Raw genomic sequence first — 72,089 nt, forward strand, 5'->3', positions numbered from 1 at the left:
CTTTCCAAAGAAATCTAACTAATCAAAGTTCAATTTTAAAATCTCTTAAAGCTGGCAAAAATTTTTCCTTTTTTTCTCATTTTCCTGAAAGGATAGAGTTTCTGTTTTTAACATCTTAAGTCAGTGTTTAAAGTAAGGGTTATACGATACTTACATTCAACACATAACTCACAAAAATTTCAGTGATTAAATCCCCTTTTTAATTATTCCTGAGTATGTGCGCCAATTATTAAAAAGTATCTTCAAATTGAAAAGATGATTAGTCGTAAACAAAATAATTTAATCGGTTGGTATAGGAACGAGTAATCAATTAGAGAAGCCCATTTTTCCCGGGTAACAGCTTTGAAAGGGTTTACCCTGTTGGGTGGGTTATTTTGTTCTTCCTTACCCATAAGACAAGGTCCATTTGTTTCACTTAATGAATTTTGCTGTGGTAGTAATCTCGTCTCTAATGGAAGCACAAGAAAAAAGATATAAGAAAGATTGGAAAAAATTTAGAAAAAATGTCGCTTTTGTTTTGGTTTAGTTTAAATTGAAAAATTTCCTATAATTATACGCTGTATAAGTTGTTGGCCCATATAGTTCAAGTTAAAGGCCCTTGGGAGATATTTAAACCCTTTTTATACACTTCTCATAGAATAAGTTTTTACCCATTTTTTGGGGAAGGATTGTATTGTAAATCAATTTTGTAGAAATGAAGTGTTTCCCCACCTGTAAGGTTGTTTTTAAATTTTAATAAATGTTTGAATTAGAAAAACAGTTTGGTTTAAAGCATTTCCAAAAAAAATTTTAAAAATTTTCAAAAAAAAATTAAAAAAACTAATGCCTAATATTAATTCCAACAAGTAAATGATTCTTGATAATTTTAGGACCCCAAGTATAAAATACCTCTCTGGTTTAACTCTTCCATTGCTAATGAGTTTGTACTTTTACCAAAATTTATCTAGGTCTTAATTTTTTGTATGAGTCCCACCTTCTCCGGTTTTAACATTTAGTCAGTGTTTATTCTAAACCCAATATCATTCAAATTTATTAGTTCCAATGGCCAAACCAAACTAAAGTATTGGGTGTTCGCAGTAGCTAAATTTTATACCACATCTCACACCTTGCTTGGTCTGATGAAACAATGAATTTTTGGCAATCTGGCTTCGTGCTAAAGATTTACGTTTCTCCACAAAACAGATATTACCTATCCAACAGCAATTCCACTACCAACTAGTAATCCTTAGCTAAACAAGGGTTTATATTTTCTCCTTCTTCTTTCTTATACTTCTTCAACTGTAGCATAGCTCGGGAAATGTGGTTTACTAGTCTATAACTTCGACTTTCCCAATTATTTAGTTCTCGACACCTGACTCAATTTTATACCTTTTACATGATATACTATGCCATGCAGCCTTTAGTTTTGAAAATTAAAACTGGTCTAGTAAGCGCAGAAAGCCTTACAAACTTCATCATCTAGTAAGGGCCCAGTAGCGAGAGTTCAATACATCGGTACATTCCCTAGATTTAGTGTCATTCAGACACAGGAAGACTTTACTCTATAACTCCTATTAAGACACTGACGTGACCATAAAGCTATTGCACAAATGTCATTGATTTTAGAAACAGATCATTTCCAATACTCCTCTGTAATTGCGATTATGCAACAAAGGTCAAACTCTTTTAAACAGCTTTTCAGCATGTTCCTTTGCATAACAAATAGGGGGGGGGGTGATATCATGCTAAAATATTTCATTTTTATCATATTAGAATAGGCCAATTTGTATAGCAATTTCGTCCCCTTTATACAACCATTGACATTTTTGATAGCATGGAAGAAAATATTCCACTTATTTGAGCAAATTCAAAATGCGGATATCAACTTTTGCCATTTATAACCAGTCGCCTCTTCTCCAACAGTATTACAAAGCTCCATATCAAACTTTTTGATCCTCAGATGCTAGTGTTAAAAGATTATATGAACCAATTAGTATTTCCTGTACCTGAGTTTCTTCTTATCCTATGTTTTACCGACAGGGGGTTTACAAGTCCTATACCTTATCCCAGGAGATATACTACAGATATAACTGTTTCAGTTATTCAGAAACCGTTTAGCTTACATCTACTGATGTAACATTTCTAGAGTAGTAGCATTTTTTCACTATCATGAACAAGTACCCACAATTCCTTAATAAATTATTACCTTAAAAGGCATGATAATTTTACAAATCTTATAGACTTCAACTCAAAGTTTATTGTTGTTCCAATCGTTAGGTGAATCTCCTCAAAATTACCCTACTTGCTTTACAGTGGAAGTGTTTCATGCTTGTCCATCAGTCTTAACCTCCGCTAAATATAGTCCTTTTAGCAGTCCTTTTCACAAAACTTAACTCATCCCATTTACCAATGAGATCAGGCTCACAATCTATCTTTGTAGAAATGTACCATCACAAATTGACCCAAGCCTTTTGTAGTTCGCACAAATTATGTAGCTGGCAGGTTGTAGCTCATTTTTTAAGGAGATAATTAAAAATAAGGATAAAATAGAGTCTGATGTATTGATCAGTTATCATATCGTACCTACAATTACCTCAAAAAAAAAAAATAAATTAATAGCGATATTGTGACAAGAATACCTTTGATTATATGAGAATTTGGGGTATGATGGCAGAGTGAATCCACATTTATCGCTCTAGTATGGTAGCTATTAGAAGTAATCCTACCTTCAGACAAATCTAGAACCTTTTGTGTTTTACCTTATCAAATAGATTACAAAAATTTTAACAGCTCTTTTCTAAATGTGGAATTCCTTCATCCACAGGTTACTACAATCATATACTTTCTGTACTCCAATCTCTGTAAGATAGACAGATCAAATTAGTACTAAGAAGCATGGTCATTAGTAAAGCAATATTAGATACTGGTAGTAGATGAGCGCCATCAAGAATGGAATGATGGAAATTGTTTTAGTACCAGTACCGAATGACTCACCTTATCACAGCTTCAACCTATTGAGGTGGTTTGCCTACACAGATCATGAAATGCTTCTTAACATTGCTAGGACTTCAGATGAAGGTATATGGTTAGTTCATGATAAGAAGGTAGCTCATCTTCTCCCACCCAACTTGGTCTAAGTCCTTCTCAGTGATCATCTTGATATCACAGAGGCGTGTTTGGAAGTCTGTCACACGAACCCTTATCACTCGTCTTTGTAATATCTTGAAGGAATACAAAGATGCGTCTGCACTATTATTAAAGAAATGATCCAAATGCATGATGCTGCTGAAGCGCCACAGAATGAACGTTCTCCTATGATGTTTGTCAACATACAACAGAAAAGCTCTTGTTTACAGGAATGGCTGATAGTCACGGTCCAGCTTTAGTTTGTTCATAATAATAGTACTTTAGAAATGAAGATGTTGTCAACATCACCAAATTAGCTGTCTACAAAAGCTAACAAACCATTAAAGATTGGTCAAATTTGGTGTTGGTTTTTGTTCAATATATCACATCACTGATGGTACCTTCATTTGTGAGTGGGAGTGGCTTTATATATTTGACCCTACTCTCCAGTATCTTAAAGGCTCAATAGTTCAATATGAAAAACGGACCAGGTAAGAAGGTGAACGTACCTATCAAAGTTTTTATCTCAGTCTCAACAACTAGTACCATATGAAGGTTGTTTGGTTTTAAAGGTTCTACTGTATACAATGGTACTATGTTTCGGTTTCCTTTTAGAAGAGTCAGCCCAGTCAAATTAGTTCTACACTCTACAATGATCACAGATTATCACACTTAGAAAGACTTAACTGAAAATGGTTTCAAGTTACTATTGTTTTAACAACATGTAAAAAGAATTACATTTAGTTCAATTGATAATGATAGTACTGAACCAAAAGTTTGAATGTCAAAGTGAAAGATTCATTAAATGCAGGGGAGTAAAGAAAAAAAATGTATCACAACCAATTACTTAGAACAAGATTGATGTAAACAGAATATTTGTTATTTCAAACCCCAAGGAAAGAGCTTCAGATACAAGATTCTCAAATTACAATCAAGTACAGCGTCTATAGCCTGTTAAACTTATTTAAAGCTGATGAACCTGATAGTTTCCACTGATAGTGATGTATGACCCAAGTTGAAGGTCGTATTGAAAGAGCTCTTTTAATCGCATATGAGTTAATTAAAACCGTATCACTACAAATTACTTAGAACAGAGTGATATAACTGAATAGTGGTTAGTTTCAAACCACAAGGAAGAGCTTAGACAACAGATTATCAATACACTGCTATTACAAGCATCTGTAGCCTTCACCTTATAAAGCTGATAACTCTGATACTTTTAGCTCTAAACAGATAGAGGGTCTGTTTTTGTTTTTCTACATTAGCAGTACCTAGTACAGGACTATACCTTTACAGTTAAGTGCTAACTTTGCCTGTTAGGCTCAGACCTGGTATCTGACTAGTTCATCTTAAATGGCTACTGATTCAAAGAAAGTGGGAACCATAAAGTTAATGATAACTACTATACCAAAGGCTTAATTGTAGTTTATTGAATACTCTACAAGTATGTGTATATCAGGTCACACTTTTGAACTATGAGTTTTTTTTATTCTCTTTGGCCTTTTGAACAGTAGCTTACAATCAAAAACATCAGATGGAGAGGTTGAAACTCAGTCTTTACAGATGATTCAGAGAATACTCGCTATCATTTCTATTTTTCAGTAAACAAGTGGTTTAAATTAACTATTGCGAAGTTTATCTGCTTCTGGTATATTCCAATAAATCAGGCCTTAGCAACTGAAACTTACATACTTAGTTGCATCAATAAAGCTGTTACTATACTGCAAAAATACCCTGTTGTTTTCTTGCCACACTTTTTATATGCAACAATTACAACCCCAGTAGGAAATGAAGCTGATAGATGAGGATGGAGTTTTGCAAGTACATTTTTTTTCCCAATATTGATTCCTTTATAACTCAGCGCAGTTGATATTCGCAATTTCAAATTTTATTACTTATGTTATCAACTATTGCAGTTGAACAACACAATCCAAAACAAATCTCAGTATTAAAACCACACCTTCACATATTCCATGTATTCCTGTTCTTCCAACATGGTAAGAAGGTTAAAACTTAGCCATGACTCGTCGATCCATCATCATATACAAGAGATCTATTGATCCAGAGGATAGATGTTTCCATTGCATAGTTTTTTCTAGTACAACAGCTTAGTTTCGTCACCGAAGCTATGAGGAAATCTTGGCTGGGATATCATCAAATTTGGCCTACTGTATTATCAATGAGAGTGCTAAAACTGTTGGTGCTTCTTGCTCAGGACTAGGAATGAGTCATATAACTATTTAAGCCGAGTCAAACATATTAACACAGTGAAAAATTATTGATAGAAAACTCAGGGTAAACTAACCAACCACAGAAATTGAAACCTACAGATAACATATCATTTTTAACGTTGTTGTTTTATTGTACCAAAACCACGCCTTTACATTTTTCCTTGGAAAGGAGAACCATATCATTGTATCAAGTCCATCTCAAGTCATATATATGGATATATCAAAAGCTAAGACACATTGTAGGTCTCACAGAACAGCATAGTAAATACCAATGATGTCAGTAATGGGAGGATGCTGGACCTATTCCTGACAGTGTACTACTGTACTTGGTCATTCCACCCTACCAACATTAGATGATGTACTGCTACATGTCCCAGTGTCTTCTTGATACACTTTCAAACCACTGATGTGTCCAAAACTCTAAAGTAGTTGATGAAATATCTCGACTTTGTTGCTATACTATATGAATTTATTGATGATGAAATCAACAATAGATTTTCAGCACTTCTAGTGAAATTTCTTTTGTTTACTGAGGACAGACTCAATGTCAACAAAAATTAAGGAAAAATATGATGGCATCCTCAAACCAAGCCATTCATTTGGACTAGTACTGATGTTTACTGTTCCTGATAATTTGCCTAAATACTGGACGAATAATGGACGCATATCTTTACCACTTCTGGTCATATAATGTCTAACCGTAAATCTTACTTCAAAAGCCTTTAGATATTAAGAAACAGCTTTACTCAGACAAAAACCTTTAAATACATTTAAGCTTATGTTCATGACTTCACAAGCAGGCATTAAACCCTTCTGAATACAATGAACTTGGTAGACTGCATCATATTAGAACTAATTCAGCACACTGAGAGATAACATGAACTTGATGAAGTCAATTCTTTGTTGATGAACATTATATCTCAGACCAGCTAAAAGAACTATCATTCAATGATGCCACCTTGGCTTCCACTCCTGAAGACTGTAACTATGTCCATTCTAAGTTATAAGATGGAAAAAGCTCTTGTTTTTGGTGTATATACCTACAAGAAGCAATATCTTGAAAACTTTGGTTTCTCCACTGTCACAACAGTTTTGCAGGCTCCAATTTGGTCAAAGAGAGGAGCTTACTGAACGAATCAAAATAATTCTACATATTATCCACTAGATGTCACCTTTGTTTAAAAAGAATTATTACAAAAAATGCTGATGATGCCAAGGCTACAAAAATGTGTGTCATACTTGACAAGAGAACACATGGAAAAGACCGAATACTTTCTCCAGAATTGGGCAGAGCTCCAAGTGTCCTGAGTTATTGTGTCGGAATGACAGTAAACTTCACTGATAAGATCTAGAGGTATACAAAACATATGTGTGGTGGGTCAAAACGAGGTGACAAAGAATCCATGGTCAGGGTTTTGGTATTGGTTTTAATGTGGTATATCATGTAACAGATTGTCCTAGCTTTATCACACGACACGGTAACATTCTCTGTGTGTTTGATCCTCATTGTCGTTATGGTTCCTGGAGCTGATAAAAATATGTCCTGGACAGAAGATACAATGTGATGATAACTTTTGGAAGAATATGTCTGATCTACAAAGGTCTACTTACAAGATTCCCTTTCTGAACAATTATCATCTCTAAGAAAAGGATCATTCTTTCGGTTTCCATTGAGATCCACAGCCTCTGAAATTGTGAGGAGGATTCATTAGTGAACTTTTAACTTCTGAAATCATGGAGAAGAAACTTGTGAATTGGGCCCATCAAAATTAAAGATTGCCCTACTTTTTTGAATTATATTACTTCAGCTGAGTTCTATATCATTGATGCTGACACTACGAATTCCAATGTAAAGATAGGTTCAAAAGTACATCTAGATGACTCATCACATGAAGCACGTAGCAGTTTTTACCAAATCATTAGTAACTTTAAAGGACTCAATGCAACCTCAAGTTGTTACATATCCTCTGACTATGATAACAACGTATTGATGAGGAGAAATGGCTAATTCAGCAAGGAGTTGGAGACCTCCTACAAATCCTTCTAAAAAATGGACATACATCAATAAGACTTTTCCCAAACATGGCATAGCAGCTCCAATCCAGTCATATGGAATGAGATTTCATTGGTAAAGTGTTTTTGCTTTCTTCCTCTTCCAGTTCAAATTGGCACCAATCTTCCTGTCCACATTAATGGTCATTTGTTCTCAGTAGCCATCGCTCTCTCTGGAATAGTGACAGTGGAGATGATGATCAAACAAAGTGGAATTTATCTCTCTTTCAAGCTATTGTTTTCTTCTTATGTCCATTTCTTGTCACAAGCTAGAGACTACTATGTTCATCCAGAAGGTTATCAATCACTTGATGATCTATATTCTGCAGTTAATTGTTACTACAATCTATATACCATTTTATCCTGGAAACCAGCAGGAGAAACAAAATTAGCCGCATCAAACAGGTCTCAAGTACAATATCCAGACCAGAGAGTATTTTCCCAAAAACCTAATTGCAAGCAAATACTGCTCAAACTATTTAGACAAAAGCAACGAGTTTTACTGCTTAATTTTCCAAAGTTTATGGTCCACCAATGTTCCTGTACTAGCATCTGAAGTTTTCCCAGTTCACAAGAAGCTCTGTTACTTTGTTTTAAATGGCATTTACTCACAATGATGATAATCCCATTAACCAAGCATATTTCAAAACTAAGATGGACAAAAAATTAGAGCAAATCCTAAGAAATATTGGTATGATACTGACTTATGCTCCACATGAGCTCTATAATCATCTGAAAGAATTCAACCCAGCCATAGCAGATAATGAGGTCTGTTTTCAATTACTACACTACATTTTATTCTCATATCATAGTAGTTACCCTATCTCAATAGAAGAGACTCCTTTAACTCAATAGAGAATTTCTGTATATTTCTAAAGCATCTGCTGAAGGTTTTTATTAAAGACTCAGTAGCACAATGTTTATTTCCTTGTTGTCCTTTTGGTTATCCACTACTGCTGACAGCTGATGGTAAATTGAGATTGTTTAATGAACACAGACAAGGTTTTGTGTAGCAAGTTCTCATCTTCTTTACAAAGTCAGCTTCATTGTTTCTACATCCAAAGATATTGGATAAATTTCCAGCCTATGTATTAATTATTTTTCTATCTGCCAAGATGTGTCATTCAGTTATCATTGATAATATATGAGAAAAATTATAGTCCTCTTCTTCAGAATTCTGGAGGTAGTCAATTACAAATCTGTTCTTGATAACGATGCATTAAAAGAATTATGGTTATGTATGACAAAAGAATCAAATCTTTGAACACCATCAAGATGAGCTTCTTAAGTCATGGGCATTAATACCAAGTACAAGTGAAACTCTTTACAGCACAGCGTTCTCCAATTCTTCCTCTTGTGACTCCATCAGATTGTTACTGAGTTACAATTCACAGAGACTTTTTCAAAAGCTTTGCTTACCTTGGTATTCCTATCTTGAACTCAGAAATCAGCAAAGCAACCTAAAAAATATTTGTCCTCAGATGACCAATTATAATAGAGTTCTTGCTGTGTTGTTTCATATGCATGCCAGAAAAGACATACTGAATAATTTAAAAGATCCAAAGGAGACAGTTTGCACATTTTATTTAAGTACTTCAGTAGGATTAACTTCAGCATGATTATGATAGTGTTATTCATATTACATCATTACCTTTATTTGAGACCATATGTGGACATTTAACAAGTATTTGTGGTAAGAAAGTTTGTCTTTGGCCAGCAGATGGATTTTGTAAAGCTGGCTATGAAAAGTGGGCTCCAATAGATGGGACAGTCTTTCTTGATCCCAGAGGTACATGGGAGAAGCCTTTGCAATGATATTTCAAATCTTGGGGGTGAGGAACTAGAAAAAAAAATATTTATGCTGACATAATTTTTCCAATATTTCACCAATTGTTGTCAAAGGAAAGGGAGGAGCACTTGAGGTACATCAAAGATGAAATGTATCAAGATATTGTATATGAAAGTGAAAAAGGAGAAAATGCTGCAAGTATATTTTTAATAAATTAAAAGCATTAAAATGCCTAGAATCAAAGAATGAAACTCTTTATTCAATTACAAAATTTTCAGACCACACAGCTTCCATTTTCACATTATTCCCAGTCATTTTGATTTTGTTCCTGAGGAATATAAGAAAGATGAGTGGTTAGAATTTTTACGTGGACTTGGACTCAGAGTTACCACTACTTGTGAAGAATTCAAAACATTTTGTGAACTTGTTTCACAAGGCCAACACTCTGATCTTGTGAAAGTATCCGAAGTCCTTGTCAACTATTTATTTTCAAAGTCAACACACAAGAATGGCATGATAATGACAGTTACCTTGCTGAAATTGGAAACATCAGTTTTGTTCAAGTAGATCTTTTAAATAGCTTAAGATGGATCAAAGCTCCTTGCCAACCATCTTGTTATTTTTCACAACAAAATGTTGGTCTGACTAAGCTGAATGAAGCTGTTATATATGATAGTGCACCTTTAGTATGGACAGTTAAACCAGTAGTGTCTTTACCAAATATGGATTATCTCAAGCAACAAGAGTATGATAACTTCCTCAACAAACTTGGAATTACAACAAAATCCAGAAGTTAATGATGTCTACACAAACATTCTCAATGTTTCTAAACAGGTTTAGCAAATTTCAAACTTTTCAACAAGTATGACCCAAAGTACATTTGTGATATCAAAGATCAAGACAAACTCACCATTACTGATGTCATAGTTAAGAGCCTACAGTATCTCTTTGAGAGGAAAACTAACGATCTACTACAGAATCTTCATATGATTCCTTGTATTCCTGTCCAAGCTATATTTCTACTACTGAATACTATATAACACAGCCAGTTCTTGTAACACCTATACAAGTGGTGAGGTACCTATCACCAGATGATAAAGACTTGTTTCCATATCTTCATAGTCTACCAACCTACTTGAATATTATCATGAAGAACTTGACATTATGGGAGTGTGTCAAAATATCAGTATTGCAACATACAACATTTACTGGAAACAATGTATTTACAATTTAATGATAGTGAACTTGATCCAAATAGTGAAGCTTGTGTGCAAAAAGCTATCACGAAACTTTATATACTTCTTAAAGAGATATCTAAACCTCAAGTGATTAAGCCTCTTTACTTACCAGCATTGCTTGCCTCAAGAAATAACCGATATTCTTTGAAAGATTCCACTAGTCTTGTCTTCATTGACTCAAATCGTTACCAAGATCAAGATTTGACTTTTATTAATACACCTTACTCACTGTTTCAACTTCCATCTGATACTAAAATGTCTGTTGCCTCCAAACAGTCAATGGCCATATTACCTACTATTGCTAATAACAAGAATATTTGTCTGCTACTACCAAATGAGGTCAGGCTAAAGGTCTTTCCTTTGCTGTACTGAAAAATCCTTATTCGTTGTGAATGTCAAGATAACAGTCCACTCAAATTTCATTTGCAGAAATTAAAAATCTTGTACCTTCATTAAATGAGGTACTGCCAAAAATATTGTCAGCTCATTATGAAAGTGCTATGATGACAGTTGATGACACAATTATTAAATTCACTTTCACTCTTACAGAATTGATCAAATCTGTACCTGTGGTTGTTATTCAAGACCTTAGGTCAAAGATTTTGTTAATGTCTGAATATCACATTGGCAGTATGAAAGTTCAATTTTTGCTTCAGAAGATGATGATAATTATACTCTTTTTGTTGATGTTGAATCATCTAGTGGTTATTCTTTACAAAGAGAACTAGCAAGAACTCTCTGCATTGAAGTGGCTCGTATTCATAATGTAGATTTAACAACCTACTTAAAGTTTGTAACACCAGTTTGTGAATGTTTTACAAACTCAATGTCTTAATGACTTAAATCCAATTCTTGAAAAGTACATCATAAAAGATCAAGGTAATACTATCTTTGTTGGCAGGATGGAAAGAGAGGAATATGTACCTCATGGCATTTTACTTTGTATTAGGAATGCATTAAATTAAACACGATGAATGTCTATGTATGATTTAAACAGAAATATAATTTAAATATTAGGTTTACATGATCTACAAGACAAGGTAAAAGTCTCTACTAAATTCATTGATAAGTGTATACAATGTGACTATTGGAATTACACTAACATATCAGGTAATCTATACCTATCATATGTACTACTTTACTAATGAACTGTTAATATTGTATAGACTCATTTGAAGGAATGGTGACAATAGGAAAGAAGCTTTGTCTCTACAATGCTCATACTGAACATGAGTTAATATTGGAACAATGTGGGTTTAAGACTTGTCATCCCTGGAGAGGTCATTATACCAGTAGAGTCTATATATGAAGTAGCTGCTCAAGGTTTGTGGGGTGCAGGCAAATTTGTGTTCCCTGAAGGTACCACACTTATCAGTGGAGTATGTTTATATATCAGTATCCAGCTCCTCTGAACTCAATAAACCAGTTACTATTGAGTTAATGCATTGTGCTCATATAACTGATGAGAGACAGACACAATATTTGTCCTTTGTTGCTGCTAAATCTGGTCCACCTTTTAAGTTTGACTACCTACCAGGAGGATCATTCTCCTCTGAGTCTCAATGTGGTACTATATCTCTCAAGCAGTTTTCATTATTAGCTATAGTTAACTAGTTGTCAGTGGTGCTGCTTTACTAGCATTAGGACATCATCTAATAAGAGGACAATGGTATGGAAGTTAGAGTTATAACTATTTAATTTTATTGTATTTGTATTTTAGGTGATAATGTTAAACTTCCCAACTGTTACTATCAAGCTTATGTCTTCTATAAAAGTATTAATACTAAAACATGGAATATGAATTTTGCTATTACTCAAGATTCCAAATACTCTAAAGTATAAACATCTCTTTAAATTTCAATATCTAATCATTTTCCAAAATATAGCATATTCATGAAGTGACATCTTTTAAGAAGTTTGGAATAGAAGATTGCAACTTCAGATTTCGTTTTTCTGCAAAGACATATCCACCTGGAGAGTCTGAGGTATTAGATGATAGAGAGGAAAAGATAATTAAGTTAACAGGATTCCCTGCTGATGAAGTTTTGATCAAAGGTTGGAGAGTGGAGCCTCAACGCATCCCTCCTCTTGTAAGTGATATACCGTAATGTTGAGTAGATACTTTGTCAACAAATTAGAGCAGCTATGAACTGAAAAGCACAATGCATATAATATCAATGATTTATACTGTTCTATAGATTAACAAGAATGATGTTGATGACTTTCATGCTTCAAAGAGTGCAAATTCTCCTTATATTCCTGTATTAATAGTTGCTGATCCAGATTGTAGTAATTTTAAGGAACAGCTGCAATATCCTCTTAGCATTGAAGGGATTGAAGTCACTACTGCTGATAGTAGTCAACCTAAAATAGTCCTTTATAGAACATATACTCACTGTAAGTCTAATGATCTGGAATAGTAATATGTTGAATTCTCAGTTGTTAGCATATGTTATGTAAGTAGGGTTATATCATAGTACTTCTTTTCATGCAGGTCCATCAATTGCTTACAAAGAACAATCAGATAGTATTTCACAGTCAACATCAGGTCTGTTAAAATGGCATAGATGTATAATTTAAAAAAAGAAACATTTTATTTAATATGCTTTGTCATTGTCTTTTATTCTATGCACAGCACTTGACAAAGAACTCAATTCATCAGAGATATTCCAATCTTACAGTGCTGATCTTATTACATCCATTGCCTCTGATCTTGAACGGATAACTGACAGACTGTTTTGCTGATAATATAATAGGACAATCTATAGTACAGTTTAACAACTGTGGGAAGTGAGAGTAATTACTCTAAAGCTAGAAAAGTAGTCCATGAACTATATAGTCAATTACAAGCTCACAGTGAACCAAAGCAATATCTTGGTAAGATTTGTCATGTACTGTTAAAACAAGATGATCAAAGGCTAAAAGAAATTGCTAAAAATATTAAAGAGAAGTTAATGTGTGTTTTTTCTATTAGAGTTGTTATAATATACACTCAAACCACATTATTATCTTATTAATATCTTGTTAACAATATAATTATGTTTTAATATGCATTTTCCTTTACGACATGCCTACAGAATTTATTAACTTGTACAGAATATTAGTGAGTTTGACTAGTTTAAATATCAAATACAGTTTTTTAAGTACATGCATTCTTTGTTTATTAACCACATTGTTTGAACTTCACTTTTACAATGTCTATTGTGTAACTATAATACATTTTACAAAAATGTTTTTAATATAAACCAAAAATATTCTAATATCAATAGTTAATGTCTAATTATAAGTTCTTGTAAATTGAGGCAATGTTCTCGTAGATTGGAGACACTGATACCTCTTTAAATAGCTTTGTTGTATAGCCCAATGAAACAGTCATAAAAATTTAGCAAGTTAATTTATCTGAAATTGTGAATGAACCAAGTGACTTACAGCTGAAGTCATGGAGAAAATACTTGTGAATGAGCGCATCAATTAAATATGCACTGCTTTATTAAATTACATAATTCATTTAAGTTCTACAAAATTGATACTGCTTCTTGTGAATTAATATTCCAATATAAGGCTAGCGATAAAGTATGTCCAGATGACTCACCTTTATATACTCGTAGCAGTCTTCATGACATCTTTGGCATTGCTGCTATGTTTATTCATTACAACCAAGGTCTCAAAAGCTACAATAATATATAGAATATTAATTGTGGTTACAAAGGAGAATATATGGTCGTACTTGAAGATGTTGGTGATTACAACTAAAACTTGTACTACAATGCTATTTTTATAAACAAATTTTATTAGAATAAAAGGATTGTACATAATTGTTTTAGTTATAAAATGATTGTAATAGGTATGATAAATAGTGCTGTTTTAGTTATAGTTTCATTTTGATATACATATGCAAAAATTTTAGCTATTGTTTCAGTTTCAATAATGTCTGAAGAATTCTTTTAGTTTAGTTAATTTAAGTGAATTTTTTTCAAAAGAGTACTACATGTCTGGATAAATTATTGCCAACCTGTCTTTGTCTATTGCAAGTAATTTTGTAAATGTTTATGTGTTTTGTAAGCATAATATTTAGTATACTAAAATACTTTACTCCTTACTAAAACTATATTTTATTTTTGGTATACCAAAACAACACTACTATGATGAGATAATTAAGACAATCTCTAAGTTAGTCTCCACTAACTCGTCTTTATCTCATAATGCAGGTAATGAAGTCAGATCTATAAGTTTCAAATTATGACACATGCAAAAAAACAAATCTCATAAAGTAATTGTAATCAATGCTGTCCACTTCTGGGATTTTCATTAACACTGGATCTTTAGAATGTTTTTGATAGCCTTGTACAATGTGAAGTTAACTTTTGGACACACCCTGCTGATAGTTCTTTCAGCAAACAATGGCACTAAGTATGGTGGATGACTATATATACATGTACACAAGTAATAAAAACATTTGATAGTAAATGTTGAGATGACAATGACGAAAACTACAGAAACAAGGTAGGAAGAAAAATAAACATAACAAATCCATATAACAAACATCTCTACATAAGTGTCAATCAACTTACCATGTATATGATGATAGTAAATTAGTATACAAATTACAGTGTCATGAGATATCACTATGCTCTCCTGTTTTCTACAAAGTAGGACAGAATAGCCCCAGTCGGATTTAGAGTTATGGAATGACAAATAAAGCATATTTTTACTTTTTTTATAATCAGTTTGTGTCATGAGATCACTATATATATAACACTCTCGTGATCAAGTCGGTGTTTATAAAATAAATAAATTATTTTACAGGTAGGGAAGTTTACTCCGTAGAGTGGTACCCCATAATCAAAACTATGCCTATAGAGTAAACGGCCAATTATCGGACACGCCCATCAATCGGACGCGCTAGCACTAACATAGTACATCCTCCAGACATTCTTTTACTATTTCCAGGTAGAACTGAAAGAAGCAATATAGTATCCACGATATTGAAATGAAATAGCTCTGGGTGCCAGAGATAAACGCTTTCAAACCCTAATTTTCGGACTGCCCCTTGTTCGGACAAAAACTCCAAATGACGGACATGGACTTTCCTCTCGCAAGGAAAGAAACAACTGCATGGTTGCTACCATCAGCAGGTAGGAATGTCATTGCACTATAACAACAGCAAACAATAATAACTCCCTTTCACTCTGTTTTTTCTGCAAAATTAGCACTAATTTGGAGGCATCTACCGTGACCAATATTCAGACACCCGATGTACGGACGGAAAACGCTTTTCTTTTTTTGCTGTCAATACCACTAGGAATTTCAACACACAAAGACGTTACAACTATAGTGGTAGGTATTATATAAAGTGTAAACAAACACTCAAATACCAAGTATAGTCTGATTTTTAACTTTTCTTCACTCCACCTTCCTACTGAGCATGCTCAGTACATCTTTTACCTTATGCTGGGAGAGTCAAGTGTTAAGTGTTAAATGTTTGCTGTCAATACCACTAGGAATTTCAACAAAAAGACGTTACAACTATAGTGGTAGGTATTATATAAAGTGTAAACAAACACTCAAATACCAAGCATAGCTGATTTTAATTATAGCTCCACTTTATTCTAATATAGTTGTTTATTTTCCTCAAAAGAAATATTAATATGTAACATTAGATAGTCATACTCATAAACATCATAGTAATTGAGCTAATACATCATTCACATTTCTTACAAATAAAAAAAAAACTCTTAGACTTGGCTTTCTGTTGTGGTATAGACACACAAATGCAATGCATCCATTCTTGGCAAAGTGAACACATAATCCAAGTACTAGCACGAGGATGAGCACAATTACCACTAAGACAAGAATCTAACACATTAAAAATAGTATGAAGTTACTAAAAGTTATTACCAGTATCACTAGTATCTCTACGAGTTCCAGTTTCATTACTTCTTACAATAGTATCAGTAGCACCTAATGTTAATTATATATACAATATTAGCATCTAGTTATTAAAAGTTATAACCTGTCTCAGTATTACACCTTTGTCCTCTACGAGTTCCAGTTCCATTACTTCTTACAATAGTATCAGTAGCACCTAATGTTACAGTTATATATACAATATTAGTATCTAGTTATTAAAAGTTATAACCTGTCTCAGTAATACTCCTTTGTCCTCTACGAGTTCCAGTTCCATTACTTCTTACAGTAGTATTAGTAGCTCTTAATGTTACAGTTATATATACAATATTAGTATCTAGTTATTAAAAGTTATAACCTGTCACAGTATTACTCCTTTGTCCTCTACGAGTTTGCAGTTCCATTACTTCTTACAGTAGTATTAGTAGCTCCTAATGTTACAGTTATATATACAATATTAGTATCTAGTTATTAAAAGTTATAACCTGTCACAGTATTACTCCTTTGTCCTCTACGAGTTGCAGTTCCATTACTTCTTACAGTAGTATTAGTAGCTCCTAATGTTACAGTTATATATACAATATTAGTATCTAGTTATTAAAAGTTATAACCTATCTCAGTATTACACCTTTGTCCTCTACGTGTTCCAGTTCCATTACTTCTTACAATAGTATCAGTAGCACCTAATGTTACAGTTATATATACAATATTAGTATCTAGTTATTAAAAGTTATAACCTGTCTCAGTAATACTCCTTTGTCCTCTACGAGTTCCAGTTCCATTACTTCTTACAGTAGTATTAGTAGCTCCTAATGTTACAGTTATATATACAATATTAGTATCTAGTTATTAAAAGTTATAACCTGTCACAGTATTACTCCTTTGTCCTCTACGAGTTGCAGTTCCATTACTTCTTACAGTAGTATTAGTAGCTCCTAATGTTACAGTTATTTATACAATATTAGTATCTAGTTATTAAAAGTTATAACCTATCTCAGTATTACTCCTTTGTCCTCTACGAGTTCCAGTTCCATTACTTCTTACAGTAGTATCAGTAGCTCCTAATGTTACAGTTATATATACAATATTAGCATCTAGTTATTAAAAGTTATAACCTGTCTCAGTATTACTCTTTGTCCTCTACGAGTTGCAGTTCCATTACTTCTTACAGTAGTATCAGTAGCACCTAATGTTACAGTTATATATACAATATTAGTATCTAGTTATTAAAAGTTATAACCTGTCTCAGTATTACACTTTGTCCTCTATGAGTGGCAGTTCCATTACTTCTTACAGTAGTATCAGTAGCACCTAATGTTACAGTTATATATACAATATTAGTATCTAGTTATTAAAAGTTATAACCTGTCTCAGTATTACTTCTTTGTCCTCTACGAGTTGCAGTTCCATTACTTCTTACAGTAGTATCAGTAGCACCTAATGTTACAGTTATATATACAATATTAGTATCTAGTTATTAAAAGTTATAACCTGTCTCAGTAATACTCCTTTGTCCTCTACGAGTTCCAAGTCCATTACTTCTTACAGTAGTATCAGTAGCATCTAATGTTACCAGTTATATATACAATATTAGTATCTAGTTATTAAAGTTATAACCTGTCTCAGTATTACACCTTTGTCCTCTATGAGTTCCAGTTCCATTACTTCTTACAGTAGTATCAGTAGCACCTAATGTTACAGTTATATATACAATATTAGTATCTAGTTATTAAAAGTTATAACTTCTTTGTCCTCTACGAGTTCCAGTTCCATTACTTCTTACAGTAGTATCAGTAGCTCCTAATGTTACAGTTATATATGCAATATTAGTATCTAGTTATTGAAAGTTATTACCTGTCTCAGTATTACTCTTTTGTCCTCTCTGACTCATAGTAGTACAAACTAAAGTATTGAAATGTAAAAATAAAGGATTATTTTTTCTTACTTTTATGTTTTTTCTTCAGCTTTTCTTCTAAAATCTTTCGTTTCTCCTCTTGTTTACGCTGATGCTCAATTTTTTCTCTCTTCTTTCTGCTTCAAGGCTTCTGCTTTTTTCCTTTCTTTCTCATTTATTTCCTTTTCTACATTCTTCACTGGTCAACACACGTGCATTTGACTTTGCTGTAATTTTGGAATTACTCTTTCAGGAGGCATTGCAGCAATTAGCTTAGACACTACTGAATGAGATGAAGGTTGTAGAACTGGTGTAGGAGATGAAGGTGCAGGTGCTGTTGCTCCATTCTGAAGTGACAACCAATAATTGTATCTGGAATCAGTTTTGATGTTATATCCTTCTGCCTTACGTCGAGAGAATCTCACTATCTCATCATGAGTAAAGGGTTGGTGTACAGTGTCAGAAGACTGTGATGACAACTAGAGTTGTGTATAGTAATGACTCTTCAAGCACTGTATAATCATTTTCTGACTCAACAGACATTGACTCATCACTTTGAACATTATCATAAGGAGTTGAGACAGGAGTAATACCCAGTAGCTGCTGATTGCAGTGAATGGCGAAGAGGAGTGAACAGTGGAATAAACTTCAGACCAGTTCATTCACACATGGTGGGGTGCTTGGGTGGACTCTTGGTTAATACTTTGAACCTAATGAAAAGAAAATAATAATAAAAGTTTAATTTGCACACCTGTCAATTGGGTAAATACCAGTAACCCTAAAACCAGATATGATATTGTGTGGAGTCATTGCTTTCATCCAAGCACAGTTAAACAACAGAGAGAATTGATATCGAGTCACAACTTTGCCAGGATATTAACCATGTATGAATGACACTCCTCTCTCCATGCTTTCTTCAGCGGACCGAATACACCTTTATCTAAAGGTTGAGTCTTGTGTGTACTATGTGGAGGAAGACAAAAGACAATAACTTGCTCTTCTGCTGCTTTGTTGACAAATACTGGTGAAAAGTGACTAGAGTGTCCATCCATGAGAAGAAGCAGTGGTCGAGCAGGAGGAGCATAAACCAAAAAGTGGCTAGTAAACCACCACTCAAAAATTTCTGCATCCATCCACCCACTGTCACTAAGACCATACATGGTGCGGGGACCTCTCCATGTGTCAAGTCAAGTTTCAACGTCTTTCTATAAAAAATGACAAGTGGTGGTAAAGCGTATCCACCTGCATTACAGCAGGATAATACAGTTATTTGACTTCTCTCAGAACTAGTGACAGATGATGGGTGCTTGTACCTTTTTTTTGCTATAACTTTTGGTGGTTTTGGATTTAAGGGAAACCCTGATTCGTCTAGATTAAAAATTTGGCATGGTCTTTCATTTATTTCGGCTTCATATATAGTTTTTTCTAGAAGATCAAAATAGTTTTCAATATTTGCATCTGATCCTCCTGTTATACGACAATGAGTAAGCATTTCTGGATTACGAAGGACAACGTCTTGTGCCTTGACTTAAAAGATTTCCACCAGCTTGAGGTTACAGTTACATCCAATACCCTTCTTATTAACTACTGCTTGAACATCTCAAGTGTTTGCTTCACACTACGCGAGTATCCAACTGAACTCATGCTAGATAAAAAGGTTACGAGCTCTTCTTCTTCACTTGGAGTTAAATAAGCCTTTGGGCCACTCTTTGCACCAAATACCACTCTACCAGTGACATAATCATGTAAGGTTGAATGTGGGATACCATACTCTTCAGCTGCTCGCCTAACAGACATACCATCATGTATAGCATCACATGCTCTTCTTAAGTTGTTACTAGTCCAGTTTCTATAGGTCTGAGGTTCGGCCAATGTCATTCTTAGTTAAAACAGTATGTGATGGTACACATGTAGATCGGAATATACGTTTCGTTCAAAGGAGCAGATAACATGCTGCAAATAGATCTAATAAGTTTATTAAAATTACACATTATCATATGGTTGATATTTTAAACACTTAAAAGCAAATAAGAGACAAAGTAATAATACAGGCTGAAGGACTACTCTGTTAGGATATTGAGGTTTCAAAAAAACTTGGCTTCATACGTTACATGTCATTCTATTAGTGTAACTTTACACATGCATGTAAAACTAGTTATAACTTACTAGAAATCCTTTGAAAGTTATAAACCCAATTTTAACACTTGACTCTCCCAGCATAAGGTAAAAGATGTACTGAGCATGCTCAGTAGGAAGGTGGAGTGAAGAAAAGTTAAAAATCAGACTATACTTGGTATTTGAGTTTGTTTACACTTATATAATACCTACCACTATAGTTGTAACGTCTTTGTGTTGAAATTCCTAGTGGTATTGACAGCAAAAAAAGAAAAGCGTTTTCCGTCCGTACATCGGGTGTCTGAATATTGGTCACGGTAGATGCCTCCAAATTAGTGCTAATTTTGCAGAAACAGAGTGAAAAGGGAGTTATTATTGTTTGCTGTTGTTATAGTGCAATGACATTCCTACTGCTGATGGTAGCACCATGCAGTTGTTTCTTTCCTTGCGAGAGGAAAAGTCCATGTCCGTCATTTGGAGTTTTTGTCCGAACAGGGGCAGTCCGAAAATTAGGGTTTGAAAGCGTTTATCTCTGGCACCCAGAGCTATTTCATTTCAATATCGTGGATACTATATTGCTTTCTTTCAGTCTACCTGGAAATAGTAAAAGAATGTCTGGAGGATGTACTAGGTTAGTGCTAGCGCGTCCGATTGATGGGCGTGTCCGATAATTGGCCGTTTACTCTATATCTTACATACGGAACCAAGCCTACGACTAGAACGTAGTGGTCTTGTAAATAGTCGCCTGTCCTGATAACTGTTTTATCTAAATAGTCTACACATCATAATTATAGTCGATCTGATACGTGAACGACAACGTCTGTAGTGTTCCTAGTCATCCGTCATGGCTAGTCCACTACAGGGAGAATCATTCGGGCAGAAGAGGCCTCCGCTTTACCAGATGATTAAAAATATTCTGAGAGAGTATCCCAGCGGACAAGTATTCAAGGTATAACTGTCTAGATATCAGTGTGGATGGAATGACAAATTATTAAAGATGATTTGAAGTAGTCAAAAGACAATATTAGATGACTAAGAACGTGCATAAATTGTAAATGTATACATGTCTATTAGTTTAGCTTTAATAGTAGATTAGTACATATACCAATGTCCCAATAACTGAGTCTTTTAAATGACTTTCTATATAAATCTTAATATAAGAGTCTACATAGTTGACCTCTGAAAGTGCACCATCATGGCGTCATCTTTATAAACTATATTACAGGAAGTCATTCAAAATGCTGATGATGCTGGAGCTACTGAGGTCAAATTCTTCCTGGACTGCCGTCAATTACAGACCCTCCCACCTGGACTAGTGACAGATACTGAGAAACATGTTGAACTATCTCGGTTTTATGGTCCAGCCTAATGTCTTTTAATAATGCACCTTTTAAGAAAGAAGACTGGGATAGTATACAAAGTCTACACCAGAGTGGTAAAGCTAAGAATCCACACAAAGTAGGAAAGTTTGGAATTGGATTCAACTCTGTCTATCACATTACTGGTAAGTAGAGTTGTTCAAGGAAATATAATGAGATTCATGAGATTAAATTCCAGTTAAGTTAAAGTTCATTAAAATTATTTCATTTGTATTCAGATCTTCCAGTAATTGTCAGTGAGGAGTACTGTGGATTCCTAGAGCCACAAGAACATATATGGAATGGTGAGTCTGGTAAAGGCTATTACTTAAAAAATCTATTAGCAAATTGTCCAGAAACACTAGCTCCTTATAAAGGCATCTGCGTTTTTCTGAATCCTTTCATGGACAAACACTTTTGAGATTTCCACTTCGTAACAAACCATCAAAGCTTTCCAAAGAACTCTATACTATATCAAAGCTTCAAGTGTGTTACTAGAATCTCTTAAAGCTGAAGCAAAATATATTTTACTTTTTCTTCGATCAGTTTGTTCCATTGAAGTGATAGAAATTTCTGTTCATAACACTCTTAAGTCAATGTTTAAAGTATGTGTTGATACTGATACTTACAATCAACACATAACTCAACAACAACAATTACTCAGTGATGTACAATCCACTTTTATAATTGATTCACTGAGTAGCGTGCGCAATGTTATTAAAAGTAGTGATCACTTCAATATTGAAGTACATGATGATAGTAGTCACAGTAAACATGAATGGATAGTAGTTAATCAGGTTGGTAGTGAGGATACAGAGGTAATGCAATTAGCAGAGAAGCAGCATGTTTTGCCCTGGGTGGGAACAGCTTTTGAAGTCAGTAGTACACCATGTTGTGGTGGTCGTATATTTTGTATCCTTCCTTTACCCATTGAAGACATAGCTCCATTAGTATTCACATTAATGGAACTTTTGCTGTAAGTAGTAATCGTCGATCTCTCAAATGGGAAGCACAAGAAAGGAAAGACGATGAAGAAAGCACTTGGAACAAACTGTTAGTAAAAAAATGTCTGCCTTCTTGTTTTGTGAATTAGTTTCACAGTTAATACAACTATGTCCTAGTAATTATACAGCTGTATATAGTTGTTGGCCAGATATAGTTCAAGTTAAAGGCACACCTTGGGATGATATGTTAGAGCCTTTTTATAGGCAACTTCTCTATAGCAATAAAGTTTTGTACACTCCAGTTTTTGGAGGACAATGGATTAGTATTAGTGAATCAATATTTGTAGATGAGAATGAAGTAGTTCCTCAACCTGTCAAAGAGTGTATTTTGAGATGCCAACTAAAGCTAGTTGAAGTAGACCATAACCAAATGATGGCTTTACACCACTATTGCACACATATAAAAACTGTTTTAAATCCTTCAATGGTAAGAAAGGAGCTTAAAAAGTAACTCAATTCCTATGAATTTTATATCAAACCAAGATAAACTTGCTGTTCTTGACTACTGCCTCAGTGACCACAAGTATAATGACCTTTCTGGTCTTAAACTACTTCCATTGCTCAATGGAGACTTTGTACAGTTTACACAAACCAGTTATTACTCATATGGTACTACTACATTATATATTTGTAGTAGTAGTACTCCACATACTCTTCTACCTGGTTTAGAACATATATTAGTCAGTGTCTATTCTGATAACCCAATTACTCATTCAAATTTACTTGAGCTTGCCAAAAGTGGCCAAACACAACTCAAAGTGTTGGGTGTTCCTGAAGTAGCTGACTTATTATCACAGTCTAATCCTGAGTCTTGGTCTGATGAAGAACTTGCTTCTTTTTGGCAATGGCTACATGATAAAGAATTGTCTTATTCTATCAAAAGCAGATTGTACCAATAAAGCAGTTGTCAGGCCTCACTACAATAATGCCTTTAGCCAAACAAGGTGGTGTAGTATATGTTCCTCCTTATTTCCCTGTATCTTCAACATTACTCGCAGCCCTGGAGAAGTGTGGTATTAAACTAGCTAATGCTCGAGACTTTCCCTATTTAGTTCATAATCATCTGACTCAATATTTATACCAGTTTAATCCAGATGATATACTAGATGCAATGCAAGGCTTTAGTTTGGGAAATGTAAAGTTTTCTAATAAAGAAGCAGAAGCTTTACAAACATTTCTATCATCTAGTACATTGTCCACAGTAGCTAGAGTTAATACAGTCTGTACATTACCTATATTTAGTGTTCATTCAAGACACTACAGGTTGTTACTCTATAAACTCTATTAAAAACACATATACTGTGATCATAAAGCTATTGCAGAGAGTAGGTCATTTGATTTGAGAATAGACCTACTTTCAACCACTCCTTTAGTTATTAGCAGATATAGCAATGACACAAATATATTAGTAAAACTTTCCAAGCATGTTAAGTTAATAATGAAAAAGAGAATATCTCTTACACATTGTTTTTAATCAGATTAGAAACAACCAGTTCAATATTAGTAATGTGGTACCTTTTATGACAAGTATACTTGATAGCTTTGATAGTATGAGAAGGAAATATCCCAGCTTATTTGAGCAATTCAAAAATGCCATATCAACTTTGCCATTTATACCAGTCTCTTCATCAACAGTATTACAAGCTCCATGTAATCTTTTTGATCCTCAAGATGCTATGTTAAAAGAGTTATTTAGAGAACAATCAGTGTTTCCTGGACCTAAGTTTTCTTCTTATCTCTATGTTTTACGACAGTGTGGTTTAAAGTCTATTACCTCTATCACAGCTACAGATATATTACAGATTATAACAAGTGTTCAGGTGTATTCAGGAACAGGTTTAGCTACATCTAATGATGTAAACATTTCTAGAATAGTAGCAGTTTTTCACTATCTCAGGAAGTACCCACAAGCACTTAATGAAAGAGTTGTTAGTAAGTGGAAGACATTATAATCTACAAACAGCTTTAATCCATCAGTTTCCAAAATTGTTTGTTGGTTACCAGTAGTTAGTGATCCTCCTCAAGACTACCCTGGTTGCTTACAATGGGTAGGCAGTTCCTTTTGTCAAACATTAGCATCAATGAAATATACTCCATTAATAGTCCTATCACAAAGCACATGCTCATCACAATTACCAATGATAGCAGGATCACAAGCAATTTTTGTAGAAAATGTACCATCACAAATTGCCCAAAGCCTTTGTAGTTCTTCTCAAATTATAGTAGCTGCAGCAGCCATAGCTCATTTTAAAGAGATAATCAAAAATGAGGATAAAATAGAGTCTGATGTATTAGATCAGTTATCATATCAGACCTACAGTTACCTTCAAAATAATATAGCATATTGTGACAAGAAGACCTTTGATGATATAGAGAATTGGGTATGGATGGAGAGTGAATCCACATTTATCAGCTCTAGTATGGTAGCTATTAGAAGTAATCCTACCTTCAGGCAAAATCTAGAGCCTTTTGTATTCACTTTATCAAACAGATTGCAAAAATTTAATGAACTCTTTTCTAAATGTGGAATTCATCCACAAATTACTACAAATCATATACTTTCTGTACTCCAATTCTATTAAAGATAGACCAGATCAAATTAGTACAGAAGAAGCATGGTCATTAGTAAAGGCAATATTAGACTGGGTAGTAGATGATCCATCAAGAATGAATGATGGAAAATTGTTAGTACCAGTACAGAGTGACTCATCTTATCCACAGCTTCAACCTATTGAGGTAGTTTCATACACAGATAACATAATGCTTCTTAACATTGCTATGACTTCAGATGAAGAGTATATGTTAGTTCATGATAGCGTAGCCTCATCTTGCTCCACAACTTGGTCTAAGTCCTCTCAGTGATCATCTTGATATCACAGAGGATGTATTTTGAAGATGCTGGTCAACATGAACCTCTTATCACTCGTCTTAGTAATATCTTGAAGGAATACAAAGATGGTCTGACTATTATTAAAGAAATGATCCAAAATGCTGATGATGCTGAAGCCACAGAAGTCAACATTCTCTATGATGCTCGTCACCACATGACAAAGAGGCTCTTATTTGATGGAATGGCTGATAGTCATGGTCCAGCTTTAGTAGTTCATAATAATAGTACTTTTACAAATGAAGATTTCGAAAACATTACAAATTAGCTGGTGCTACAAAAGCTAACAACCATTAAAGATTGGTAAATTTTGGTGTTGGTTTTTGTTCAGTATATCACATCACTGATGTCCCTTCATTTGTGAGTGGAGAGTGGCTTTATATATTTGACCCTACTCTCCAGTATCTTAAAGGCATAGTTCGTAATGAGAACAGACCAGGTAAGAAGGTGAAGTACCTATCAAAGTTTGTATCTCAGTCTGAACAACTAGTACCATATGAAGGGTTGTTTGGTTTTAAAGGTTCTACTGTATACAATGGTACTATGTTTCGGTTTCCTTTTAGAAGAAGTCCCAGTCAAATTAGTTCTACACTCTACAATGGGGACATGATATCACAACTCAGAAAAGACTTAACAGATAATGGTTCTAAGTTACTACTGTTTTTTACAACATGTAAAAAGAATTACATTTAGTTCAATTGACAGTTATAGTAGTAAGCCAAAACTTCAAGTATTGATTGAAATGAGCTCATTAAGTAGTCAAAAAGAAATTAAGTGCATTATGACTAAGATATCTGAGCAAAAAGATCTTATGGAATATTGGTTAGTTTCAAACCACAAGGACGAGAGCTCAGACACAATCTTATCAAATGAATTCAAGTACAGCATCTGTAGCCTGTCAACTTATTAAAGCTGATGAACCTGATACCTTTAGTTGTAAACAGATAAAAGGGTCTGTATTTTGTTTTCTTCCATTAGCAGTACCTAGTACAGGACTACCTGTACATGTAAGTGCTAACTTTGCTGTTATGAGTAACAGACGTGGTATCTGGACTAGTTCGGAAATGGCTACTGATTCAAGAGAATGGTGGAACCAAAAGTTAATGGCTACTATGATTTAGTGATTACTAACCAAGTACTGGAATGTCATCTTTTGAAATGACTGGCCTTTGAACACCAAAGACATCCATGGGTAGCTAAACAACATTGTTTGAGAAAATTAATGGAAACTACTTGAAAAACTATAACAAAGGCTATATGGTTTATTGAACAAATCAGGCTCTTAAAACAGTATGTAGTACATAAAAAAAACAAAAAACAATTTTTATTTTTTAAATCTCTGATGACTTTAACACTAAACTTATTGTACATCAGGTCAATATGAGTTTTATCTCTTTGGCCTTTGAACACTAGATTACAATCAAGATTCCATGGAGAGTATGAACTCAACATTGTATGAGATGATATCAGAGAATACTCTTTTTCATTCTACTTCTACAAACAGTGGTTAACACTAGCAGAGTCTAAGTTCATCTCTCCTGGTCTATTTAACAAACCAGGCTTAACAAATGATGACATATTTAGTTGCATTTTTAAAGCTGTTAATATGCTCCAAATTTCAGTAGTTTTTCTTGCCTCATCTTTATATGCATCAACTACAACAACAACATGACATAGAGATGATTTATGAAAATGACTTTGCAAATATGTTTTTCCCAATATTGATTCCTTTAACTCAGCAGTTGATGTTCGTAATGACATTTTATCACTTATGTTATCAACTATTGCAGTTGAACAAACACAATCAAAACAAAGCTCAATATTAAACCACACCTTCAAATAATCCATGTATTCCTGTTTCTCCACAAGGTAAGAAGTTAAAACTAGCTAATGAACTTGTTTGATCCATTAGCATTACAAGATTTGTTTGATCCAGAAGATGAGATGTTTCCATTGCCAGATTTTTTATAGCAACAGCTTAATTCGTCAAGCTATGTGGGATCTTGGTTTGATATCATCAAATTTACCTTACTGTATTATCAATGAAAGTGCTAAAACAATTAATTCTCTTTTTGCTAAGAACAACTCTAATGCTCTTGTCAGAGTTAAGCTAATCATTAAAACCATTGAGGAAAAATCTGATAGTGCACTATTGTCTGAACAATGTAAGAAAGCAAAACTTGAAACACTTAAAAATATTCAATTTCTTCCAATTGTTTCAAAACCAGATCACTACATTTTACCTTGGAAAGGTGAACAACATCATTTATTAAGTCCATCTCAAGTCATATGTATGAATATATCAAAAGCTACAGCACTTGTAGGTTCACAGAAAGCCATAGTAAATACTAGAGATGTCAGACATGGAGGATGTGGCCATATTCCTGACAGTGTACTTACTGTACTGGGTATTCCAACCAGACCATCATTAGATGATGTACTGCTACATTTCCAGTGTCTTCTTGATACCTTTCAACCAACGATGTGTCAAAACTCTAAAGTAGTTGATGAAATATCTCGACTTTGTCGATACATGTATCAATTTTTAGATGACGAAATCAAGTTTGAAAAAAAGCGAACTGAGCCTCCATTAAGCTTTTGTGTAACTCACGTTTTTCTATTACTACAGAAGTATCTTCAATTTCAACATATGTTGAAAAAAAAAATTGACAGAATTTCAAACCAAGCCATTTATTTGGACTGGTACTTGTTTTGCTGTACCTGATAATGTTGCTAAACACTGGAAAAATAATGGACCATACCTTTTTAAGCTTCCTGATATACTTTCAGAACGTAAACTTTTAGTCAGTGCATTGCAAGTTAAAGACAGCTTTAATGCAGAAAAATTATTAAATAATTTTCAATGCATGCTTGATGACCATCAAGCAGAAGTACCTTTAGAATATTATGAGCTTGTAGACTGCATAGTATTAGAACTAAATTCAGCACCTGGAGAGGTAACACAACTTGATGAAATCATTCTTGTTGATGACCATTATATACTAAGACCAGTTAAAGAACTATCATTCAATGATGCACCTTGGCTTCCCGCTCCTAAAGACTGTAACTATGTCCATTCTAAGTTAATAAGAGAAAAAGCTCTTGCTTTTGGTGTAAAACCCATAAGAAACAAATTTCTTGAAAAGTTTGTTTCTCCACTGTCACAACAATTTGGAGGCTCAGAATTTGGTCAAAGAGAAGAGCTTACTCAAAGAATCAAGAATATTCTACATGATTATCCACTAGATGTCACTTTTTTAAAGAATTATTACAAAATGCTGATGATGCTAAGGCTACAAAAATGTGTGTCATACTTGACAAGAGAACACATGGGAAAGACCAAAATACTTTCTCCAGAATGGGCAGAGCTCCAAGGTCCTGCACTATTAGTCTGGAATGATAAAGACTTCAATGATAAAGATCTAGAGGGTATACAAAAAATTAGGTCTTGGGTCAAAACGAGATGACACAGAATCTATTGGTCAGTTTGGTATTGTTTTTAATGTGGTATATCATGTAACAGATTGTCCTAGTTTGATCACACGAGGTAATATCCTCTGTGTGTTTGATCCTCATTGTCGCTATGTTCCTGGAGCTAATCCATTACATCCTGGACGACAATATGATAATCTTGATAGTAAGTTTTGGACTAATATGTCTGATCTTCAAAGTGCATACTTGCAGAATAATTTAACAAATCATCCTTCATATCTTAATGAAGGTTCTCTCTTCCGGTTTCCATTAAGGTCTACAAAACAACAAATTATGAACTCAGATATTGTAGAGAATAAAAGTATCACAGGAACCACTCACAGCTGATGTAATGGAAGAGAAATTAAATGAGTGGGTACCTCAAATTGAAGATGCTCTTCTTTTCCTCAACCACATCACTCAGTTTGACTTCTATGTCATTAGTGATAAACATGAGAGCAGTTTCAAACTTAGAGTTAGTTACAATCTTTCTATGAATGAGCATGCTTTGGTTAGTCGCAGTGACTATCAGTCTCATTTAAGTCAATTTAAAGAGTCATATGAGCCACATGTGGTGACATATCCACTGACAGTTTCTAGTAAGATAGATAAGAGTATGGTAGAATTGTCATCATCAAGTCGTAATCCTTTCATTCAGACAAAGAAAGAGTGGCTAATTCAACAAGGAGTGGGAGACTTAGATAACACAAACAAAATTGGCAATTTATAAACCAAGTATTACCAAAACATGGTATAGCAGTGCCTTTAAAACCTTCTCCATTCTTTCATTCCAAAGTATTTTGTTTTCTTCCTTTACCAATTGAGTCTAATCTTCCAGTTCATATTAATGGTCAGTTTGTTCTTGGCACTAACCGACGTTCTCTCTGGAATAGTGATAATGAAGACAGTAAAACAAGATGGAAATAATGCGACTCATTGAAGCAATAGCATCTTCTTATGTTCACTTTCTAAACGAAGCAAGAGACCATATAGTCAAAATAGAAGGTTACAGTTACTCTCACCAATTTTATGATGCTGTGAATTGGTACTATAGTCTTTTTCCTTATTGGATGTCTACAAATGAAAAAAGTGTCGGTGATATCAATGTCTAGACATGATAAAGAGTCAAAACAGTCTATGACTACAAGTTTGAGCTCTAATTGGCTAATGTTGGCAAAGTTGTTTTTTACAAAGTTATGGAACAAAAACATTCCAGTTCTTATTTCTGAAGTGTATACAAATAATGAGAAAAGACAAGTTATTAGAGGCCAATGGCATCCACTCCACAATGACAATGATCCATTTCATCAGGCTTACTTTCAACCATGGGATAAAGATATTAAACCAGTTTTAAGTAAACTTGGCATGATTTTAACATGTGCCCCAAATGATCTCTACAAACATTTGAAGGAGTTTAAACCATGATAGCTAACGTGAACAGGTTTTTGCTTTCTATACTAACTTTTATTCACACATTTTATCAAAAGCTGCCCATCATTTATAAAAGACACTCCTTTTGAATGTATTGAAACTTTTTTATCTTTTTACAATATCTATTAGAAGGACCTAAACAAGTACAAGACAAATTAGTGTATGAATTTCCTAGCTCTCCATTTACCTACCCACTGCTGCTGACAGCAGATGGTTACCTTAGACAGTTTGAAGAAGGCAACAAAGTACTATGTAGTGAATTCACACAGCTCTTTGCCAATAGCTTATGTAGGTTTCTACATCCAGCATTACTAACTCTCAAGATGTCAACCTCTTACTTTTGCAACAGTTAATGATATTAACTTCCACAAAGTTAATGAAATACTAACAGAAAATCTCTCATCTCAGCTTAATGATCCTCAGGTGGATAACACAAACTGGTGTATATTACCAAAGAGTGATATGAAAATGATGTGGAAGTGTTTAATCAATGATCCAAACTTTTGTCCTTATAAAAAAACTATTCTCAATAATTGGGCACTTCTTCCAGCTACAAATCAACATTTATATTGTGCCACTCTCCAGTTATACCAGTGAGAATGTCAAGCAGTGATGATGTTATTTATCAACTACTAACTCGTCTCAGTATACCATTTCTTGATGAGACTGTACATGAAGATGCTAAACAGTTTTGTCCTGAATTAACAGATTATGATAAAGTGTTGGCTATTTTATACATGAAACATTCTCAAGATAGTGTTCTCACTAAAATCAACCTGTCTACTTCTGATATAGATACTCTTATGAAATATTTGAGTAGAACTAACTTTAGACACAACTCAACTATAATGAACCAAATCAAATCTTTGCCAATTTTTAAAAATGTCAATGGAGAGCTAATAACTACACTTCTTGGTAAGAGTGTCTACTTGTGGCCTTCAGACAACTTTTGCTTTGCAGGATATGAAAAATGGGCTCTAATTAATAATGTTGTATTCCTTCACAAACTTGGTTCTTGGAGATATTTGTGTGGTTCAGATTTACAGTACTAGGTACTATTAAAGGTGAAACAAAAATCTACTCTTTTCTTATATTTCCATGCTTTTCCAAATTAACACATCATGAAAGAAAACGACATCTGATGTATATTTAGAGATCACCTCTTTAATGATGTTAAACATGATGCAAAGTGTAGCAATGACAGACGATTTGTAGCTGCACAATTTATAGCTGACTTAAAGTCTCTTAAATGTTTGCCTGCCTCTCCCAACAGCAGCAAACTATTAACTATCGGTAGCTTTTGTGACCACAAAGTAGAAATCTTTACTACTTTTCCTGAAAAGTTTTTGTTTCTTGTTAATGAATACCAAGATGACTCATGGTTACCTTTTCTTCGTTATTTTGGGCTTCGTACTAAAGTGACTTTTGAGGAGTTTTATTCATTTTGCTAATTCTTTGCCAATATCTAACCACAAAACATTAGAGAAAGCTTCAGGTGTGCTCCTTAATTATTTGTTTTTCCAAAAAAGCAGAAGAATGGCATGAAAATCCATACTATTTGTCTCAAATAGGAGACATATGTTTTGTAAAAGTAGCCAAACTTAATGCCTTTACATGGATTAAAGCAGCTTGCCAACCTCCACAGAGTTTCTCTCATCTTGACATAGGTCTTACTAAACTCAATCAAGCTGTTGTATATGACTGTGCCTCTCTAGTGTGGACTGTGAAACCAGTGGTATGTCTTCCAGAACTCAAACTCATGACTTTTATTGAAGAAACAATTCTTTAGAACATCTTGGTGTAGTCACTGGTCCAAGTGTAAATGATGTTCACAAAATCTCATCAATATATCAAATACTGGATTAGCTAACTTTCAATTATTCTCAACATATAACCCAGATTATGTCTCAACTGATGGTAGTGATAGAGCTGATCTTGTTGATATAATTGTTGATATTATTGAGTATTTGCAGAAACACAAAGCTGATCATATTTTACAACAGCTAACTAGAACACCTTGTGTTCCAGTATCTGCTGAGCCTTTAACTGAAGATAATAATGTCATCATAAAGCCAGTTTTAGTAAAACCAATACAAGTTGTCCAATGGTTGTCATCATCTGACAGAAATAATTTTGCTCCATATATTCATTCTTTTCCACGTTGTCTAAATAAAATACGTGATGCTTTGAAAATTATGGGAATATCTGATGTCCTTAAGTTATCACACGTTCAATTTGCATTGGAAACAATGCATTTTTCATTCAAAAGAGCTATTAATCTTCCTAATGAAACAACATTACTACAAAATTTAATCTACAAACTTGATAGTCTTTTACATCATAGTGAGAAGCAAAAAGCATCCCAACAACTTCAACCTTTGTATCTTCCAGCTCAAGTTGATGCTCACAGTTGGAAGCTTGTTGAATCATCTTGTGTTCTTTTTGTTGATAGTAGCAGATTTAAAAACAAGGAAGTAAAAAAGTTCAATTTGGCTGATACATCTTATGGCATGTTCAAAATTCCACCAATAATTCCACAAACAATAAGTAGTGCTCTTGACCACACAACTTTTATCAATATACTCAATGAAAAAGATGTGTGTCTTAGACTACCAAAGGAAATTAGACCAAAAGGTTTATCACTTTATTGTATTGAAAAAATTATTGTTTGTAATCAAAGTGATCAAGAGTGTCCTCTTTCAATGCATTTTAATAAACTGAAAAAGTTGTGCCCTAAGTTCATTCATGCAATGCCCCAGTATCTAGTTAGCTCTGCACCTTCCTTGCAGAGCAGGCTACAGACTTTACACAAACTCTCTTGACATTACTTAAGGGAATGGAAGTTGTTGTTATCGGTGAACTTCAAGTTAAATTGATCTTACTTCAAGAGCATGTGTGTATTGGAACAATTTCAGTTGATTATTCCCTCCAAAAAAGAAAATGATAAATATATTATGTATGTGGACGAAACATCTACACCTAGTCCACTCTGTGGGAAGAGGTAGCACAATTTCTATGTATTGAGGTTGGACGTATACGAAATATCAATCCACTGATTTTTTTTTAAATGCAGGCAGCAAATAGCTCACTTTTTTAGCAGTACAGAGAAAAGAAGACCTTCAGTCATTAGCTGTAGGTGTTGAAGACTTGGATTTTGATGATGATGACACTGATGATGACTATGTTCCTGGAATTGGTCGGCCAATTCCACCTCAACTTATTGTAATGTTGGACAGTGATATAAATCATATATATCGTCCACAAGAATTCATTGGGTATGAAGTGGAAGAGAATTATTTTGTATGGGCTATAGTTTTGTATCCTGTGCAATCATCACAATTTGATGACCCAATAATGAAGAAATATGTCATTGCTTACAATCAGCAGGATGAAGAAGGTAAAGTGGTATCTGCTTTAGATATTTACAAGTTTGTAGATAAAGATATTGAAGTTGAAGGAGAAGGAACTGAGTTAGTTCCAATCAATAGTGCTACTGCTGCCCTACAACAGGCTAAGGACAGCAAAAGATTAAGAGACCTGAAACGAAAAATTTGTAAAGAATTGCTGTTAATATGGAAGTTGCCAACAGAAGAAGAGAAGAAGAAAGCAATACGAAGAATGTACATTAAATACCATCCAGACAAGGTTAATCCAACTGATAAGGATCTCTTTGAAGAGGTATTTAAGTTTATGCTCAGGCAAATTGACCGATTGGAGGCAGGACTACCATTAGAAGAACCTGATGATGAAATATCTCCTGATGATGAGCCTTTCTATGAACAGTCTAGTTGGCGACGATATTATGCAACATGGAATAACAATATGGAATATACTTGTAGTGGAGGAGGAGTTGGAAGATCTTTTAATTGTGGTGGTGGTGATATAAACTGGTCTACATACCTTCATCCTACACCAGACCAAAAAGAAGCAGAACGATGGTTACGTCAGGCTAGTTCTGATCTAAAAGCTATGAATATTCTTAAGAATGAGGTCATACATGACCCTATATCATGTCAAGTTATGTTCATGGCACATGAAGTAGTTGAAAAAGCCCTTAAGGCTGGTATGTATGCACTAATTGGCATTAATTCTAATAGTGAAAGTCTAACGAAACATTACCTAACAAGTCATGCACAAGCACTGTCCTCTGTTAAACCTGGTCAGTTAACAACACTACCACAGCTTGCTACTTTAATGGAACCCTTTTATCTTGAGACTCGATTCCCTAATCGTTGTCCTTATCCAAAAGCTCCTGTTGATATCCATAAGCCTGACCAAGCCTTTACAGCAGCTGAATGTGCTGAGAAAATTTTGAACTAATTGACAAAATAGTTAAGAAAGAATTATGAGCATAATATAATAATTATAATTATATTTTTAAATTACTAGCTTAAATTAATTGCAAGCAAATAGTTTCCTAAATGCTATCCTTGTCCAATGCCTCCTGTTGATAAATATAATGCCTGACCAGACTATCATGGTAGCTGATTGTGCTGAGATGGTTTTTGGACTAATCGACAAAATAGTTTAGAAACAGTTGTCAGCATAGATAGTAAATTTTTTTTTGATAATTAATTGTATTTAAAACTTCATTTTTAACATGCAATCAAGTTTTTGTTTGTGTTTACACAAGTAAATAATATTAATATATATTTGAAAAACACTATGATCATTAGTATTGATAATTATTATGCATTAAAAATTTTTGACCTTAAAAAATTTAATGATCCAAAAAATGTTTCATCAGACTTTCCTTAAGGATTAACTTCATTACAAATTATTGTGATCTCAAAAGATTCCTGCTGAAAGCTCTTATCACTTGAAATATTATAGCTATTTCTAGTGTTTGTAATTCCTTTATATATAGGCTGTGCCAGTAACTGGAAGTACTTAAGTCGTGTGTTATACTAATCCATGCTCAACATGATCAATATACAATAACATATATATCACTTTTACTGGAGACTTTCATATGTATGGACTTTCAACTACCAGACAACTAACTACCATAACTTACATGTAAAGTAATTAATGTACTGCTAGCACTATATGTGATCAATGAGGTTTACATTATAGTCTATTCTTGTTTACATTGAACATGTAAATTACTTTAATGATTTCATTTTAACACAACCAGTAATGTGTGCAGTTATGACATACCGTGTTGATAATAATACAGCTAAATTTTGGAACTGTCAAGTATATCGATTACAGACTCGTACTACATTAAGTGAAAATAATATTAAGTAATTTGGTACCATATAATTTGAAATTCAACAAGTAAGACACTACATAGCAATTCAATGATCATTTGTAATTAATTAACAAGATTGTATTATCTGAAGCAATGAACTTACTGATTTAGCTTTAGTAAAAAATTTTGTTCTATACCTCATATAATGATAAAATGTACAGCAAAACTTAAGAGGATTAAAGATATGAGATCTTTTCTTACATTTCTCATTGATCTACATTAACTACACTCTGTTAAAGAAGATCGCTCTACTAGCCAATGACCCAATACTAGTAACCAATCTGAGTAATATAATTTGGAGTATTCTTGGAGGTAAGGACTAGATAATAAAGATAGTTATGGTGTCAGATAATCTTTCCAATATTTTGTTAATTGCTGTCAAAATAAAGGGAGGAGCACTTATAGATATGAAATGTATAAATGTACAAATGCTATTTAATTATGAAAGTGAAAAGAGATAGCATATGCTGCAAACACATAAAATGTTTAGAATCAAAGAATTCAACTTTTTGTTCAATTTCAAACTTTTCAGATCACACATTGTGAATAATTCAAAGTATTCTAAAACGTGTGTCAAAAGGCGACATTTTGTAATTAATACCAATACTATAGAATATTAGAATATTATTACATTAATTGTATTTAACACTAGAACTGGAATATGCTCTCCTTTTTTGTACAGATTTCAATGATTACTTGTACAATTATGTAATGACTGATGTTATGAATAATCATTAGGAGAATCAATTAGAGCTATAATTTCAATATCTTCGATAATCTCTAAATGTAATATTCATTAAAAGATCTTTGTCTCATGAAATTATATGAATGGATAACAAAGTTAAGTATGGTGAACTTGATCTTCAAATTTGATTGATACATGTGCAGCAAAACCTAATGTATTTAATACTATGATTTTAAGACAATATCACTTCATCATGATCAGATCAAACATGTTCACATATTAATATTTAGTATAACCACATTCTTATTAAGTAAACCTTATTTATTTTTATACCACATGATGAGATCATTAGTTGTGTTAAAATAATATCACTTGTGGGAATTGATACTATCTTAATGTATCTTTGATCATTATAAATGAATGATTACAACAAGAAAGATATACCATATAATCATATTTTATATGGTCTGTTTCATTAATGTTGTAAAAGTAATGGATTTGTATTTAGTTATTTGTTATTGTAAAGCATTTGTAATAATTATTTTTTAGTTATTACTTATTTCACAAAAAACTCCAAGATTTTTAGTTTTAGTTATAGTAATAGGTTTTTAGTATTATTATTATAAATCAATAAACCAAAGAAAATAATAAATTTACTACATGCTAAATATGCAAGTAATCCTTGTTATTTTTGATTAATACTTCTCTTTCAAGGTTATTGCCACTTAGCCGATTTCTTTTTCCAATATATGCATTTCCAGCAATTGAAAAGTAGCTGTAGCCATCTTGATCAGAATGCCAGATACTGTATGTCACATGGCAAGCAGCTGTCTCAGAAAGCTGTTTGCAAAGTGACATACAATATGGTCAAAAGAAAGTTATGAGACAGCTTGTCTCACAACTTTCTTTTGACCATTCAGCTTGATATTGTGTTAATTCACTTGATTGTTTTATTTTAGTTTGTGTTTAACTATTTAACACATTTTAATGATTAACTAATCTGATTGTGTGAAATCTGGAAAAATGAAATGGCTAAAATTCACAACTACTTTTGTGCAATTTTAGTTTTTGTTATTAATTGTAAATCAATGGCTGGTTAATTTTAGTTATATTTGTTATTGTTAACAATAATGATTTGGTCATTACAAAAAATAGCTTTAGTTTTAGTTATTGTTAAACAATTACAACACTAGACTTTTCATGTTAGTATTTTTTTACAGTTTCATCATTGGCATTGCTACTTTGTCATTAATTATAACAAATGTCTCAAAAGTTAACTAACTACATTATATTAAATATTAATTGTGGTTACTAGGAGAGTACATAAAAATGTCAATAATTACAATTAAAACTTGTATTACAATACTATTATAACAACAATTTAGAGATAAACTATAAAAGAGCCATAATATTATGATAAGATAACTTGGATCTTTATTGAGAGTCAGATCAATAAGTATCAAATTCTGATGCATGACACTTAGAATCTCCTATAAACTAAGCATAATCAATGCCATACACATTTAGGACATCAATACTATGATCTAAACATGTTATCATACTCATCCTATAATAATACTACATATGTATTGTATTCACATCTTTGAGCACTGGATTATTTAGAATATTTTTGATAACCTTGTACAATGTGAAGTTGGCTTTTGCACATGTCCAACTGATAATTCTTTCAGCAACAAACAATGGGACTAACTATGGTGGATGACTATACACATGTACACAAAGTAATAAAAAACATTTGGATAGTGAATGTAGAAATAACCATGACAAGACAATATAGAGAAACAATGTAGGAAGAAAGATAACATAACAAATCCATATAACAAACATATCTACATAAGTGTCCATCAACTTACTATGCATATGATGATAGGAAAACTATTATACAAATTATATTGTCATGTGACATCACTATGTTTCTCCTGTTTACCAAGCAGGACAGAATAGCCCCAGTTGATTATAGAGTTAATTAAATCTATGGAATCACAAACAAAGTATATTTTTACTTTTTCTTATAATCAGTTTGTGTCATGAGATCACTATCCATATAACACTCTCATGATCAAGTAAATATAAATTACTATTCACAGGAGGAATGGGAAGCTTACTCCTCTGACTGGTGTAGAGTGGTACACTCCTACAATCAAAAAACTATATACTTATATAAAAGAAACCAAAGCCTACAGACTAGAACGTAGTTGTCTTGCAACAGTCGCCTTGTCCTGATAAACTGTTTTATCTAAATAGTCTACACATCATAATTATAGTCGATCTGATACGTGAACGACAACGTCTGTAGTGTTTTCCTAGTCGTCCGTCATGGCTAGTCCACTACGGAGAAATCATTCGGGCAGAAGAGGCCTCCCGCTTTACCAGTGATTAAAAATATTCTCAGAGAGTATCCAGCGGACAAGTATTTCAAGGTTAATGGTCTAGTATCAGTGTGGATGCAGATGACAAACTATTATAACGACTGAAGTAGTCACTAATTGGGGATTAATTCTAATAACGAACGTATAACGAAACATACCATACAAAGTCATGCACGAGCACTGGTTCTCTGTTAACCTGCGTCAGTTAAACAACCCTAACACAACTTGCTATTCATGGAAACCCTTTATCTTGAAAACTCGGTGCCTTAATCGTTGTCCTTATCCAAAAGCTCCTGTTGATATTATAAATAAGATGCAGGCTTTTACAGAGGATGAATGTGCTGAGAAAATTTTTGAACTAATTGACAAACTAGTTAAGCAACGGAATTAGGAGCATAATAAATAATTATAATTAATCACGTAATTGTTTTTAACTGTAAGCAAATAGTTTCTAACTTGCTATCTTGTACCAAGGCATCTAGTTGCATAAATATATCCTGACCAGGACTATATTGGAGCTGACTTGTGCTGAGATGAACGAAATTTTGAAGTAGTTGTGAACACAGTTGTGAAGCATAGTTATAATTTTTGGATAACTAATTGTTATTAAAGCTCATTTTTAAACATGCAATCAAGTTTTTGTTTTCATTGTACACAAGTAAATAATATTAATATATATTTGAAAAGCACTATGCTATTACTATTGATTATTATTATGCATTTTAAAATTTGACCTTACATAAATTTAATGTCAATCAAATAAAAAAACGTTTTATCAGACTTTCCTTAAGGATTAACTTCATAACAAAATATTGTGAATTCAAAGATTCCTGCATCTTCCTGCTGAGGAGCGTCTGATAATGAAAACATTATAGATTATTTCTGGTGCTTGTAATTCCTGTAGTATCGGCTGTGGCAGGCTAACTGGAGCGTGTGTTAAATGAATCCATGCAACTGATCAATATACAATAAACTTATATATATCACTACTACTGGACTGTCATATGTTGGACTTAAACTACCGGGATAAACCTCTTATGTACATAGTAAAATTAAGTAATGTTCGGCTCCATTAAATATATACGGACATTTCATTATGGTCATAAGAGTGATAATACAGCTAACTCGGAACTGTCAAGATTGATTACGGGACTTGTACTACATGTGAAACATAATATTAAGTAATGGTACCATATAATTTAATGCAACAAGTTAACGACAATGCATAGAACAAATTAATGATTATTTGTAATTAATAACAGATTGTATTATCTGAACATTGAATTACTAATTAGCTAGTAAAAAATGTTTGTTCTATACCTCAACATGGAAAATTACAGCAAAACTAAGAGGATGAAAGAGATGAGATCTTTTCTTACAATTCTCAGATTATTAACATACACTATGTTAAAGAGATCAGCTATACTAGCAATGACACAATACTAGTAACAATTGAGTAATATAATGGGATTCTGGAGGTAAGGACTAGATAATAAAGTAGTTATGGGGTCAGATATACATGTTGTAATTGCTGTGTCAAAATAAAGGGAGAGCACTTAAGATATGAACGTATATCAGTACAAATGCTATTTAAGTATGAAAAATGAAACAGAGAGAACATGCTGCAAAACACAAAATGTTTAGCATCAAGAATTCAACTTTTTTTGTTTCAATCAAACTTTTCAGATCACATGTGAATAATTCTAAAGTATTCTAAAAAATTGTGGGTGAAAAGACAACATTTGTAACTGTACCAAAATCCTATAGAATATTAGAATATTAAAAATGTTTGTAAACACTAGAACTGAATATACTCTCTTTTGTACAATATTTCAAATGATTCTTGTACATAAATGACTGAGTTATGAATAATCATTAGAGAATCATAGAGCTATAATTTCTTATTCTCGATAATCTCTCATGTAATATCACTAAAAGATCTTGGTGTCTCATGAAATATATGAATGGTAACAAAGTTATGTCATGGTGAATTGATCATCCAACTTGATGATTACAGTGCAGCAAAAACTAAGTATTTAATACCATGATTTAAGACATATACTCATTCTACAGATCAAAAGTCACATGATTATATTTAGGATAGCCACATTTTATTAGGTAAACATTAGATTTTTACAGGCGTGATGATCAGTATTGGGTAAAAGATTCACTTGTGGGAGTACTAATCTAATGTATCTTTGATCATTATAAATGATGATTACAACAAGAAAGATTAGACTTTATAAAGATATGATATATGGTGTTTTCATTAAGTAAAGTAATCGCTTGTATGTTTGTTATTGTATTGTAAGCAATTTGGAATAATTATGTTTTAATTGCTGTTCACAAAACTCCAGTTTATTATAGTAATAGGTTTTAGTTAGTGGTAGTATAAACTCAAAAACAACCAGATAATAAAATTTATACATGATAAATTGAAGTAAATGATTAATACTTCTTTTTCAAGGTATGGTACTTAAATAGTTCTTTCCATATATATTTAATTGAAAGTAGATGTAGCATCTGATCGAAAGCAGATACTGTATGTCACCTGGCAAAGCAGCTGTCTAGAAAGCTGCAAGTGACATACAATCGGTAAAAGGGAAAGTTATGAGACAGATGTCTCAGCAATCTTGGACCATTCTGGCTTTGACTGGTGTTAATTCAACTTAATTGATTGTATTTAGTTTTTGTGAACTTTTTACACATTGTAATGATAACTAATTGATCATTGTGGAAATGGCTAAAATTCAGAAATAAGCAATTTAGTTTTTGTTCTAATTGTAAATCAAGGGCTGGTAATTTTAGTCTAATTTGTTATGTTACAATATAATTTGGGCATTACAAAATAGTTTTCGTTTTAGCTTAGTTAAACAATTACAACACTAGTTTTTCATAGTAGTATTTTATTACCGTTTACATTAGCATTGTACTTTTTCATTAATGATAACACCTGTCTCAAAAAGTAACTAACTACATTATATGAAATAGATGTGGTTATGAGGAGTAAATGTAAAAATGTCATAATTTACAATTAAACTTATATTATACTATTATAACAATTAGGATAAACTATAAAAGAGCCTAATATATGATTCTACTGGATCTTAGAGAGTAGATCAATAAGTATCAAATTCTGATTCATGCACATTAGAAATTCCTTATACTAAGGATATCACTGCCATAACATTGGACGTCAATTAATAGATTATGTATGTATATACTCAGCCTCTAATTATATTAGATATTGTATTCACATCTTTGAGCAATGGAATTTAGAATATTTTTGATAACTTGTACAATGGAAGTTGGTTTTGCACATGTCCACTTGATTCATTCTTTCAACAAACAAGGGACTAAATGGTTAAGGACTATTACATGTAACAAGTATAAGGTAAACATTGTGATGAATGTGAAACCGCAATGATGGAGACTATAGAAACAAGGTAGTTATAAAACTTAACACTTGTGGGAATGCCATATAAACAAAAAATCTCTACATAAGTGTCAATCCAAGTTTTTTACAAACTATGATGATCAGTAAACTATATATATAATGACATTGGTCATGTGACATCACTAGTTCTCCTTTCTCCAAGCAGGACGAATAGCCCCAGTGATTTAGAGTTAATTAAATCTGAATACAAGCAAAGTAATTTTTACTTCTTATAATCAGTGTGTCATGGGATTCACTATACATATAAACTCTCATGATGAAGAAATAAAATTTTATTCCAGGAATGGGAAGTTTACTCCGTGAATTTGTAGAGTGGTACACTCCTACAATCAAAACTAGAATATCTTGTTAGACTTATATACGACCAAGCTAGACTAGCACGTAGTGGTTCGTGTAAACAGTCGCCTGGTCGATAACTGTTTTATCTAAAATCGGTTTGCAATCATATGCATTATAGTCGATCTGATACGGAACACAAGTCTGTAGTGGTCCTAGTCATCGTCATGGTAGCACTACAGGGAGAATCATTTCGGGCAGAAAGGTCCCGCGTACAGAAGATGATGTCACATGGAAAAGCTGGTCTCAGAAAGCTGCTTGCAAAGGACTACAATTATGGTCAAACGAAAGTTATGAACAGCTGTGCTCATTGCTTAATTGTGTTATTCACTTAAATTGTGGTTATTTAGTTTGTGTTAACTTTACACTTTAAGATAACTTCTGATTGTGTGAAATCTGGAAAGAAATGGCTAAATTCAACACTATTTTATGCAATTTTAGTTTGTTATTAATTGAAACAATGGCTGTATTTTAGAAATTTGTTTTGTAAAAATAAGTAATTTGGTCATACAAAATAGTTTTAGTTTTATTGTTACAACATACAAAGACTAGTTCATGTAGATCAGTTTATCATTAGCTTGCTAACTTTGTCATTTAATTATAAAAATGTCTCAAAAGTGAACTAACTATTATATTAAATATAAAGTTTAGGCGAGTACATAAAAAATGTTTACAATTTACATTAGTACATTATTATACAAACAATTTGTATAAATATAAAGAGCCATAATTTAAGATGATAACTGGCTCTTGATTGAGAGTCAGATCAATAAAGTATCAAAATTCTGATTCAGAACATTAGAATCTCCTCTACATAAGGATAATCAATGCCATACAAAAGTCAAACATACAAGGTCAAGCATACTAATCCATATTAATTAAATATAGATTACATCTTTGAGCAATGGATTCATTAGAAATTGCTGAGAAACTGTAAATGTTTGAAGTTGTACTGGCAAATTGTCAATGAATTCTTTCCAAATGGGACTAAAACTATGTGGTGACTTTATACATGTACACAAGTAATTACAAACATTTTGCTAGTAATGTAGAAATGACAAGTGACAAGACTACTGAGAAACAGTGTGACAAATCCATAAAAACAAACAATTCTACATAAGTGTCAATCAAGTACCATGCATAGGATGAAGTAAACTGTATATACTATTACATGTCAGGACATCACTACATGTTCTCCTGTTTCATACCAAGCAGAAGATATAGCCCAGTTGATTTAGAGTTACTTAAATCTATGGGAATCACAAAAACGATATTTTTACTTCTTCTTATATCAGTTGTGTCATGGGATCACTATTTTAAAACCATTTACATAAACTCTCATGATGAAGAAATAAAATGAACATTCACAGGAATGGGAAGTTTACTCCGCTGAATTTGTAGAGTGGTTACACTCCTACAATCAAAACTAGAATATCTTGTTAGACTTATTATACGGAACCAAGCCTAGACTAGCACGTAGTGGTTCGTGTAAACAGTCGCCTGGTCTGATAACTGTTTTATCTAAAATCGTCTACACAATCATAATTATAGTCGATCTGATACGGAACACAAGTCTGTAGTGGTCCTAGTCATCGTCATGGCTAGTCCACTACAGGGAGAATCATTTCGGGCAGAAGAGGTCCCGCGTACAGAAGATTGATTTTAAAAATATTCTCAGGGAGTATCCAGCGGACAAGTATTCAAGGTATATAACTGTCAGATATCATTGTGGATGGAAGGACCAACAGTTATTAAAACGATGTTGAAGTAGTCAAAAGACGACTTAGATGACTAAGAGAACGGATAAATTGTAAATGTATACATGTCTATTAGTTTAGGCTTTAAAGTAGATTGACATTATTACCAATGTCCCAATACTTGAGTCTTTTAAGATGACTTTTATATATAAGTCGAATCTAAGAGGTCTACATAGTTGATCTCTGAAAAGTGGCACCATCAATGGCGTCATCCTTTATAAACTATTACAGGAATGTCCATTCAAAATGCTGATGATGCTGGAGTGTACTGGGTAAATTCTTCCTGGGACTGCCGTCAAATTACAAACCCTCCCACCTGGACTAGCTGACAGATACTGAGAAACATGTTGAACTATCTTCGGTTTTATGGTCCAGCCTTTAATGTCTTTTAATAATGCACCTTTAAGAAAGAAGACTGGATTAGTATTACATAGGTCTACACAGCGTGGTTGTAAAGCTAAGAATCCACACAAAGTAGGAAAATTTGGAAATTGGATTCAATATGTCTATCCACATAATGGTAATGCAGGTGTTCTGGAAATCAGTTGTTCATGGAAAGATATAAGATTATAAAGTGAGTTTTTTTTTTTTCCAGTAAAGTTTAAAACGTCCGGATTATTCATTGTATTCAAGATCTTCCAGTAATTGTCAGTGAGGAATACCTTGGTGCCTAAGGCACAAGGAAGTCTATGGACGGGGGAGTCTGGTTAACGGCTATTACTGAAAAAATCTATATAGCAACTTTGTCAGAAACACGTAGCTCCTTATCAAGGCAACATTGCTGGTTTTTATAAACTCCTTTTATGTGAAAAAACATTTAAGATTTACCACTTCGTAACAAACATCCAAAGCTTTCAAAAGAACTTATACTGATATCAACGCTTCAAGGGTTACTAGAATCTCTTAAAGCTGAAGCAAAATACATTTTACTTTTTCTTCGATCAGTTTGTTCCATTGAAGTGATAGAGATTTCGTCATAACCACTCCGTAAGTCACTTGTTTAAAGTAAGTGTTGATACGATACTTACACTGCAAAAGTCATAATTCAGCAAACAACAATTACTCAGTTGATGTTAAATACACTTTTCCAATTGGACTTCACTGAGCAGTGATGCGCAAAGTTATTAAAAGTACGGATCACGTCAACATTTTTGAGGTACCTGATGATTAGTATTCACAGTAACACATGAATGGATAGTAGTTAATCAGGTTGGTAGTGAGGGACATAGAGGGAATTGCAATTAGCAGAGGAAGCAGCATGTTTTGCGCTGGGTAGGAAACAGCTGTGAAGTCAGTAGTACACCACCCTGTGGTGGTCGTCGGATATTTTGTATTCTTCCTTTACCCATTTGAGACCTAGCTCCCATTGTAGTATTTCACATTTATGGAAATTTTGCTTGAGTTAGTAATCGTCGATCTCTCAAATGGGAAGCAACCAGAAGGAACAGCTGATTGAAGAAAGTAGTTGGAAACAAATTGCTAGTAAAAAAATTCTAGCCGTCTTGTTATGTTGGTTAGTTCACAGTTAATACAAGTATGTCTTCGTCATTACAATACTACTGTATAATGTTGTGGGCCAGGATATAGGTCCAAGTTGAAGGCACACTGGGGATGATATGTTAGAGCTTTTTTTATAGGCAAACTTCGATATAGTAATTAAAGTTTGTACACTCCAGTTGTGGGAGGACAATGGGATTAGCATCTAGTGAATCAATATTTGTAGATGAGACTGAAGTAGTTCATCAAACCTGTACAAAGAGTGATCTTTTGAGAGTGCCAAGTAAAGCTAGTTGAAGTAGACCTTAACCAACATGGGGCTTTACAGAACTATTATGCCACACTATAAAAACTCTTTTAAAGCATTCAATGGTAAGATGGAGATTAAGAGAATTACGGACTATGAGTTTATGTCAAGACAAGGTAAACTAGCTTGTTCTTGGACTAACTGCATCAGTGGACCACACGTATAATCACATTTATGGTCTTAAACTTCCATTCTCAATGGCGACTTTTTTTACAGTTTACACAAACCAGTCATTACGCATATGGTATACTACATTATATTTGGAGTAGTAGTAGTACTCAACATACAACTTCTACATGTTCGAGAGCATATATTAGTCAGTGATTTCTCTGATACCCCAATCTTCATTCAAATTAAACAAAGTGGCCAAAAACGTAGTCATAACAAATGAAAGTAGTATTGGGTGTTTCTGGAAGTAACATGGTATTACAACAGGTTAAAGCCTACCTTTGGGTCAGATAAGCAACTTGCTTTTTGGTAATGGCTTCAGAATAAAGAATTGCGCTTATTCTGTTCAAAGGAGTCTGTACCACTAAGGCATTGTCAGGCCTTACTACCATAATGCTCCTTAGCCTAAACAAGGTGTGTTGTAGTATATGTTCCTCCTGTACTTAACTATAGCTTCATATTTTAGTACTAAAGTCTGGAGAAGTGTGGGATTTAACTAGCTAATGCTGCGAGCTTTCCCTATTTGTTTCATATATCATCTTACTAACTATTTATACCAGTTTAATCCAGATGATACTAATAGATGCAATGCAAGACTTTAGTGTGGGAAAAGTTAAAAACTGTCCAGTAAAGATGCAGAAGCATTTACAAAAAATGTCTATCATCTAGTACATTTGTCTACAGTAGATAGAGTTAATACAATTGTACAGGACCATATTTTTGTGGCAATTTCCAGACACAGGAAGTCAGAGCACTCTATCAAGCTCTATTAAGGACACTATATTAGTGGAAATACAGCTATTGCCTAGGTGTTAGGTCATTTTGATTTGAGAATAGATCCACCTACTTTCCGACACTCTGTAGTATATTAGATTATTAGCATGACACAATTAGATTATTAAAGCTTTCCAAACATGGTAAGTTAATGATTGAAATAGGCGTATGTATCTACAGGTATCTTTTCTCAGATTTAGAAAAGCCAGAGCAATATTAGTAATGTGGTACCTTTTATGAAAACTATACTTGATAGCTTTGATAGTAATAGTAAGGAAATATTTCACGTTATTTGAGGCATATTTCAAAAATGACCATATAAACTTTTGCCATTGTACCAGTCTCTTCATCAAACTTAGATACAAGATCCATGTTAATCTATTGACCTTGATCCCCGATATATTTGTGTTAAAAGAGGTATTAGGCGACCAATCAAGTATTTCTGGCCTGAGGTTTCTTATCCCTCTATGCTTTACGACCGTGTGGTTTAAAAGTCTATTACCTTCGATACAACATGCAGATATCACTACAGATTATAAAAATAGTGTTCAGGGAGTATTCAGGAACCAGGTTTAGCTAAATTAGTTGATGTAAACATGTCTATGAATATAGCAGTATTTACTATCTATCTGAACAAGTACCCACACGCACTTAATGAAAGAGGTGTTAGTAGGGGAGGACTTGCATACTCTACAAGACAGCTTTCAATGGATCAGTTCAAAATTGGTGATGGTTCGGTAGTTTAAGTTAGTTGGACTCTCCTCAAAGGCTACCCTGGTTTGCTTAACAGGGTAGGCAGTTTCCTTTGGAAAACATTAACGTCAATGAAATGGTACCTCCACTTATAGTGACTATAACCAAGCACACAGCTCATCACAATTAGCCAATGCTCGCAGGCTCAAAAGCAATTTTTGTAGAAAATTGTACCATCCCAATGCAAATGCAAAAACTTTGTAGTTCTTCTAAATGATAGTAGGGGAAGTTGATAGCTCATTTTAAAGAGATAAGTCATACAATGAGGCTAAAATATCGTTCGATGTAGTAGATACAGTTAGCATATCAGACCTAAAGTTACCTTCCAAAATAATATAGATTATTTTGATAAGAAGACCTTTTTGATGATATAGAGAAAGTGGTATGGGTGGAGAGGGCAAATCAACATTTATCAGCTCTAGTATGGTAGCTCTTAGAAGTAATAATACCTTCAGGAAAAGTCTAGAGCCTTTGTGTTTTACTGTATTAAACAGATCTCAAACAGAATTAAGAAACTCTTGTCTTAAAATTGTGGAATTGATCCACTAAGTAATACATATCATATACTGTGTACTCCAATATATTAACAGACTAGACAGATAAAATTAGTACGAATAGCACGCAGGGTCATTAGTAAAAGGGCAATATTAGGACTGGGTCAGTGTAGAGGAATCATCAAGATATGAATCATGGGGAATTGTTAGTACCAGTAGCAAGAGTTGGTGGATATGTATCCACAGCTTCAACTATGAGGTGGTTTCATACACGAGATAAGAAATGCTCTATTGGCAATTGCATATAAAGCAGATGACGTATAATATATGTTAGGTCATGATCAGTAGACCATCTCTCCACAAATTGGTCTAAGTCCTCTCAGTGAGTCATTCCTGATATCCAAAGAGGCTGTATTGAGAAAATGCGGTCAACCTGAAGCTCTTATACACTGTATTAGTAATATCTGTGAAGGAATAACAAAGATGGTCTGACTATTGGTAATGAATGCTCCAAAAGGATGAGGATGCTGATAGCCACAGGAAGTCAAACATTCTTTATGATGCTCGTCCACCATACAACAGAAAAAGCTTTTGTTTAAAGGAATGGCTGATTGAAATGAATCATGGTACAGCTGTAGGTGTAAATAAACATAGCACTTTAGTTGATGAAGATTTATGAAATATTCACCCAAATGAGATGGTGCTACAGAAGATAACAAACCAGTTACAAGATTTGGTAAAATTTGGTGGTGGTTTTGGACCAGTATATCACCATCACTGGAATGGACATTCATTTGTGAGTGGAGAGTGGCTTATAATTTGGACATACGGCTCCAGGTATGTTAAAGGCATAGTTCGTAAGTGAGAATAAGACAAGGTCCGAATGGTGAAGATGCTTAGCAAAGTTTGTATTCTCAGTCTCAAACAAATAGTAACCTATGAAGGTTTGTTTTGGTTATTTTTAAGGTTCTTTGTAGAAAATGGTTACTATGTTTAGTTTAACCTTTAGAGAAGAAGAGGTCAGGTAAAATAGTTCTACAGTCTACAATGAGCACATGATATACAAAATTGAGGAGGAGGAATTAGTGGAAAATGTTTCAAAGCTGTACTGGGGGTACAGCAGGTAAAAAGGAATTACATTTATTTCAAATGATAGAGGACAAGTAGTAAGCCCAAGCTTGAAGTATCAACTGAAATGAGGTCTTACGTGAGCAAAAAGACATTAAATTACATTGTGCCTAAGACAAATCAAGGCAAAAAGATATTATGGAACTATTGGTTAGTTTACAAAACCACAAACGTTTGGATCTTCAGCCAAGAGTATCAAATGAATGGCAAGCACAGCATCTGTTATCCTGTCAAATTATAAACGCTGATGACTCTGCTAACCTATTAGCTTCTAAACCGATCTAAAGGGTCTGTATTTGGTTGTACTTCCATTAGCAATACTATAGGTACAGGTCTACCTGTACTGTAAGTGCTAACTTGCTGTTACGAGGAACAGACGTGGTTATATGGGACTTGGTCATCGGAATGGCTACTGAGTCATAGAGAAGTTTGGAAACCAAAAGTAATGTAAATACTATACCACAAGGCTTAGGTAGTTTATTTGAATACTCTACAAGTTATGTAAATTCAGGTCAACTTTTGAACTATGGAGTTTTATTCTCTTTGGCTATTGAAACAATAGATTACAAATCAAGATATCCATGGGAGAGTATGAACGCAACATTGTATGAGATGATATTTCAGAGCAATACTCTTTGTCATTCTACTTCTACACAATAAGGGGTAACCATAGAAGGAGTCTAAGTGGCATCTATCCGGTCAATTAATTAAACCAGGATTAACATATGATGACAATATGTTGGTAAAGCTGGTTTAGAGGTAATATGTTCAAATCTCAGTAGGTTTCTTGGCCTCGCTTGATAGGAATCAAATACAACAACAATTGGACATAAAGTGATTTATGAAAATGACTTCGTATGCTAAATTAGTTTTTGCCCAAATTTGATTCTCTAAGTCAGCAGTGATGTACTTAAGACATTTTATCATTATGTTATCAAATATTGTCTGTTGAAACAAACACAATCACAAACAAATCTCAGTATGGAAAAGCACATCTTCAAAATAATCCATGTATTCCTGTTATTCGACCAAGGTAAGAAGGTTAAAATAGCTAGTGAACTGTGATCCATTTGCATTAGAGATGTTTGATCCAGAGGATGAAGATGTTTGATTGTCAGACTTTTATGAACAGCTTTAATTCGTCAAGCGTAGGTTTGGGATATTGGTTTGATATCATCCAAAGTACCTTATGTATTAGTCATTGAGAGTGCTAAAACAATGCTTTTTCTAATTGCTAATGATAATCTATGCTATAGCCAGAAGTTAGCTAAGCATTAAAACCATTGAGGAAAAATCGATAGATGCACATATGTCTCTAACAATTAAGAAGCAAAACTGGAAACACTAAAAATATTCATTTCTTCCAATTGTTTAAAACAGATCACTACATTTTACCTGGAAAGGTGAGGCAACATTTATTAAGTCCATCTCAAGTCATATGTATGAATATATCAAAAGCTTACATGCACTTGTAGGTTCACAGACAAGCCATAGTAAATACTAGAGATGTCAGACATGGAGGATGTGGGCTCCATATATCCTGACAGTGTACTTACTGTACTGGGTATTCCAACCAGGACGTCATTAGATCGATGTACTGCTACATTTCCAGTGTCTTCTTGATACCTTTCAACCAACGATGTGTCAAACTCTAAAGTAGTTGAATGAATATCTCGACTTTGTCGAATACCATGTATGAATTTTTGATGAGGAATAATGACGTTTGAAAAAAAGCGAAAAAATGAGCCGCCATTAAGTTTTGGTGTAACTCAACGTTGTTGCATGTATTACTACAGAAGTATCTTCAATTTCAACATATGTTGAAAAAAAATTGACAGAATTTCAAACCAAACCATTTATTTGGACTGGTACTTGTTTTGCTGTACCTGATAATGTTGCTAAACACGGAAAAATAATGGACCATACCTTTTAAGCTTCTGATATACTTTTTCGGAACGTAAACTTTAGTCAGCAGCATTGCAAGTTTAAAGACAGCTTTTAATGCAGAAAAATTATTAAATAATTTGCAAATGCATGCTTGATGACCATCAAGCAGAAGTTACCTTTACAATATTATGAGCTTGTAGACTGCATAGTATTAGACACTAATTCAGCACCTGGAGAGGTAACACAACTTGATAAGTCATCTTGTTGATGACCATTATATACTAAGACCAGTTAAAAGAACTATCATTCAATGATGCCCCTTGGCTTTCCGCTCCCTCAAGACTGTAAGTAGGTTCATTCTAAGTTAATAAGAGAAAAAAAGCTCTTGTTTTGGTGTAGTAAACAGTAAGAAAAAATTTCTTGAAAAGTTTGTTTTTCCACCGTCACAACAATTTGGAGGCTCAGAATTTGGTCAAAGAGAGGGGCTCCACTAACAGAATCAAAATATTCTACAGGGACTATCCACTAGATGTCACCTTTTTAAAAGAATTATTACAAAATGTTGATGATGTGCTAAGGCTACAAAAATGTGTGTCATACTGACAAGAGAACACATGGGAAAAGACCCAAATACTTCTCTGAATGGGCAGAGCTCCAAGGTCCGCAATATTATCTTGAAATGATAAAGACTTCAATGATTAAAGATATAGAGGGTATACAAAAATAGGTGTGGGCAAAACGAGATGACACAGAATCTGTTGGTCAGTTTTGGTATTGGTTTGTAATGTGGTATATCATAACAGATTGTCCTAGTTTGATCACACGAGGTACTATCCTCTGTGTGTTTGATCCTCATTGTCGCTAGTGTTCTGGAGCTACTCCAATACATCCTGTACGGACAATATGATAATCTTGATAGTTAAGTTTTTGGACTAATATGTCTGATCTTCAAGTGCATACTGCTAGAATTAATTTAACAATCATCCTTCATATCTTAAAGAAGGTTCTCTATTCCGGTTTCCATTAGGTCGACAAAAAACAAATTATGAAATGCAGATTTGTAGAGAATAAAGTATCAAGGAAACACTCAGATGCTGATATTAATGGAAGAAGAAATATAAATGAGTGGGTACCTCAAATTGAAGATGCTATGCTTATCATCATCATATACTAGTATTGACTTAATGTCTTAGGTGCAAAACACAAAGAGCATTTCAAACTTAGACTAGTTACATAGTTACATTAATAGCATGTTTGGAAGTCGCAGGACTAGAGTTCATTTAAGCATATTTAAAGGATATGTACCAATGTGGTGAATATCCATACAGTTTCTAGAAGATAGACAAGAGAATGTAGAATTATCACTATCAAGTCTAATCGTTTCATGCAGACATAGAAGAAAGAGTGGCTAATTCGGACGGAGTGGGGATTATTGATTTAGATAACAGTGAACAAAAGTACATTTATAAACCAAGTATACCAAAAATGGTATGCACTGCCTTTTAAATCTTCTAATTCTTTCATTCCAAAGTATTTGTTTTTTCCTTTACCAATTGAGCAACTTCAAGTAATATTAAGGGTCAATTGGAATCAACACTAACCGACGTTTCTTGAATAGTGAAAAGAAGACGTTAAAAAGATGGAATAATGAACTCATAAGCATAGATCTTCTTATGTAACTTTTCAAACAAAGCAAAACATTATATCCAACATAGAGGTTACAGTTGTAATAACAATTTGATGATGCTGGGAATTGTACTATGTTATTGCCATATTAATGGATGCAAAGGAAACACATCAAATAATATCAATGTCGAAACTGATAAAGAATCAAATCCAAGTCTAGACAAAAGTGTGAGTCTTGCTTGGCTAATGTTGGCAAAGTCATTTATTAAAAAGTATGGTTCAAAAATTGAAGTCTTATAATCTGAATGTCATATAAATTGATCAGACAAGAATGTTATAGGGGGGGGGGGGGGGGGGGGGCGGGGGGGGGGGGGGGGGGGGTGGGGGGGGGGGGGGGGGGGGGGGGGGGGGGGGGGGGGGGGGGGGGGGGGGGGGGGGGGGGGGGGGGGGGGGGGGGGGGGGGGGGGGGGGGGGGGGGGGGGGGGGGGGGGGGGGGGGGGGGGGGGGGGGGGGGGGGGGGGGGGGGGGGGGGGGGGGGGGGGGGGGGGGGGGGGGGGGGGGGGGGGGGGGGGGGGGGGGGGGGGGGGGGGGGGGGGGGGGGGGGGGGGGGGGGGGGGGGGGGGGGGGGGGGGGGGGGGGGGGGGGGGGGGGGGGGGGGGGGGGGGGGGGGGGGGGGGGGGGGGGGGGGGGGGGGGGGGGGGGGGGGGGGGGGGGGGGGGGGGGGGGGGGGGGGGGGGGGGGGGGGGGGGGGGGGGGGGGGGGGGGGGGGGGGGGGGGGGGGGGGGGGGGGGGGGGGGGGGGGGGTGGGGGGGGGGGGGGGGGGGGGGGGGGGGGGGGGGGGGGGGGGGGGGGGGGGGGGGGGGGGGGGGGGGGGGGGGGGGGGGGGGGGGGGGGGGGGGGGGGGGGGGGGGGGGGGGGGGGGGGGGGGGGGGGGGGGGGGGGGGGGGGGGGGGGGGGGGGGGGGTGGGGGGGGGGGGGGGGGGGGGGGGGGGGGGGGGGGGGGGGGGGGGGGGGGGGGGGGGGGGGGGGGGGGGGGGGGGGGGGGGGGGGGGGGGGGGGGGGGGGGGGGGGGGGGGGGGGGGGGGGGGGGGGGGGGGGGGGGGGGGGGGGGGGGGGGGGGGGGGGGGGGGGGGGGGGGGGGGGGGGGTGGGGGGGGGGGGGGGGGGGGGGGGGGGGGGGGGGGGGGGGGGGGGGGGGGGGGGGGGGGGCGGGGGGGGGGGGGGTGGGGGGGGGGGGGGGGGGGGGGGGGGGGGGGGGGGGGGGGGGGGGGGGGGGGGGGGGGGGGGGGGGGGGGGGGGGGGGGGGGGGGGGGGGGGGGGGGGGGGGGGGGGGGGGGGGGGGGGGGGGGGGGGGGGGGGGGGGGGGGGGGGGGGGGGGGGGGGGGGGGGGGGGGGGGGGGGGGGGGGGGGGGGGGGGGGGGGGGGGGGGGGGGGGGGGGGGGGGGGGGGGGGGGGGGGGGGGGGGGGGGGGGGGGGGGGGGGGGGGGGGGGGGGGGGGGGGGGGGGGGGGGGGGGGGGGGGGGGGGGGGGGGGGGGGGGGGGGGGGGGGGGGGGGGGGGGGGGGGGGGGGGGGGGGGGGGGGGGGTGGGGGGGGGGGGGGGGGGGGGGGGGGGGGGGGGGGGGGGGGGGGGGGGGGGGGGGGGGGGGGGGGGGGGGGGGGGGGGGGGGGGGGGGGGGGGGGGGGGGGGGGGGGGGGGGGGGGGGGGGGGGGGGGGGGGGGGGGGGGGGGGGGGGGGGGGGGGGGGGGGGGGGGGGGGGGGGGGGGGGTGGGGGGGGGGGGGGGGGGGGGGGGGGGGGGGGGGGGGGGGGGGGGGGGGGGGGGGGGGGGGGGGGGGGGGGGGGGGGGGGGGGGGGGGGGGGGGGGGGGGGGGGGGGGGGGGGGGGGGGGTGGGGGGGGGGGGGGGGGGGGGGGGGGGGGGGGGGGGGGGGGGGGGGGGGGGGGGGGGGGGGGGGGGGGGGGGGGGGGGGGGGTGGGGGGGGGGGGGGGGGGGGGGGGGGGGGGGGGGGGGGGGGGGGGGGGGGGGGGGGGGGGGGGGGGGGGGGGGGGGGGGGGGGGGGGGGGGGGGGGGGGGGGGGGGGGGGGGGGGGGGGGGGGGGGGGGGGGGGGGGGGGGGGGGGGGGGGGGGGGGGGGGGGGGGGGGGGGGGGGGGGGGGGGGGGGGGGGGGGGGGGGGGGGGGGGGGGGGGGGGGGGGGGGGGGGGGGGGGGGGGGGGGGGGGGGGGGGGGGGGGGGGGGGGGGGGGGGGGGGGGGGGGGGGGGGGGGGGGGGGGGGGGGGGGGGGGGGGGGGGGGGGGGGGGGGGGGGGGGGGGGGGGGGGGGGGGGGGGGGGGGGGGGGGGGGGGGGGGGGGGGGGGGGGGGGGGGGGGGGGGGGGGGGGGGGGGGGGGGGGGGGGGGGGGGGGGGGGGGGGGGGGGGGGGGGGGGGGGGGGGGGGGGGGGGGGGGGGGGGGGGGGGGGGGGGGGGGGGGGGGGGGGGGGGGGGGGGGGGGGGGGGGGGGGGGGGGGGGGGGGGGGGGGGGGGGGGGGGGGGGGGGGGGGGGTGGGGGGGGGGGGGGGGGGGGGGGGGGGGGGGGGGGGGGGGGGGGGGGGGGGGGGGGGGGGGGGGGGGGGGGGGGGGGGGGGGGGGGGGGGGGGGGGGGGGGGGGGGGGGGGGGGGGGGGGGGGGGGGGGGGGGGGGGGGGGGGGGGGGGGGGGGGGGGGGGGGGGGGGGGGGGGGGGGGGGGGGGGGGGGGGGGGGGGGGGGGGGGGGGGGGGGGGGGGGGGGGGGGGGGGGGGGGGGGGGGGGGGGGGGGGGGGGGGGGGGGGGGGGGGGGGGTGGGGGGGGGGGGGGGGGGGGGGGGGGGGGGGGGGGGGGGGGGGGGGGGGGGGTGGGGGGGGGGGGGGGGGGGGGGGGGGGGGGGGGGGGGGGGGGGGGGGGGGGGGGGGGGGGGGGGGGGGGGGGGGGGGGGGGGGGGGGGGGGGGGGGGGGGGGGGGGGGGGGGGGGGGGGGGGGGGGGGGGGGGGGGGGGGGGGGGGGGGGGGGGGGGGGGGGGGGGGGGGGGGGGGGGGGGGGGGGGGGGGGGGGGGGGGGGGGGGGGGGGGGGGGGGGGGGGGGGGGGGGGGGGGGGGGGGGGGGGGGGGGGGGGGGGGGGGGGGGGGTGGGGGGGGGGGGGGGGGGGGGGGGGGGGGGGGGGGGGGGGGGGGGGGGGGGGGGGGGGGGGGGGGGGGGGGGGGGGGGGGGGGGGGGGGGGGGGGGGGGGGGGGGGGGGGGGGTGGGGGGGGGGGGGGGGGGGGGGGGGGGGGGGGGGGGGGGGGGGGGGGGGGGGGGGGGGGGGGGGGGGGGGGGGGGGGGGGGGGGGGGGGGGGGGGGGGGGGGGGGGGGGGGGGGGGGGGGGGGGGGGCGGGGGGGGGGGGGGGGGGGGGGGGGGGGGGGGGGGGGGGGGGGGGGGGGGGGGGGGGGGGGGGGGGGGGGGGGGGGGGGGGGGGGGGGGGGGTGGGGGGGGGGGGGGGGGGGGGGGGGGGGGGGGGGGGGGGGGGGGGGGGGGGGGGGGGGGGGGGGGGGGGGGGGGGGGGGGTGGGGGGGGGGGGGGGGGGGGGGGTGGGGGGGGGGGGGGGGGGGGGGGGGGGGGGGGGGGGGGGGGGGGGGGGGGGGGGGGGGGGGGGGGGGGGGGGGGGGGGGGGGGGGGGGGGGGGGGGGGGGGGGGGGGGGGGGGGGGGGGGGGGGGGGGGGGGGGGGTGGGGGGGGGGGGGGGGGGGGGGGGGGGGGGGGGGGGGGGGGGGGGGGGGGGGGGGGGGGGGGGGGGGGGGGGGGGGGGGGGGGGGGGGGGGGGGGGGGGGGGGGGGGGGGGGGGGGGGGGGGGGGGGGGGGGGGGGGGGGGGGGGGGGGGGGGGGGGGGGGGGGGGGGGGGGGGGGGGGGGGGGGGGGGGGGGGGGGGGGGGGGGGGGGGGGGGGGGGGGGGGGGGGGGGTGGGGGGGGGGGGGGGGGGGGGGGGGGGGGGGGGGGGGGGGGGGGGGGGGGGGGGGGGGGGGGGGGGGGGGGGGGGGGGGGGGGGGGGGGGGGGGGGGGGGGGGGGGGGGGGGGGGGGGGGGGGGGGGGGGGGGGGGGGGGGGGGGGGGGGGGGGGGGGGGGGGGGGGGGGGGGGGGGGGGGGGGGGGGGGGGGGGGGTGGGGGGGGGGGGGGGGGGGGGGGGGGGGGGGGGGGGGGGGGGGGGGGGGGGGGGGGGGGGGGGGGGGGGGTGGGGGGGGGGGGGGGGGGGGGGGGGGGGGGGGGGGGGGGGGGGGGGGGGGGGGGGGGGGGGGGGGGGGGGGGGGGGGGGGGGGGGGGGGGGGGGGGGGGGGGGGGGGGGGGGGGGGGGGGGGGGGGGGGGGGGGGGGGGGGGGGGGGGGGGGGGGGGGGGGGGGGGGGGGGGGGGGGGGGGGGGGGGGGGGGGGGGGGGGGGGGGGTGGGGGGGGGGGGGGGGGGGGGGGGGGGGGGGGGGGGGGGGGGGGGGGGGGGGGGGGGGGGGGGGGGGGGGGGGGGGGGGGGGGGGGGGGGGGGGGGGGGGGGGGGGGGGGGGGGGGGTGGGGGGGGGGGGGGGGGGGGGGGGGGGGGGGGGGGGGGGGGGGGGGGGGGGGGGGGGGGGGGGGGGGGGGGGGGGGGGGGGGGGGGGGGGGGGGGGGGGGGGGTGGGGGGGGGGGGGGGGGGGGGGGGGTGGGGGGGGGGGGGGGGGGGGGGGGGGGGGGGGGGGGGGGGGTGGGGGGGGGGGGGGGGGGGGGGGTGGGGGGGGGGGGGGGGGGGGGGGGGGGGGGGGGGGGGGGGGGGGGGGGGGGGGGGGGGGGGGGGGGGGGGGGGGGGGGGGGGGGGGGGGGGGGGGGGGGGGGGGGGGGGGGGGGGGGGGGGGGGGGGGGGGGGGGGGGGGGGGGGGGGGGGGGGGGGGGGGGGGGGGGGGGGGGGGGGGGGGGGGGGGGGGGGGGGGGGGGGGGGGGGGGGGGGGGGGGGGGGGGGGGGGGGGGGGGGGGGGGGGGGGGGGGGGGGGGGGGGTGGGGGGGGGGGGGGGGGTGGGGGGGGGGGGGGGGGGGTGGGGGGGGGGGGGGGGGGGGGGGGGTGGGGGGGGGGGGGGGGGGGGGGGGGGGGGGGGGGGGGGGGGGGGGGGGGGGGGGGGGGGGGGGGGGGGGGGGGGGGGGGGGGGGGGGGGGGGGGGGGGGGGGGGGGGGGGGGGGGGGGGGGGGGGGGGGGGGGGGGGGGGGGGGGGGGGGGGGGGGGGGTGGGGGGGGGGGGGGGGGGGGGGGGGGGGGGGGGGGGGGGGGGGGGGGGGGGGGGGGGGGGGGGGGGGGGGGGGGGGGGGGGGGGGGGGGGGGGGGGGGGGGGGGGGGGGGGGGGGGGGGGGGGGGGGGGGGGGGGGGGGGGGGGGGGGGGGGGGGGGTGGGGGGGGGGGGGGGGGGGGGGGGGGGGGGGGGGGGGGGGGGGGGGGGGGGGGGGGGGGGGGGGGGGGGGGGGGGGGGGGGGGGGGGGGGGGGGGGGGGGGGGGGGGGGGGGGGGGGGGGGGGGGGGGGGGGGGGGGGGGGGGGGGGGGGGGGGGGGGGGGGGGGGGGGGGGGGGGGGGGGGGGGGGGGGGGGGGGGGGGGGGGGGGGGGGGGGGGGGGGGGGGGGGGGGGGGGGGGGGGGGGGGGGGGGGGGGGGGGGGGGGGGGGGGTGGGGGGGGGGGGGGGGGGGGGGGGGGGGGGGGGGGGGGGGGGGGGGGGGGGGGGGGGGGGGGGGGGGGGGGGGGGGGGGGGGGGGGGGGGGGGGGGGGGGGGGGGGTGGGGGGGGGGGGTGGGGGGGGGGGGGGGGGGGGGGGGGGGGGGGGGGGGGGGGGGGGGGGGGGGGGGGGGGGGGGGGGGGGGGGGGGGGGGGGGGGGGGGGGGGGGGGGGGGGGGGGGGGGGGGGGGGGGGGGGGGGGGGGGGGGGGGGGGGGGGGGGGGGGGGGGGGGGGGGGGGGGGGGGGGGGGGGGGGGGGGGGGGGGGGGGGGGGGGGGGGGGGGGGGGGGGGGGGGGGGGGGGGGGGGGGGGGGTGGGGGGGGGGGGGGGGGGGGGGGGGGGGGGGGGGGGGGGGGGGGGGGGGGGGGGGGGGGGGGGGGGGGGGGGGGGGGGGGGGGGGGGGGGGGGGGGGGGGGGGGGGGGGGGGGGGGGGGGGGGGGGGGGGGGGGGGGGGGGGGGGGGGGGGGGGGGGGGGGGGGGGGGGGGGGGGGGGGGGGGGGGGGGGGGGGGGGGGGGGGGGGGGGGGGGGGGGGGGGGGGGGGGGGGGGGGGGGGGGGGGGGGGGGGGGGGGGGGGGGGGTGGGGGGGGGGGGGGGGGGGGGGGGGGGGGGGGGGGGGGGGGGGGGGGGGGGGGGGGGGGGGGGGGGGGGGGTGGGGGGGGGGGGGGGGGGGGGGGGGGGGGGGGGGGGGGGGGGGGGGGGGGGGGGGGGGGGGGGGGGGGGGGGGGGGGGGGGGGGGGGGGGGGGGGGGGGGGGGGGGGGGGGGGGGGGGGTGGGGGGGGGGGGGGGGGGGGGGGGGGGGGGGGGGGGGGGGGGGGGGGGGGGGGGGGGGGGGGGGGGGGGGGGGGGGGGGGGGGGGGGGGGGGGGGGGGGGGGGGGGGGGGGGGGGGGGGGGGGGGGGGGGGGGGGGGGGGGGGGGGGGGGGGGGGGGGGGGGGGGGGGGGGGGGGGGGGGGGGGGGGGGGGGGGGGGGGGGGGGGGGGGGGGGGGGGGGGGGGGGGGGGGGGGGGGGGGGGGGGGGGGGGGGGGGGGGGGGGGGGGGGGGGGGGGGGGGGGGGGGGGGGGGGGGGGGGGGGGGGGGTGGGGGGGGGGGGGGGGGGGGGGGGGGGGGGGGGGGGGGGGGGGGGGGGGGGGGGGGGGGGGGGGGGGGGGGGGGGGGGGGGGGGGGGGGGGGGGGGGGGGGGGGGGGGGGGGGGGGGGGGGGGGGGGGGGGGGGGGGGGGGGGGGGGGGGGGGGGGGGGGGGGGGGGGGGGGGGGGGGGGGGGGGGGGGGGGGGGGGGGGGGGGGGGGGTGGGGGGGGGGGGGGGGGGGGGGGGGGGGGGGGGGGGGGGGGGGGGGGGGGGGGGGGGGGGGGGGGGGGGGGGGGGGGGGGGGGGGGGGGGGGGGGGGGGGGGGGGGGGGGGGGGTGGGGGGGGGGGGGGGGGGGGGTGGGGGGGGGGGGGGGGGGGGGGGGGGGGGGGGGGGGGGGGGGGGGGGGGGGGGGGGGGGGGGGGGGGGGGGGGGTGGGGGGGGGGGGGGGGGGGGGGGGGGGGGGGTGGGGGGGGGGGGGGGGGGGGGGGGGGGGGGGGGGGGGGGGGGGGGGGGGTGGGGGGGGGGGGGGGGGGGGGGGGGGGGGGGGGGGGGGGGGGGGGGGGGGGGGGGGGGGGGGGGGGGGGGGGGGGGGGGGGGGGGGGGGGGGGGGGGGGGGGGGGGGGGGGGGGGGGGGGGGGGGGGGGGGGGGGGGGGGGGGGGGGGGGGGGGGGGGGGGGGGGGGGGGGGGGGGGGGGGGGGGGGGGGGGGGGGGGGGGGGGGGGGGGGGGGGGGGGGGGGGGGGGGGGGGGGGGGGGGGGGGGGGGGGGGGGGGGGGGGGGGGGGGGGGGGGGGGGGGGGGGGGGGGGTGGGGGGGGGGGGGGGGGGGGGGGGGGGGGGGGGGGGGGGGGGGGGGGGGGGGGGGGGGGGGGGGGGGGGGGGGGGGGGGGGGGGGGGGGGGGGGGGGGGGGGGGGGGGGGGGGGGGGGGGGGGGGGGGGGGGGGGGGGGGGGGGGGGGGGGGGGGGGGGGGGGGGGGGGGGGGGGGGGGGGGGGGGGGGGGGGGGGGGGGGGGGGGGGGGGGGGGGGGGGGGGGGGGGGGGGGGGGGGGGGGGGGGGGGGGGGGGGGGGGGGGGGGGGGGGGGGGGGGGGGTGGGGGGGGGGGGGGGGGGGGGGGGGGGGGGGGGGGGGGGGGGGGGGGGGGGGGGGGGGGGGGGGGGGGGGGGGGGGGGGGGGGGGGGGGGGGGGGGGGGGGGGGGGGGGGGGGGGGGGGGGGGGGGGGGGGGGGGGGGGGGGGGGGGGGGGGGGGGGGGGGGGGGTCGATCTGATACGGAACACAAGTCTGTAGTGGTCCTAGTCATCGTCATGGTATCCACTACAGGGAGAATCATTTCGGGCAGAAAGGTCCCGCGTACAGAAGATGATTAAAAATATTCTCAGGGAGTATCAGCGGACAAGATTCAAGGTATATAACTGTAGATTCATTGTGGATGGAGGACAAAGTTATTAAAACGATGTTGAAGTAGTCAAAAGACGACTTAGAGACTAAAGAACGGATAAATGGAATGTATACATGTCTATAGTTTAGGCTTTAAAGTAGATTGACATTATTACCAATGTCCCAATAATGAGTCTTTTAAGATGACTTTTATATATAAGTCGAATCTAAGAGTCTACATAGGATCTCTGAAAGTCACATCATGGCGTCATCCTTTATAAACTATTACAGGAAGTCATTCAAAATGCTGATGATGCTGGAGTGTACTGGGTAAATTCTTCCTGGGACTGCCGTCAATTACAAACCTCCACCTGGACTAGTGACAGATACTGAGAAACATGTGAACTATCTCGTTATGGTCCAGCCTTTAATGTCTTTTAATAATGCACCTTTAAGAAAGAGACTGGATTAGTATTACATAATCTACACAGCGTGGTTGTAAAGCTAAGAATCCACACAAAGTAGGAAAATTTGGAAATTGGATTCAATATGTCTATCCACATAATGGTAATGCAGGTGTTCTGGAAATATAATAAGATTATAAAGTGAAGTTCCAGTAAAGTTTAAAACGTCCGGATTATTCATGTATTCAGATCTTCCAGTAATTGTCAGTGAGGCTACCTTGGATCTAAGGCACAAGGAAGTCTATGGACGGGGGAGTCTGGTTAACGGCTATTACTGAAAAAATCTATTAGCAACTTTGTCAGAAAATAGCTCCTTATCAAGGATTGCTGGTTTTTATAAATCCTTTTATGTGAAAAAACATTTAAGATTTACCACTTCGTAACAAACATCCAAAGCTTTCAAAAGAACTTATACTATATCAAGCTCAAGGGTTACTAGAATCTTAAAGCTGAAGCAAAATACATTTTACTTTTCTTCGATCAGTTTGTTCCATTGAAGTGATAAGATTTCGTCTAACCACTCCGTAAGTCACTTGTTTAAAGTAAGTGTTGATACGATACTTACATGCAAAAGTCATAATTCAGCAAACAACAATACTCAGTGATGTTAAATACACTTTTCCAATTGATCACTGAGCAGTGCTGGCAAAGTTATTAAAAGTAGTGATCACTTCAACATGAAGGTACCTGATGAAGTATTCACAGTAACACATGAATGGATAGTAGTAATCAGGTTGGTAGTGAGGACATAGAGGGAATGCAATTAGCAGAGAGCAGCATGTTTGCCGCTGGGTAGGAAACAGTGTGAAGTCAGTAGTACACCATGTTGTGGTGGTCGTGTATATTTTGTATTCTTCCTTTACCCATTTGAGACCTAGCTCCATGTAGTATTTCACATTTAAGGAACTTTTGCTGAGTTAGTAATCGTCGATCTCTCAAATGGAAGCACAAGAAGGAAAAGATGTGAAGAAAGTAGTTGGAACAAATTGTAGTAAAAAAATTCTGCCGTTTGTTATGTGGTTGGTCACAGTTAATACAAGTATGTCTTCGTCATTACAATACTACTGTATAATAGTGTGGGCCAGGATATAGGTCAAGTTGAAGGCACACTGGGGATGATATGTTAGAGCCGTTTTATAGCAATTCTCTATAGTAATTAAAGTTTGTACACTCCAGTTTGGGAGGACAATGGGATTAGCATTAGTGAATCAATATTTGTAGATGAGAATGAAGTAGTTCATCAAACCTGTCAAAGAGTGTATTTTGAGATGCCAAGTAAGCTAGTTGAAGTAGACCTTAACCAATGGGGCTTTACAGCATATTATGCCACATATAAAACTCTTTTAAATCCTTCAATGGTAAGATGGAGCTTAGAAGAATTAGTGACTATGAGTTTATGTCAAGAAAGGTAAACAGCTTGTTCTTGGACTAACTGCCTAGTGGACCACAAGTATAATGACCTTCTGGTCTTAAACTTCATGCTCAATGGCGACTTTTTGTACAGGTCCAAACCAGTCATTACGCATATGGTATACAATTATAGATGGGTAGTAGTAGTACTCCACATACAACTTCTACATGGTGAGAGCATATATTAGTCAGTGTTTATTGGATAACCCAATCTTCATTCAATTAACCAAAGTGGCCAAAAACGTAGTCATAACAACTGAAAGTAGTATTGGGTGTTTCTGAAGTAGCATGTATTACAACAGTCTAAATCCTCCTTTTGGTCAATAAGCAACTTGCTTTTGGTAATGGTTCAGAATAAGAAGGCGCTTATTCGTTCAAAGGAGATGTACAATAAGGCATTGTCGGCCTTATACCATAATGCTCTTTAGCCTAAACAAGGGGGTTGTAGTATATGTTCCTCCTTACTTAACTATAGCTTCACTATTAGTAACGTCGGGAAGTGTGGGATTTAATAGCTAATGCTCGAGCTTTCCCTATTTGTCATATACATCTTACTAACTATTTATACCAGTTAATCCAATGATATAATAGATGCATGCAAGACTTTAGTGTGGGAAAAGTTAAAAACTGTCCAGTAAAGATGAGAAGCATTTACAAAATTTCTATCATCTATACATTGTCTACAGTAGCTAGAGTTAATACAATTGTAAAGGACCGATTTTTGTGTCAATTTCCAGACCAGGAAGTCAGAGCACTCTATCAAGCTCATTAAGGACACTATATTAGTGGAAATACAGCTATTGCCTAGGTGTTAGGTCATTTGATTTGAGAATAGACCTACTTCCGCACTCCTTTATATTAGGTATTAGCATGACACAATAGATTATTAAAGCTTTCAAACATGTTAAGGAATGATTGAAATAGAGTATCTTCTACAGGTATCTTCTCAGATTTAGAAAGCCAGAGCAATATTAGTAATGTGGTACCTTTTATGAAAGGTATACTTGATAGCTTTGATAGTAATAGTAAGGAAATATTTCAGCTTATTTGAGGCATATTTCAAAAATGACCATATAAACTTTGCATTGTACCGTCTATCATCAACTTAGATACAAGCTCCATGTTAATCTATTGACCTTGGCCCCGATATATTTATGTTAAAGAGTTATTAGGCGACCAATCAAGTATTTCCTAGGTTTCTTATCCCTCTATGCTTTCGACAGTGTGGTTTAAAGTCTCTACCTTCTATACAACATGCAGATATCAGACAGATTATAAAAATAGTGTCAGGAGTATCAGGAACCAGGTTTAGCTAAATTAGTGATGTAACATTCTATGAATGTAGCAGTATTTACTCGACAAGTACCCACACGCACTTAATGAAAGAGATTAGTAGTGGAGACTTATAATTACAAGACAGCTTTAATGGATCAGTCAAAATTGGTGCTGGTTCGGTAGTTTAAGTTAGTTGGACTCTCCTCAAAGACTACCCTGGTTTGCTTACAATGGTAGGAGTTTCCTTTGGAAAACATTAACGTCAATGAAATGTACTCCACTTATAGTGACTATCACAAAGCACATGCTCATCACAATTAGCCAATGCTAGCAGGCTCAAAAGCAATTTTTGTAGAAAAATGTACCATCACAAATTGCAAAAACTTTGTAGTTCTTCTAAAATATAGTGGGGAAGTTGATAGCTATTTAAAGAGATAATCATAAAATGAGATAAAATATCGTTCGATGTAGTGATCAGTTATCATATCAGACCACATTACCTTCCAAAATAATATACTTATTTTGATAAGAAGACCTTTGATGATATAGAGAAATTGGGATGGGTGGAGAAGCAAATCCACATTTACAGCTCTAGATGGTAGCTCTTAGAACAGCTCCTTAGGAAAGTCTAGAGCTTTGTTACTGATTAAACAGATCTCAAAAAGATTTAAGAAACTCTGTCTAAATGTGGATTGATCCATAAGTAATAATATCATATACTGTGTACCCAATTATTAAAGACTAGACAATAAAATTAGTAAGAAGACGCAGGGTCATTAGTAAAAGGCAAATTAGCTGGGTCAGTGTAGAGGATCCATCAAGAATGAACAAATTCCCTTATTAAATGGTTGTGAGGGTTGTATTGTTGATATTATTGAGTATTTGCAGAAAACATAAAGCCTAAAGGTGTTTTACAAACAGTTTAACGTAGAAAGCTTGGATTCCAGTAGTCTGTGAGCCTTTAACTAAAGTGTAACAACATGTCATCATAAGACCAGTTGTAGTAAAAAACAATACAAGTTGTCCAAAGATTGTCATCATTGATGCTAAAAATTTTGCTCAATATATATCATTCGTTACCATGTTGTCTAAAGAGGCTACGTGATACTTTGGAAATAATGGCGAGTATGTAATACCTTGAGGTATTACACATTCAATTTGTATTGGAAGTGATGCACTCTTCATTCAAGGAAGCTATTAAACTTCCTAACGATATAGCTTTATGCAGAATATAATCTACAAACTAGCTGATCTTTTGTCAATGAGCATCAACCATGATGGACAAGATGAGAGCATCCCAACAGCTTCATCCTTTTGTATCTTCCAGTTCAAATTAATGCTCACAGTTGGAAACTTGTCGAATCATCTTGTGTTCTTTTTGTTGATAGTAGCAGATTCAAAAACAGGAAGTGAAAATGTTCAATTTGACTGAGACATCTTATGGCATGTTAAAATTCCACCAATAATTTCCACAAACAATAAGTAGTGCTCTGACCAAACAACTTTTATCAATATACTCCATGAAAAAGATGTGTGTCTTAGACTACCAAAAGAAATTAGACCAAAAGGTTTATCACTTTATTGCATAGAAAAAAGACATTATTTGTAATCAAAGTGATCAAGATAGTCCTCTTTCACAACATCTAAATAAAATTAAAACAGGTGTGTCCAAAGTTTATTGATGCAAAGCCCACAATATCTAAGTAGAGCTGTACCATTTCTCCAAGAACAGGCTACAGTCTTTTTTCACAAACTCTTTTTAAAAAATACTTAATGATATGAAGTTGTTGTTATCAGTGGACTTCGAGTTAGAGTAATATTACGTGAACAACAGGTGTGTATTGGAACAATTTCAGTTGATTATTCTCTCCAAAGTGAAAATAACAAGTACATTATGTATGTAAATGACAAATTACACCTAGCCCAGTCTGTGGAAAGAAGTAGCTCAGTCTCTCTGTATTGAGGTTGGGTTGTATGCTTAATATCAACCCTTTGATCTTCTTTGAGTTCAGGCAATATTAGCATCAGATTTCTTGGTTGTGCAGAGTACTGAAGACCTCCAATCATTAGCTATAGTTTGTTGAAGACCTGGAGCTTCTCAGAAGATGAACTTAATGATGACTATGTTCCTAAAAAAATTGGTCATCCTATTCCATCTCAACTTATTGCAATGTTGGACAGTGATATAAATCATATATATCGTCCACAAGAATTAATTGGTTATGAAGTGGAAGAAATTACTTTGTATGGGCTATAGTTTTTCTATATCCTGTGCAAATATGCAATCTGATGATGACCCAATAATGAAGAAATATGTCATTGCTTACAATCAGCAGGATGAAGAAGGTGAAGTTGTATCTGCTTTAGATATTTACAAGTTTGTAGATAAAGATACTGAAGTTGAAGGAGAAGGAACTGAGTTAGTTCCAATCAATAGTGCTACTGCTGCCCTTCAACAGGCTAAGGACAGCAAAAGATTAAAAGACCTGAAACGAAAAATTTGTAAAGAATTGCTGTTGATATGGAAGTTGCCAACAGAAGAAGAGAGGAAGAAAGCAATTCGAAGAAATATACATTACAATACCATCCAGACAAGGTTAACCAACTGATAAGGATCTCTTTGAAGAGGCATTTAAATTTATGCTCAGGCAAATTGACCGATTGGAGGCAGGACTACCATTAGAGAACCTGATGATGAAATATCTCCTGATGATGAGCCTTTCTATGAACGGTCTAGCTTGCGACAATATTATGCAACATGGGATAACAATATACATAGACCAACTACTAGTAGTAGTGGAGAGGAGAATGGGAAAGATCATATTTTTGTGGTGTGGTAGTGGTGGTATAAACTTGTTTACATCCCTCACCCTACACCAAATCAAGTAGAAGCAGAACGATGGTTACGTCAGGCTAATTCTGATCTAAAAGCTATGTGTGTTCTCAAGAATGAAGTTCATAATGAGCCTATATCATGTCAAATTATGTTCATGGCACATGAAGTAGCTGAAAAGGCCCCTAAAGGCTGGTATGTATGCACTAATTGGCATTAATTCTAATAGTGAAAGTTTAAAGACACATAACCTCACAAATCATGCACGAGCGATCTCCTCTGAAAAGCCAGCGGTCAGCTAGTAACACTACCACAACTTGCTACTTCAATGGAGTCCCTTCTATCTTAAACACTCGGTTCCCTAATCTCTATCCTTGTCCAACAGCTCCTGTTGATATCTATAAACCAGACGAGGCAATTGTGGCATTTGATTATGCAAAGACAATTTTTGGACTAGTCGAAAAACTAGTTAATAAACAGTTGTGAACATAATGTAATCTAAAAATTATTTTTGCTGACAAATCGTTTTTAAAAAACTCAGTTTTAATATGCAATCAAAAAATTGTTTGATATTTGTTTGCACAAGTAAATACTGTTAATATATATTTGGAATGCATTGTGATCCTTAATTGAATTAATTTATAACATTATTATTATTACTAATTATTATACATTTTAAGATTTTTGATCTTGAATAAATTTAATGATCTATAAAAACTTTCTTGTACCTTCACTAAGAATCAACATAATAACAATTGATAGAAAATGGAAAATTGGAAATGAGCATTTAATTGGCCATAGATACATCCAAAACTCCAAAATTAAAGGTTGATAACCAACTAGGTTTATTACTAACTGATATATTGAGAGATTTTAATATATATAGACACTAAGTAATTCACTAAAAACAAATACAAATACTATAAAAAAAGCATCACAAATTATTGTGATTTCAAAGATGGCATTTTCCTGCTGAGAGCTCTTATCAGTCATATAATAGATACTAAGTCAGTTAACAATTACTACACTAAACTTTGATTTATTTTCAGTAGTTATTCCTACTCAATATAGAGCAGACTCTTGCTGCATGTACCTTTTATGTTCCTTAAACAATCTCAAATTTCCCAACAGATTTTAGCAGTAGTGGAAAAGGGGGACTTGGTAATATATATTTTACTACTGAGCCCTCAAAGGAAAACTCCAACACATGATCTAGAAAAAAAAGCAGAGGTTCTATATTGGGATGATTGTTCTCATGGCAAGAATATCATTAATGCTTGTCTTTGGCCAAACAAATGAATCTTATGAAGTGGGCATCAATAGAGAGGATAGTCTTTCTTTATCTCAGGAGCCTATGGAAAACTATTTGCAGTATCTTGGAGATGAGGAACTAGATAGTTATGCTGTGATATAATCTTTCCAATATTTTGTCTATTGCTGTCAAAAGAAAGGGAGGATCACTTGAAGTATATGAAATGTATACATGTACAAATGCTATATAATTATGAAAATGAAAGAGAGAGCATATGCTGCAAACACATAAAAATATTTAGAATCAAAGAGTGGAAATTTTTTGTTCAATTGCAAACTTTTCAGATCACCATCACACATCATTCCCTGATCATTTTGATTTTTTGTTCTCTAGGAATATAGGAAACTTGAGTAGTTAGAATTTTATATGCCATAGGGGTTGGGCTTAGAGTTTTGTGAATAATTCAAAGTATCTGTAAACATGTGTCAAAAGGTCAAAAGGCATTCTGTAAGTAATACCAATACTATAGAATATTGCATTTAAAACTAGGACTAGAATATGCTCTCCTGTGTGTACTGATTTCAATGATTACTTGTACAGCTATGTAATGACTGATAATATGAATAATCATTAGAAGAATCAATTATAGCTATAATTTCTATATATTCAATAATCTCTAAATGTAATATTCACTAAAAGATCTTTGTCTCATGAAATTATTGATGAATGGGATAACAAAGTCAAGTATGGTGAACTTGATCATCAAATTTGATTGATACATGTGCAGCAAAACCTAATGTATTTAATACTATGATTTTAAGACAATATCACTTCATCATGATCAGATCAAACATGTTCACATATTACAATATTTAGTATAACCACATTCTTATTAGGTAAACCTTGTTATATTTTATACCACGTGATGAGATCATTAGTTGTGTAAACACTGTGGGTTGCTTCAGTTCTCTATTGAAATGTACTTTGTTTCTATATTCACTTACTCACTTTAAGGCTTAAACAAAGTCCAGTTATTGTCATTTTACCATATCATAATACCACTGACTAAATTGTGATTTATATATAACAATATTGAATATGCTAAAACAGCAGAAAAAAGTATAGGAACAAATATGATCAAAAGATTTTGAAAAAACTAAATAGGAACCAGATGTAAGGATAGCATTGTACACACAAGTCCATACAACATTCCCTACCTAAGTAGCCTACTATATCTTTTAGTTACTAAGCTACTTATACAATGTATTATGGCTACTTTGCCTCTGTACTTTTCACATTGTCTTCCTAGCTACATCAATCTTCATTTTTGAATGTTACACACATACATCACTGTCATTCCGAAAAATTTAGTTCTATAGGCCTAATATATGGCCTGTAAACAACTAACTTCCTACTAGGAGATTTTTGTAGCAAAGGGCGGGCTCCACACGGGGATTGCAAGAACTAATGAATAAAATTACTGGATTCTACGCGGACTCGACTAAAGTCTAGTCTACATATTATCCGTCTGCCATGGCTAATACTCCACTGAAAGGACAAATATTTGGGCAAAACTACCTCCGTTGTACAAAGCAATCGAGAACATTCTAAAAGAGTATCCCAGTGGACAAATATTCAAAGTAACATTATACTAAGCAATATTTTAACTATAATATTATATCTATGTCTAGTCCAAAAGGCGCCAGTAGCATGTACTCTAGTCTAGTAACTTTACAGTTAATTTAAATAGCAAAGGTTATTTGCTAACAGTGAATTGGTTAATTAGTGGCATAATTCTTAATAACTACCTATTATTAAATCCATACAATACAAAAGGTCATTTCATTATAGGAAGTTATTCAAAATGCTGATGATGCTAGAGCTACTGAGGTCAAATTTTTCCTTGACTGCCGTCAATTACAGACCCTCCCACCTGGACTAGTTACAGATACTGAGAAACATTTTGAACTATCTCGGTTTTATGGTCCAGCCTTAATGTCTTTTAATAATGCACCTTTTAAGAAAGAAGACTGGGATAGTATACAAAGTCTACCCAGAGTGGTAAAAGCTAAGAATCCACACAAAGTAGGAAAATTTGGGATTGGATTCAACTCTGTCTATCACATTACTGGTAAGTACAGTTGTTCATGGAATTAAATATAATTGGATTCATAATATCAAATTCCAATAAATTTATAGTTTATAAATATTATTCATTTGTATTCAGATCTTCCAGTAATTGTTAGTGGGGGCTACTGTGGATTCCTAGAGCCACAAGAAAATATATGGAAGGGTGAGTCTGGTAAAGGCTATTACTTACAAGATCTATTAATAAGTTGTCCTCAAACATTAACTCCTTATAATGACATATGTGGTTTTTCGAAGAGTAAACCATTTTGTGATCGAACACTTTTCAGATTCCACTTCGTAACAAACCATCAAAGCTTTCCAAAGAACTCTATACTATATCAAAGCTTCAAGCACTAGTAAAATCTCTTAAAGCTGAAGCAAAATATATTTTACTTTTTCTTCGATCAGTTTGTTCTATTGAAGTGATAGAGATTTCTGTCCATAACACTCTTAAGTCAATGTTTAAAGTAAGTGTGATACTGATACTTTATATTCAACACATAACTCAACAACATAAATTACTCAGTGATGTACAATCCACTTTTATAATTGATTCACTGAGTAGTGTGCGCAAAGTTATTAAAAGTAGTGATCACTTCAATATTGAAGTACATGATGATAGTAGTTACAGTAAACATAAATGGATAGTAGTAATCAGGTTGGTAGTGAGGATACAGAGGTAATGCAGTTAGCAGAGAAGCAGCATGTTTTGCCGTGGGTGGGAACAGCTTTTGAAGTCAATAGTACACCATGTTGTGGTGGTCGTATATTTTGTGTCCTTCCTTTACCCATTGAAGACATAGCTCCATTTAGTGTTCACATTAATGGAACTTTTGCTGTGAGTAGTAATCGTCGATCTCTCAAATGGGAAGCACAAGAAGGAAAGATGATGAAGAAAAAGTAGTTGGAACAAACTGTTAGTAAAAAAAATGTCTGCCTTCTTGTTATGTTGAGTTAGTTTCACAGTTAATACAATTGTTTCCTAGTAATTATACTGCTGTATATAGTTGTTGGCCAGATATAGTTCAAGTTAAAGGCACACCTTGGGATGATATGTTAGAGCCTTTTTATAGGCAACTTCTCTATAGCAATAAAAGTTTTGTACACTCCAGTTTTTGGAGGACAATGGATTAGTATTAATGAATCAATATTTGTAGATGAGAATGAGGTAGTTCCCCAACCTGTCAAGGAGTGTGTCTTAAATTGTCAAGTAAAGTTAGTTGAACTAGACCACAACCAGTGGATGGCTTTACAGCAATATTGCACTATAATTAAAAAAAATTATATCCTTCAATGGTAAGAATAGAACTTAAAAAGAACTCACAGCCTATGAGCTTTATATCCCGACAAGCTAAACTAGCCATTCTTGACTATTGCCTCAGTGACCACAAGTATAATGACCTCTCTGGTCTTAAACTACTTCCATTGCTCAATGGAGACTTTGTACAGTTTACACAAACCAGTCATTATTCATATGGTACTACTACATTATATATTGTAGTAGTAGTACTCCACATACTCTTCTACCTGGTTTAGAGCATATATTAGTCAGTGTTTATTCTGATAACCCAACTACTCATTCAAATTTAACAAAGG

At 40.6% G+C, this 72,089-nt stretch overlaps 1 protein-coding gene across 1 annotated transcript; it reads left to right on the forward strand.

Moving 5' to 3' along the window:
- Positions 1-21,175: 21,175 nt before the first annotated feature.
- Positions 21,176-34,269, forward strand: LOC121366287 (sacsin-like; the record flags this gene model as incomplete). Its single annotated transcript, XM_041490787.1, is given in 17 exon segments — positions 21,176-21,280; positions 21,557-21,617; positions 21,662-21,839; positions 22,112-22,172; positions 22,175-22,238; positions 23,177-23,302; positions 25,034-25,257; positions 25,573-25,840; positions 25,843-26,044; positions 26,515-26,636; positions 28,527-28,826; positions 28,829-28,920; positions 28,922-29,017; positions 29,019-29,250; positions 29,848-29,958; positions 31,191-31,397; positions 33,580-34,269. Coding segments are annotated over 17 exon segments (3,139 nt in total), but the record flags the coding sequence as incomplete, so codon positions are not given.
- Positions 34,270-72,089: the final 37,820 nt, after the last annotated feature.

Source organism: Gigantopelta aegis, unplaced genomic scaffold (assembly GCF_016097555.1).
Source record: "Gigantopelta aegis isolate Gae_Host unplaced genomic scaffold, Gae_host_genome ctg5199_pilon_pilon, whole genome shotgun sequence".
NCBI classification, from domain to species: Eukaryota; Metazoa; Mollusca; class Gastropoda; order Neomphalida; family Peltospiridae; genus Gigantopelta; species Gigantopelta aegis.